This window comes from Sorex araneus, chromosome 7, assembly GCF_027595985.1.
Source record: "Sorex araneus isolate mSorAra2 chromosome 7, mSorAra2.pri, whole genome shotgun sequence".
Lineage (NCBI taxonomy): Eukaryota > Metazoa > Chordata > Mammalia > Eulipotyphla > Soricidae > Sorex > Sorex araneus.
Window position 1 is genome coordinate 57,821,018 of NC_073308.1, and position 72,089 is coordinate 57,893,106.

The 72,089-nt window shown below is 40.7% G+C and overlaps 3 protein-coding genes across 3 annotated transcripts in view; 2 read left to right on the top strand and 1 right to left on the bottom strand.

The window, feature by feature from the left end:
• Positions 1-3,232, top strand: part of FGA (fibrinogen alpha chain) — an 8,114-nt gene extending 4,882 nt beyond the window's left edge. Inside the window, exons 5-6 of the mRNA XM_004606246.2 lie at positions 458-1,808; positions 2,458-3,232. Coding sequence (XP_004606303.2) covers positions 458-1,808; positions 2,458-3,167 — 2,061 coding nt within the window. The 3' untranslated portion in view covers positions 3,168-3,232. The remainder of the gene's footprint in view (positions 1-457; positions 1,809-2,457) is intronic.
• Positions 3,233-11,708: 8,476 nt separating this feature from the next.
• Positions 11,709-19,564, bottom strand: FGB (fibrinogen beta chain). The gene is made up of 9 exons (XM_055144668.1): positions 19,442-19,564; positions 19,180-19,200; positions 16,731-16,922; positions 16,164-16,347; positions 15,014-15,241; positions 14,220-14,333; positions 13,743-13,868; positions 13,072-13,357; positions 11,709-12,353 (listed from the first exon to the last, which is right to left on the bottom strand). The coding sequence occupies exons 1-9, from the start codon at positions 19,550-19,552 to the stop codon at positions 12,122-12,124; spliced, it is 1,494 nt and encodes a 497-aa protein (XP_055000643.1). The 5' UTR covers positions 19,553-19,564; the 3' UTR covers positions 11,709-12,121.
• Positions 19,565-25,828: 6,264 nt separating this feature from the next.
• On the top strand, positions 25,829-41,614 carry PLRG1 (pleiotropic regulator 1). Its single transcript, XM_055144553.1, has 15 exons — positions 25,829-25,956; positions 27,019-27,125; positions 28,441-28,583; positions 29,019-29,072; positions 29,976-30,069; positions 30,307-30,394; positions 33,190-33,288; positions 34,204-34,296; positions 36,471-36,620; positions 36,705-36,806; positions 37,264-37,366; positions 38,556-38,664; positions 39,880-40,019; positions 40,687-40,880; positions 41,398-41,614. Exons 1-15 carry the CDS (start codon positions 25,948-25,950, stop codon positions 41,455-41,457), a joined length of 1,545 nt encoding a protein of 514 aa, XP_055000528.1. The 5' UTR covers positions 25,829-25,947; the 3' UTR covers positions 41,458-41,614.
• Positions 41,615-72,089: the final 30,475 nt, after the last annotated feature.

Consider the following 72,089-nt stretch of genomic DNA (forward strand, 5'->3'; position numbering starts at 1 on the left):
TTATTATCTACCAAGTAAGTACATGAAATATCTATTTACCTACTTATCCACTTATCCTACAGTTGAAGAAAAAAACCCTCAGTGACATTAAGTTAATTTTAAGGGCATCTGGATGCTAAATTTCAGAAACAATGCTCTGTTCTTCTTAGTTTTATTCCAAAGCTTGGGTACCACCAAGTTTCTGAATCTCTATTGTCAGGCTCAAAACCTCACCTTACTTTTGGTCTGTTTTAAGGTGAATTCAAGTACTTCCTATTGCTTCCCCAAGCTAGCCCAACATGTTTCTCACTGAGGATGATACAAATAGTATTGGTTGGTAGACCTCCAAGTCCTGCCAACTAAGGAAGCCCATTTGTAAAAATAAATTAATTAATTAATTAACTGCTGAAAACTCAATGGACATTGCTTATTGCTTTATATTTACCTTCCTCCCACATCTTTTCCTCCCTCTCTATAGGTGGACATTGATATTAAGATTCGATCTTGCAAAGGGTCCTGCAGTAGGACTTTAAATCGTGAGACAAATCTAAAGGATTATGAAGATCAGCAGAAACAACTTGAGCAGGTTATTGCCATAAATCTGAATCCCTCTAGAGATAGGCAAAACTTACCACTGATAAAAATGAGTCACGTTCCGGAGCCGATTCCTCCAGAATTCAAGAGCAAGCTTCAGAAAGCCCCTGAAGATTTGAAGGCGCTCATGGGAATGAAGCAGATAAGGATGACATTAGAGGGCAAAGAGGGCACCTCCCGAGGAGACTCTCCCCATGGAGCAGGATCAGGGTCAGAAAACCCCGGGAGCCCTGGGCATGGACACTGGAACCCTGATAGCTCTCGACCTGGTGGTGCTGGCTCATGGACCCCAGAAAGCCCTAGACCTGGTGGTTCTGGCTCTTGGAACCCTGACAGTTCTCGACCTGGTGGTGCCAGCTCTTGGAACCCAGACAGTCCTAGACCTGGTGGTGCTGGCTCTTGGGGCCCTGACAGTTCTCATCCTGGTGGTGCTGGCTCTTGGAACCCTGACAGTTCTCATCCTGGTGGTGCTGGATCTTGGGGCCCTGACAGTTCTCATCCTGGTGGTGCTGGCTCTTGGAACCCAGGTAGCTCTCAACCTGGAAGCTATAGGCCAGAGAGCTCAGGACATGGGAACACTAGGCCAAGTCAACCAGATTGGGGCGAATATGACGAGGTACCAGGAAGTGAAAATCCAGGGACAAAGAAAGAATACCACACAGATAAATTGGTCACTTCTAAAGGAGAGAGGGAGCTTCTGATTGGTGATGAGAAGAGACCTGGCAGCACGACCACCACCACTCGTCGTTCATGCTCCAAAGTCATTACTAAGGAAGTGACTGGTCCAGATGGTAGCAAAAAAATTAACAAAGAGGTGATCACCTCAGAAGATGGCGCTGACTGTGGTGACATGGACCATATGTTCCCTGGCATGGGTAGCCTAGGTGATCTTCATCGGAGGTACCCTGATTTACGTGAGTTCTTTGACACGGACTCGACTGGAAAGACATTCGCAGAGATGACCAAACATACTGAGAGTAGGAGGCAGTCGATGGACGCAGATTCTGACATCTTTAGAGACTTAGAAAGCGAATCGCACCATTTTGGGGTCCCTGAGTTACCTTCCAGTAGTAAGACTTCAAGTTACAGCAAGAAAACAGTAACCACTAGCAGAGGAAGCTCCACAGTTGAATCCAAGAGCTTGAAATTGGGAGATGAGGCTGAAAGTGTAAAGGATCGTGAAGAGAGCCGAAGAGGCACAAGAAGAGGCCAGACTAAAGGTCGCGCTACCAGAGGTATCCACACTTCTCCTTTGGGGAAGCCTTCCCTGAATCCCTAAACTAAGTTTACTCCCACACTGTGTCCCCCTAGCACATTGCACTTCTTTCCTAACCATCTATTATTGAAATTGCCCTTTTTGGTTTGTTTTTTCATGCTAGCCTGTAAGTTCCACGGGGGCAGGACTTTGTCTATTGTGTTTATCTCTGTATTCTCAAATGCCTAACAATGCAGAGAGTGGTCATTCAATAAATACATGTTCAATGAATGAACGGGTCTTTATGAAACTCGATTTTGAGTTGTTTAACCAAATTTTTTTCACATTCAAAATGTGCGCTCTTGGAATTGTCACCCAGTAGTAATACTTTTTAGGGGGTGTCTCAGTGGGATGAGTACTAAAAGATGCCTAGATATCTTAGTTGGTTACCTGCTATCAATTGGCATATGCAAATAAATTTCAAATCCATGGCGGGAATTCTTTGCAATTTGTGAGCATACATCCCACTCACAGAAAGCTTCACTGTAGGGTGAGTGCATTTCTTTCCCCATGGACGGAAGGAAAGAAGGGCAAAAAGCCAGTGTCTGTCGTCTTTAACCTGGGCCATGCCTATCTTGGTAAAATGAAATGAGAATAACTTCTTCCAACCAGCTTAATTTTTTTTTTAGACTGTCATGATGTCCTCCAAACACATCCTTCAGGTGCCCAAAGTGGCATTTTCCATATCAGCCTCCCGGGATCCAGTAAGATTTTTTCTGTTTATTGCGATCAAGAGACCGGTTTGGGAGGATGGCTTTTGATCCAGCAGAGAATGGATGGCTCCCTGAATTTTAACCGGACCTGGCAAGACTACAAGAGAGGCTTCGGCAGCCTGAATGACCAGGGGGAAGGCAACTTCTGGCTAGGCAATGACTACCTCCACTTGCTGACCCGGAAGGGCTCCACCCTGCGGGTGGAACTGGAGGACTGGGCGGGGCGCGGGGCGTACGCCGAGTATCGCTTCCGGGTCGGGTCGGAGGCGGAGGGCTACGCCCTGCACGTGTCGGGCTACCGGGGCACGGCGGGCGACGCGCTGCAGGAGGGCTGGGCCGAGGAGGGCCCCGAGTTCACGGCGCACGCGGGCATGCGCTTCAGCACCTTCGACAGCGACGCCGACCGGTGGGACGAGAACTGCGCCGAGGTCTACGGCGGCGGCTGGTGGTACAACAGCTGCCAGGCGGCCAACCTCAACGGCGTCTACTACCCGGGGGGCGCCTACGACCCGCGCGACAACAGCCCGTACGAGGTCGAGAACGGGGTGGTCTGGGCCCCCTTCCGCGGAGCCGATTATTCTCTCAGGGCCGTTCGCATGAAAATCAGGCCCCTGGTGCCCCAGTAGCCGCGGGAGTGCGCGTCCCCGCGCCTCTCGGTGCTCCGGGGGCTTCACATCCTCCCCCTACCCCCTCCCCACCCACACACACACAACGTCTTCAGGTGCTATTTTACTCTTCTCTGTACTGTAGCTGAATGTCACCCAGACACATTAGTGCCGGGAAAACAATAAGGTGATAAATGGGGCTTAAAAAAGATCTCTATATGTATACATGTCTATATATGTATATATATAGATTTTATATATATATGTATATATATACATATATATATACATATATATATATATATATATATATATATATATATATATATATGTAGCTTGTGGGTTTTTCGTGGCAAAGGATAAACACACACACCACCAGACGTTCATTTCCCTCTGGGAAACGGACCCTTGTGGGAGGAGGCACCGCTTAGCATCCTCCTTGCAACCCTCCAAGGGGGTTGCGTTGAGAACTACACGTCCCACATCACCCAAAGTCAAAAGTTACTTCACCCGTTCTATTTAGATCTTTTGAAACCCAATTTTTGAGTTACAAATCACTTAGCATAGGACAACCGTGGGTGGCCTTTGTAAAGGAATTCGCAAGTTCGCAGAGAACAGTCAAACTCGATGAGCGAGCAAATCCAGAAAGGCAGAGCAGCAGCAAAGAATTAAGACTTAATCTTTTCCAGGACCATAATGCACATTTAACTTTTCCCGGGGCCAAAATCAATTTCTTTCGAAAACATATCCAAAGGTGCGTTTAAAATCTTTTTTTAAAAACATAGCTGCAAGTACTGCAAAAGCAGATTGAAGCTGCACACTTCCAAAGAGTCCCCACAGCGTTCAACTTTATTTCCCACCAAAAATAGAGTGATTTATTAGTTGTTATTGTAAGTGAGAAATTTACTTTAAAATATCTCACTAAATACAATCCAGGCCGTATTCACAAGTTTAGCATATTTACATTGGTTTATATTTTATTTTCATCTTTGATTGGTAGTTGGGTTTATATTCCCTTCTAGTACGAACTCTTTGCCATTTAGCTTTTAAATACACATGGAAATACCCCAAGTGCTTTGGAATCCTAGTGTATTGCCCTCACATGCATAATTTTCATCCCAATGTAACTGCATCCATTCTTCAAGGAAGGAAGGAAAGAAGGCAGAAGGGAGCTAGGGTTAGGGGCCACAGACGGAGAACAGATGGAAGATTAGCATGAAAGTATGCATGAATCACATTTGAAATGCCACTATTCTGTGTTTCCTTATGTGCAATTGAAAATTCTTGGTATGAATAATTTATATGCCTCCAAATCTTTGCATTATCGAAGAAGAACTTCCTGAGCTTTGAAAGATGTTCCATTTATTACAGAAGCCAGAACTCCATGCTATCTTTATGCCCACTTTGTTTACACTCACATTTTCCTCCACAAAATTTAAGTAGAAAATAGGAAATATTTTATTTTCCAGGATATTATAGTATTTGGATTCAGAATTGGAACCCCAGAGGAAAACTGACTCTGACTATGAAGACGTACTCATTACTAATTTATTTAGGTTTGGGGTTTATAGAAAAGGATTAAATACAACTAGACGAAATTGTGCTTTCGCCTTTCACTTCATTTGTTGGTCTAGGGACTCCTTAGGAATGCATTTGATTTTTTTTTAATGCACTAGGGTGGGTCATCTTTTAGTATCTATTTTCCAAATATTTCACAGTCTAACCTACTTTATTTTACTATTTCTAAGTTAGGACAAGACAGGCACATGATTCATTATTTTTGTAAATGATCGGTAGGAAAAGGTAATAATGAATTTTTCACCTGTACAGCTTCCAGAATTTTATATTAAATATTTTGAGTTATTTTTTAGATCTACATATAAATTAGGTCATGCAATATCTTTGTGACTTATTTCCTTTTACATCATGTCTAGCAAAGCCCATCTTGTTACACATGGCAAGATTTTCATCGTACTACATCTTGCTTATTCATCCATCCATTCATGGACACTTAGATTGATTGCTTCTATATCTTGGCTGTAGTAAATAATGTGGCAAATAAAATGGAAATGCAAATAACTTCTGAGTCAGTGTTTTTTTCACCTTCACATAATTATCCAGAAGTGGAATTGCTGGACAATATATAGCTCTCTATATTTTTTTGTGCCAAGCGGGAAGTATGGTCCCAGGTATCGAACTTAGAACTTTAACACAAAGGAATAGACACTGGGACTGAACCCAGTTTTTAATCTTAAGGAATATGTATCATAATTCATCTATATTTCTCAAGAGTTCCTATTTTCTTACATCCTTTTTAGCTTTTGTTACTATATTTTTTTTACAGCATTTGATCTAACAGCGGTGAGTTTAGCCTCATTGTAGTTTTGATTTGCATTTCTTTCATGATTAATGATATTGTTCCTCTTTTTGTGTATCTGTTGGCCATATTTGTCTCCTCTGGGGAAATATGTTCATTCAGATCCTTTTCCCATTTCAAAATGGATTTTTTTGTTTTTTGCTATTAAGTTGCATGAATTCTTCATATATTTTTGGATATTCATGCCTTATCAGATTTAGATTTGCAAGTCTTTTCTTTCACCCTCTACATTGCCTTTTCACTTTGTGGATGATTTTCCTTGCTATGCATGACATTTTGTTTTTAAAAGCTTTTATTGTTCTGTTTAGAAGACTTTCTAAAATAAAAGGATTTGTCAACCTAATTTTATATCTTCTTTAAAATTCATTGTGGTTTTACTTAACTCTTTGCATATAGTCTCTTGATTCTCAAACTTTTTTACATAATTTAGAGTACATAATTTTTATAATAGATAATAATTTACATAATTTACATAATTTTATAATAGATAAATCTTTAGATCTATTGTAATTTTATATTGGGCATTTGCCTTTCACGTGGCCGACCCGAGTTCGATTCCTCTGCCCCTCTCGGAGAGCCCGGCAAGCTACTGAGAGTATCAAGCCCTCTCGGCAGAGCCTGGCAAGCTACCCTTGCCTGTTGGATATGCCAAAAACAGTAACAATAAGTCTCTCAATGAGAGACGTTACTGGTGCCCGCTCGAACAAATCGACAAGCAACAGGATGACAGATGACAAATTTATACTTGCATTTATATTTACATTTATTTACTGTTTTGCTTTCTGTTTGCATTTTATTTTGTTACTCTATTTACATGTTTTAACTGTTTTGTTTCTATTTTAAATATATCTCCACTTATTCGTGATTCTCCTCTGAGACTCTTCCTCTGTATTCTTGTAATCTTCAAGTTCTTTTAGCTTGTCCATCTCAAAACAACCTGTAATTGGATTAATAAATCAATCAACTAATAGGAACCTGAAATTTTTACCTGAAAAGTACATGGTTTTAAAAAAACTTATTCTAGAGAAGAAAAAGCTAAATTGGGGATTTCAAACCATAATAAGAAATGTAGTTTGTCCAGTTAATTTAAATTTTACATCTGGAAATATTGTTCTTCATCCTTTATCCTGTGACTAACTTTAACATTCTTAATATGGTAACTATTTTATTTTCAGTGTTTCACCCAATATTCAGAAAAGCGTTTCTCACAATGGGGGGGAGGGGCATTGCCCTCCCCCTCCCCCCACACACCCTAATAGGATGGCTGGGGTGGGAGAAGAGGTTGGTATTAGCTTCCTGTGTAGTCGCAGGACATTTTCTGTTTGTTTCCTAACAGAAGAAGGTAGATTTTCACAGTAGTAATGAGAAATTTTTATTCTGAAAAGGGGGTGGTAGGCCAAAGAAGTTTGTGAACCTCTAATGATTTAGTGTATAATAACAACCCAACACAAACTTTTGAATTAAAGAACCTAAGCTCTAGGGGCCAGAGAGATAGTACAGGGGATAAGGAGCTTGCCTTCCATGCATAGGTTTGGTCTCCAGCACCACATATAGTGCCCTGAGCACCTTGAGGAGTGATCCCTGAGCACAGAGTCAAGAGTCAACCCTGAGCACCACCAAGTGTGACTCCCCCAAACAACAACAGAAAAGACTGACATTATGCCTTCCATTTTCCTTATTAAAATCTATACTTAAAATCCACAAAGGCATGGAAACTTAAAGAGAATCTGCCAGGTTTGAACTGGGAAATGCTCAGCCATGAGTGGTCTCATTGCCCTCATTTCCAAATGTGACACCATATTGATTGCAAAGAGAACTCTAGAAAATATTTGCTAAATCGACCTTTGACTCTATCTTCAATAGGTCTATGACCCCAAGGTTGCATGCCTACAAAACTGTTTCAAAACAGCATTTCAAGTGTCTTCCTTTGAGAGATAAAGCAAATACAGCAAAACATGGTGAATCTAGGTGAAGGACATAGAGGTATTCATTAAGCTATCCTGGCTTAATGAACATACTGAAACAACAAAATAAAATATTGTTGGAGAAATAATTTAATAAAAAAGAAACACAACTGAAAATGCTGAAAATGCACCCTTTATTGACCACAACCTGATCGGGAGAAGAAATGGTTATAAAGTAAGACTGTTTCATAAGCAGTGTAATCACTCAGAAAATTAAATATTTGAATAATTCAGAGGTTATATCACGTTTATGATTGCTGGTCTTCACATATAAAAGTTGTTAATTCATAAGAAAGATGACTTATAAGAGTAAAAGGTAAAATAAAATTGTATAAAATAAAGAGACTTCTCAAAAGAAGATTGTCACTAAATATCGTAAAATCTGTTACACTAATAATTTAAAAGCAAAAATGAATGCAATCATCAACATTCTTACTTCATTAGAATTCTGAAGGTTTTTTTTAAAAAAACTAAGGCATCATGATTTACAATGGCATTGCATTAATGATTTAGGCAAACAGTTTTCCTGCACCACACCCTCCACCAGAACTCATTTATACCATAAGAAGGAAAAATAAAAATAAAAAACAGGCACCTATAATTCTGTGTCATAAATGTAAGTGGATACAAGTTTTTTATAGTTCCAATTGACAATTCATATATATTTTTAAATCTTTTACAATGTCCAAACACATTATTTCCTCCAAAAATTCTATTTAAGGAATTCATTCTAGAGGGAAGTAGATATTTTACATCTAATATATTGAAAATTCTAGTATGTTAGAAAAACTAGATGAAATCTAAATATCAAGGAACACTTTTGAAAATTAGAGTAAATTCATATCATGGAATATATTATAATCATTAAAAAGTATATTGTAGCAAGTGGCATTACAGAAGAATACTCAGTAACAGAATTATTTTCATGGCACATGAAAAATTCAAGTACTAAACGTTCAGGATAATGTGAAAAAAATAAAACACCATCTTAACTGTTTCGCTGTTTATGTCAAATTAGATATGGTTCTAATTTTTTCTCTATTTCACCAAATGTCTGCATATGTGATACTTCCATTATTTAAACTCACATATTTAAATAATATGTGGCACTTCCATTATTTAAAACCATCCCTAGTATTGTTAAAAACAATGAAATTTTACTTTTGGCTAGATTGAGCCATAACCGTGCTGACCCATTGTGACTTGGTACAAATTAAGCAATCGTGAAAATTTAAGCAAGGAAGAAATAACTGTGAGCTGTAGGGAGTAGGTATGGACAGAATTCCATAGCAGTGCTAGGAGGTCTCGGGGAGGGGGTCACTCCTGATAATACATAGTCCATACTGAAGACCTGCTGACTAATTCAATGCTCGGGCCTGATGATATGGAACTGTTATGCCCAATAACCAGGACCCCACCCAGCTGTGCTCAGGGTTCATGCAGTAATAACTCGGGTTCTGGCACATGCAAGATAGGCACTACCCTCAGAGGTTAGGGAGCATATATATACAATCATATGTATATAGGCACAGGAAGTGCTCAGGGCTCACTCACAGCAGTGGACTCTGGAATCACTTTGTTGGGCCTTGGGGACCATGTGGGGGTACCAGAAATCTGAACCAAAACAACACTATGCAAGACAAGCACCATTCCACCCACTGTACTATATTTCCAGTTCTATATTTTTAAGGAATAGTCATCCTGTTGTCCAAGGAGGACACATCAATTTGCCTTTTGCCAGTAGTTAGACACTAACTAGTGTTGTATATACTCTGAATCGGAGATGCTTCTGCTTTTATTTAAATCCCCAATGATGTTTGAAGAGGCAAAACCAGGTATGTAGGCAAACCTTGAGAAAGTTCACTTCTTTCTCAATAGATTGAATTTCACTCAGATGTGGTCTCCGTGTTTCTGCAGCTTATACATGAACAAATAATTTACTCTAAGGTTACCTACTTTAGTGGCTTTTAGTCTGTAGCTCTACTTTAAACTTTAGGAAGCCATTATTCTCTGTTAAGTGAGCAAGTTCTCATCTATTCTGGATTTGGTTTCTGCCACCCTACCCCCCCATGACTCAGTAGGTTTTCACTGTACTCATTCTTTTCAAAATAATAATAATGATGATGATAATTCTACTTTGAATATTTTGCATGTTGATTTGCTGTATAAGCTTTTTCTTGGAAAATATGTTCTACATATATTTGTTGTTCATACCTGATGCTTCTCAGGGATCACTGATGGTAATGTTCAGGGGACCACTATGTAGAGTTGGGATCAAACCCGGATCAACTGCATCAAGGCAAATTCCTTAATCCTAGTACTAGCTCTCTAGCCTACCCCAGGTTTTATATATACTTCTTTTTGCTTTGTTTTGTTTTTGTTTGGGGGCTATACTGGGTGGTGCTCAGGGCTTCCTTCTGACTCTGCACTCAGGGATTACTGCTGGAGGACTTGAGAGACCATATGGGGTACCCGGGATTGAACCCTTGTTGGCTGTGTACAAGGTAAGCTCCCTACCCACTGTACTATTGATCTAGTCCCACCATCCATATTTTTAAAAGGTAGGTAAGATCTTGAAAGTAATGAACTTAGTCATCCAACATTTGTGAATTAATTAAATCTGTCTTCTGATTGGTTGATAATTCTGGAATCAAAGATAAATGACAGTTAATTTTCAGAGAAAGACATGTAAAATAGGCAAACTCAAGAGAAGCTTAAAAATGAGTAGCCATCTGTCAGATTACTTGGGGGTCTGGTAATCAGGGGCAAGGGCAGTGTACAAAAGGGGCTCACTTTTCCTGAAATGGGGATAATTCAGTGTGATGCAAATGAAGAGGGCCTGGAAATGGTTCTGTGACTATGTTCACTCCAAAGTAAGGAATGCAGAGTTTAATATTTAGGTAACAAGGATCTGGCATTACCAGAAAGGTAACTTGTCCAGAATTTTTCGATTTTAGAACAGTGCATGTGAAACAGTATCATCACTGGCTTACCAGAATGTGTAAAACAGAACAGAATTTGTTGCGAGAAAACCAGGTCAAATTTGAAGTCAGTGTAGATGAAGAATTAAGAGAGTGGCAGCCACTACATGACAGACCTAAAGGGTATCCTGCTGAGTCAGGGTATCCTGCTGAAGTCAGCCGAAAAAAGAGGGACAAATACAGATTGATCTCTCTCATATGTGAGATGTCAAGAAGTAATGGAATAACAAATATCCAAAGGCAACAGAATCTGAGAGCTTGCCAACAGAATGGAGCTTACCAATGAGGGTGTAAAGTTGGGTCAGAGGGGACCTTGGGACATTAGTGGAGGGACACTGATATTCTAGGTGTGAGTATAGTATTGTAAAATTGTACATATGAAACTCCATTACTATACAGCGACTCAAAAAACTGGGAAAAAATAAGGGAGTGGCAGCAGTTTCATGATAAAAATTTTGTTTAGAAGCAAAGGGTAAAAGAGATGAGCTTGAGGATAATAAATTTCGATGAGAATAGGTGAGAATGATTTCACTAGGGAAGCTATGTCAGGGACAGAACTTGCTCAGGACAGTTGGCGTGAAATGATGTGAGAAGTCAAGGCAAACACTGAATTGATACACTCAATTCTTGGGTGACAAGTAGGAAGAGCAAAAATTCCATTTCTGCTTTAGTTCTGATGTGACCATGTGAAAAGCAAAACTCAAGTTAAGTCCAGTAAACTTAATTTCCTGGGACAATTGGTAACCACAACTTTCATGCTCATTCTCTCCTTTGATAAACAAGTGGTGAAGATGGGTTCTGATCATATTGGTATCTGTGATCTCAAAGTCTAAGTGAGTGGCAGAATACGGAATAGTGGTTTACCACGGGTAAGGCTTTGAGTTTTCAGAATTTCAGTGCCTGTTCACTGGGAAACTGAAATTGTGAATGCTTCTTTTGTCTTGCACATTCAAAGTCTCACTGATTTGTTAGCACTGTCTGTGTCACTGTCATCCGTTGCTCATTGATTTGCTTAAGTGGCACCAATAATGTCTCCATTTTGAGACTTGTTGTTACTGTTTTTGGCGTATTGAATATAACACAGCCAGGCTTTGTCATGCTGGTGGGATACTCTCGGTAGCATACCGGGCTCTCCAAGAGGGACAGAGGAATCGAACCCGGGTCTGCCTGCGTGCAAGGCAAATGCCCTACCGGCTGTGCTATTGCTCCATAGATTACAAAAAAAGAAAGCAAATTTCTTGCGACAGAGACTGCTTTAATAATCCTTTTGAAAGCTTCTCGGACAAATCATACATAAATAAATAGCATTTTAAAAGTGGACTTCAAACCTCAAGTTTTAAAGTTTACCTTATGGTTTTTCCAGAAGGAATAAAGAAATTTTCTCATTTGGAACCTCACAATCAATTACAGTTCCACTTAAGAACACTCTCACAATTAATCTTTTAGTTACTTCTTGGTGTACAATATAAATGAAGAATACAAAAGAAAATTATGAGGTATTTTTAATTTAATTTCTCCTAAATATCTTTCCAAAAAGTCACACTCACAGCTTTTGAACAGTTTTATAGGGAACGATGTGAAGGAAAATTCCAATGACAGAATGTACAAAAATGCTGTTTATATATAGAAGAATAAAAATATATACTGGGAGCACTATTGCCGCGGGAAGAAGGGTCTGATCTTCATAGATATCTTCCTCAATGAATACCAGGAGCCCTTCCAGTTCATCCAGACCACCCCGTCATCTGTGCCGTGCTTTGACATGTCCCAGCTATACTGGCCACCCCAGTAGTATCTGCCATTTGGATTGGCTGCGTGACATCTGTTGTACCACCAGCCACCGCCATCCTCTTTAGAACACTGTTTTTGGGGATCTGCATTTTGCCTGGAAGAAAGGGGCTTGGAGTTAGTAGGATTTCAGTGCTGTCTACTTCATTCTTTGTAAAGTATCTACAGAGGAATCTTGCACCTGATGGAACCCTTCCTTCTGGGCTCTAAGTCAAGTCACAATTCACCAAAAACTTTCTGTGACCAAAAGCAAGCAAGGTAGGGAAGTGAGCCTACACAGAAAATTCATCTACTCATTATATTTGCTACTTTATACCGTAGTTTACAAATCCTTTATTCTATAGAACCTAAGGTACACACAGTGAAGTTTTTACTTTTTACTATGCACCTTAATTTAAAGAGATGGAAAAATTTATCTGACTATTGACTACTCAGAAAGTAACTCTAATTCTAGTTCTATCTTTTGATAGTTGTACAATGGTGGATAAATTATGTAATCTCTCTAGCCATCATCTGTGAAATGAGGATAATGATGGAAAACTGATGGATTACATGATTTTGACTCTCTGTGTTTTCCAAGGAGGGTGACACCTTCCCCAATAGGGGTTAGGGGCACCAGAAAGATCCAAAGAATGGACAATTGGGACCATAGGCCAAATAGGTCTAGGCACTTCTTCAAGAGCTAGCTATAGTTATTGATACATGGTGAGCCCCCCATAAATGGTAGTATTAGTAACACTTACTACAACAAATTAATTCTAAGCAATTAGAGTACTAGTGGCTTTTAAAGAAGAAGAACAAAACAGGATGCCTACCAGCCATCGTTGTCTCTGTCGTAGGTGCTGAAATACATGCCATTGTGAATTGTCATAGTTCTGTTTTCTCCTACCAGCTGTGATGCTCCATCCATGAGGGCATTGCCAGCTGTGCCTTTGTATTTGCTCACTGAGATTTGGTATTTGTTGCCCTCATTCTGTACAGTGAATCCTCCATAAAGTGCCTTCATTTTATCTCCTTTCCAGTCTTCCATTTCAATCAAAAGTTCTGTGGGACCCATTCTGGTAAGCTGACTGATTTTATCATTTCCAAGCCAATATTCACCTAGAGAGAAAAGGAAAATACAATCTCACCAAAATATAAAACCATGGGTCCAGAGAAATAATAGGGTTTTTGTCTTGCATGTGGCTGACCCAGGTTCAATTCCCACCATCCCTGGTATCCTAAGAACCACTGGAAGTGATTCCTGAGTGCAGAGCCAGGAGTAACCCCTGAGCACCACCAGGTCTAAACAAACCAAATTTAAAAACTCAAAATAATAAATGTATAATGAAAACTTCTCTTATCTCTAGCTTTTTCACTTTTGATGCAAAGTATCCCAAACATGTCCCAAACTCCTAGAAATAAACTCTCAATGCAATGTTTTTTTTTTTAAATAATTAGTGAGTGTTTCAATAGAAAGGTTTCATTTTATGCCAGAAACTTTTACCTGGTACGCCACAGTATTTTTTGTCATCTGCATTAGTTGCAATATTTCCAAATCCTTTTTTATATGGTTCCCATTTCCTGCCAAAGTCAACACTGCCATCCTGCCGGTTCTGAATAACTGTCCATCCTTTGGTTCAAAGAAACAAAAATAGCACATATTAAAAAATACATAATGTTGCTGTGAGGAACTGAGTTTCTTCCTAATTTAATTTGTATTATGCCCATATAGATTTATTACTACAAAGTATACAAGACAGGGGAATAAATATGAGAGGAAAACTTTTAAAACCTTTGGAAATCACAAGTGCTTTTATCTTACCCCTAAATTATGAAGCATAAGTATTTTATAAATTCTAAAAATCAGATTGAATTCCAAATCAAAGGATTCATTTTAAATTATGTTAAATCAAGGTTTTAGTTCCTTTAGCATGATTTCAAAACATATAGATAAGTGCACCAAAAACTATCAAATACTTACCTCCGTTTTCTGTGTCCATATCACAATATACTCTATAAGGCTTGGTAGATTTTTCTGGCTGAATGAGATACATTTCCGATGTTTCACCTCCGTTCCTGATAATTTCCTCACATTCTGTAACCATAAAACAGAAAATTATATTCATTGAACTATAACATAATTACCTCAGTCATCAATTTATAACTGATTGCATAGGCTACCAAGGAATGGTTTATTTAGACATTTAAGACTATGCTATAGAGATTGAATCTTACTTTTTACTGAAACTCAAACAGTTTGGAAGAAACAAAAGTTTTTTTCCATCTCTCCTTTCATGGAATATTCTCAAGCTGCCAGAACAGTAAGATGGAGAAACTCCTAGATCTCATAAGGGTTTGTTATAGCTAATCAAAGCAGTCAAATGTGTAGTATATACACAGAGCTACTGCTGTCCTTACATTACATTCTGCTCTAGAGAACTGGAATATTAATGGGAGGGAGGGAAACTCAGGACACTGGGAGAGGGAAGTGAACAGTGGTGAACGGACCAATGTTGGAATATTGCATGTCTGAAGCCCAATCATGAACAACTTTGTAATTCATGGTGACTACATAAATTTTTATTTTAAAAATTGCAAATTTACCTAAGTTATATAGCTGTATCTACTTCAGATAAACTAAGGCTATCTTCACTATGTACTTAATGCCATTAAATTCTACTGGGGAGATATACTGGACTTTTCTTTTTCAGTTTTTCATTTTCAGAGATTAAGTGATTCTGAATATTTCCAGAAATATGCTTATTTCCTAGTTACCTTTGCCAGTTACCACAGGAATATTGCAGCTGACGGTACATGGGCTGCGGCAGTAATCCATTTGCATTGAAACATCAGATTCTAATTTTTGTATTTTGCTTCTCAAGTTTTCCAGGATGGAACGGAGCACACGGATGTTAGTAGGAATTTTACTATTCACAGTCTCATCTATATATAACCTGTGGTTTTCTAGTACTGAGGAATATTCACTTATTACATTTTCATTATCTGGAAAAAAAAGAAATTAGGTAGGAAAAATTAGTAGTTTATTCCCATTCAAAATTAAAGATATTCAACCTTATTGTTGTGATTTTAATTTTCTGAGAACAGTTACTGAGCTACACTTGGGCAACCATGACACGTAGCTGTATTCGGGGGAAATTATTGGCTCATGGCATACACATATTAAAGCAAAGTTTAGCTATTACACTGCAGATTAACTATAGATGTGAGCTAAAATTTAATCACAATAAATAAATACAGCAGGTTATTTATTTCTTTGATGAGTAGAAAAGGATCTAAACATCATTTAGGATGCCCATTTAGAAATGTACCATTGATGAAGTATGTCCACTAGATCTTTGTATTCTCACATATAAGGAGAGTTGAGTCGTGATAGTTATAGGAGCAATGTCATGAGTTCTCTGAATGTCCTAATCTGCACGTGCTACCCACAGAGATGCCTATATGGGACTCATTGACAAGCTAACACCTACACGCCAAGCCAATAGCAATCAATCCTAAACTCTATCCTTTTGAAGCTTGGGTATCATTCACAATTTATTTGAATATGTCATGGTGGAAGCACATACTCTAAACCTAAAATACTATGTATAGGTGCTAAATTATCACATTGTACTGTTGTCTTGAGTCAGGACAAGTTTTTTAAAGACTAAAACTCAAGAATCACAAAGATGTTTTTCCAGGAAACATCCCCTCTTATGCCATACTGAAAATAAGGATTGGATGGTGCTTTTCTAGCAAGTTGCATATGAAAACAGCACAGTAACAACGTCAGAATAACCAGACACACATTAATGGCAGTATGGATGCTTTGTATGTTCATCCAAATGCTGATATTCTCATAACTGTGCAATCCCGTGGCAATCTAAGAGTAACAGGATTAAACAGAAATTACAACGATACCTACCTCTTAGTTGCTTCTGCCGTTTTTTCCACATGTCTTTTAGCAGAGTCATATGCTGGAAGGTGGAAGAGGAGGTCTCGGAAATTGACTCCATGTTATTATTTAACTCATTTATATTGTTTTTGATGGTTCTTTCCTGATTTACCAAGGCATCTTGCAGCTGACATCCGGTAGGACACAACACGCCCTGCAAATAAAGAAGACAGCAGGTTTCAGATGAGACGTTGGCGTGGTGGGTGTCTGTGGAAAAGCGCCTACTAAATATTAGATCATATCATAACCAATAAAAGAAAACTTGCTATTTGTGTTTCTTTAAAACTCTAGGTTCTTAGAGTTATTACTTTCTTGTGAGGACTAAAAGTTGTCCTTCCCACAGAACAAATATAGCTGAGCTAAGAAAAATTTACTAGCTAAACAAAAATAATTAGGCTAAGTTCAAGGGTAAAGTAATGTCCTGTACCCTAATTGCAATAATGTGTGCATTTTGAGGAAACCAGGATGAATTAACGCAGGCTTTTTCTGTGGTAGGGCAAGAGAAACCTATCACAGCAGGAAATCTCAGTTACCCACCAAGTCCGGGTCAGCATGTAGACAGCCTCCGGCATTGGGGGGTTTCCTTTCCAGTTTCTTTTGGCTGGCAGCAGTTTTGGCTGGGCGAGCGCGGTAGCCGCCCCCGCTGATGGGGGGTGGTGCAGGTCTCAGGCTCGGAGCTTCTTCCCTCTTCTTATCATAGGGGCGATGGCCACGGGCATCCAGTGCCGGCTGCGGAGAACCAAACAGAAGTCCGATAGAGAGCAGAAATCAAACGCAAGTTATTCAACACTCTCATAGGAGTTACTCCCTGTATCCTAAGAGTGATGATTTGCTTCCAGTTCATTGCTGGTAAATCAATTGAAGGTGGTTTAGGTCACTTCAGTAACTGGTAGATAGAGCAGTTGCCTAAAAAGTTATTATACCTGAGACAGCTTTTTGGTTTCTTGCTTTGGTTTGCTTTGGGGGCTGCACTCAGCTGTGCTGGGGGCTCCCTCCTGGCTCTGCACTCAGGAATCACTCCTGGTGAGTTCAGGGGACCATATGGGATGCTGGGGACCATATGCGCTGGTCTTGTGCAAGACAAATGCCTACCCCCTGCACTATCACTCCAGCACCAACCAGCCTGAGACAGTTTCTGAAGTGAGACTCCTAAAATAAAGCTCCACCAGATTAGGAAGTCCTCATACTTCTACACTGTAGCACACAAAATTCTCTGTGTTGTCACAACAACAAACATTTCAAACCATTTGGATTACTAAACTATAAACATTTTATCAGCTTCTAGGAATTGATTGTTAATTTGTGTATACTATTGTATAATTGTATTTAATAGATAATACAGATTTGCTTTTAAAAAAACAAAAATTGACCTAGAACTTAACTTGGAATAAGACAACCTAATATTTTTGGAGAGGAGTAAGGAACATAAGCCAAACTGCTTGGCTTCAAGTTTTATCTTTACTCCTTACTGGAAAAACGATCTTGGACCTATTACTTGATTTGGGTCCAGTTTTCTTGACTATAAAATAGGAGTAATAGTATCTAAGAAAGATTGCTATAAAGATTAAATTATTTACTGTATCTCACATCCTAAGAAGAGTACCTTACACATAGCAAATAGTCATTGTTATTTTTATTCCTACTACATAGAGTAGATAGAGTAGATAGTATAGGTTAAATGACTTTGCCTCTGATTCCATTCTATTCTTACCTTCTATCAGAAGAGTTTGTTAAACTACTGTCATGAAACTTTCTAGATGATTTAAAAGCACAATTTTCTCATATTTAAAATAATTGTGAAAGATATTAAAAGGTAATAAAGTAAAAAATGCAACACAGTAGAAAGGTTTGTCTTATATTAACTATATTATAACATGGTTTTTAAAGGTCATTCCATCCCATGTGGCTTAATTACAAATTAATAAATATGATTCATTGGTCTTTATAATTCAAATTTGAAAGAAGGAAGATATTTATGTTTTATTTTAGAATACCAGTAAGGAAGTAGCATTAGTGGTCTTAGCTATGCTAGAAAAAAAGAAATGAAAAGAAATCATGTGGGTATTTAGGCTTATAAAGACTACTAATTGACAGAGCTAAAACTAGATAATCCCTTTTGCAGCAAAACTATTAAACTATGTCTTTGAGTTAGTTGGCCTTAAGAATGTAAAAGTGCTTAGCCAAGAACTTTACAAAAACTTACTCTTAAGCATTGTTCATATTTTTATTACCTAATACAATTAACCAACTATCTTTTATTTGTATAGATTGATAATTAGAATGTCTTAACTTCCCTTTAAATTTGACAAAAGATTCAAAATAAATCGCTTTACTAAAATTTAATTGCATACTCTAATCTCTGCTGAGAAACTACACTGTTATAACAAGAAATCTGATTATGATTCATTTGATAATAAAATTATTTAAATATTCATTTCCTTAAACGCACTTCTGTAAATATATTTTTTTGACTTATTTGGGGGTCACCTCTAGTGATGCCCCCGGGGCTTAGAAATAGCTTCATGCAAGGCAGTGGCCTATCTGCTCTGCTATCTCTTTTTGTTGCTGCACTTATGTACTTTATTTTATATTTTCAAATAAGCAGGAATAAGTTTGCAAGAATAGTACTTGAGAAAAAACTGTTTTACAAATAAATACATTGGCCTAGTTGTGTGCCTTATAATCAATAGTAATAACAGCCAATATACCTGTGATTTAAATTTTCTCCTTTGAAAACAAATTTTATTCTCTATAATTGAATTTTATTTATTTGACTTTTACAGATAATTTCTAAATATACAGCAGTTTCAGGAAGCAAATTTTATTCTCTTTCATTAATGAGCAAACTGCCAGCTTATCTTCTTTTAAAATATTATTTTTTTTTTTAGTATCTGCTAAATTTTCAGATCTTATAATTGTTCTAATGCATACCAGAACTAAATAAAACTAATACTCAGAAGAAATAGTATGGAAAAGCAAACCTTACCTGAGGATTGTTATCTTCTTCCTGGGAAGGTAAAGATCAGAAACAGGAAAACAATAAATTACTATTTTGATTTATACTATATAACATTTCCTAAGTAAAAGTTTCTCAAGATTGGCAATTCAATTCACAATGAAAATCAAAGTTAATTTCATTCAAACAAATATATACATGTAATTAAGATTATTATATTTTATAAAATACATGATTATATTAGGTATACAATTAAAATTACTAAAAATATAATAATAATTTTAAAAATCACCTCAGCGTAATCATAGTCTTTGCTAGCTTGGGAATTAATTATAAAAAAGCATGAAAATAACAGTAAAAGATATTTCATGGTTTTAAATTTTTGAAAATTCCAAGAAGCCATCTTTTGCCTGTGAATTTAACTGAGAGATCACCAATCTTATATATACCTGCATCCTCTGTTAGTTCTGACTCTAGAAACAGTTATCTTCCTTTGTTAATATTTAATTACTTTGACTCACTTGTTGGCTGAACCATTTTATCCCTTAAGCAACATTTTCCCAGCAAGATATATTTACTTGTCATACAACTATTCTTCTTTGTTAGCCAAATTTAGAAACACCAAAGTTCTTTATCATATTAAATAATATGATGGGAAACTAGACTGTTCCTAAAAAAGGTGTGTTTCACATTTCTGGTAAATTAATGATGTTACAAAGGGTGACATAGAATGTCTAAAGGCAAGATATTTTTAGTCCAGGCATTAAAAACTATGTTTAGAAGCAATAATGTGATTCTGCATTATTAAAGGGGATTAATAAAATAAGGAATAATGCCATGTCACTCTGTACATATATATGGATATAAATCTCCTTTATTTGTATGTTAATAAGAACAAAAATTATGACTCTTGCCAATACTATAGTAGACAAACATAAAAAAGAAAACTTCAAATCTCACCACCTTTATTTTTGTCTTATAATATTATCACTGTATTGCTGTGTCACTGTCATCCCGTTGTTTGTCGATTTATTTGAGCAGGCACCAGTAACGTCTCTATTACACTCAGCCCTGAGTGTAACCTATAATATTATAGGTTAAAATATTCAACAAATTAAAAATTAAAAAAATATATTCAGCAAATTATCTAAACATTTAAAAATAACTAGTATGTTTCAAATTTATAAATCAAAATATTATCATGGTGGTTATATAACTTTAAAATTTTATGTGTATGATACATATTGTTTATAAAAATGTTATTTTAACATTGAAGAAAACTTAGTGCCTCTACTTCAAATAAATGGGGCTTTTGTATATATATATATATATATATATACATATATATACACATTCCTAACATAATTTCCTATATGTCACCAAACCCATTTCTCTTGTCTTTTTATTTGCTACAATCAGAATGAAAAACTTCCACAAGAATCGATAAGAAAATTAAAGTTGTCAACAATATAAATTCCAGTAACATGTGCCACTTATAAAGTATTTTCTATTTTTAATTTATATGACTGTGAAAATTTCTCACTAAAAATGTTAACAATTTTTTTTTGCAAGGGAGAAAGAGCTCCCGAGTAGTGTCAGGGCTCCCAGAGGCCATGTCCAGCAATATTTAACCAACGTGGTAGCAGTTCAATTGAGAGCCCAAGCATGTGGTGCTACTCAGACTGTGGCAGAGAACATGTGGCCGCAAGCACAGGCAGGACCTCTACCCTGACCCTTGTGCTTTCTCCCTCACCCTTACAGAATGATTTTTTTTTTAGAACCACAGCAGGTTATTCGACTTTGGATCAAAAGAGTATGTTACAAACAGTGCTGTGAGAAGGATTCTTCCCAAGGGTATGAGACCCATCAAATTGTTTTCTTCTTCTGCCTACATACACGGCATTTCCAAATTCTCTAACTAGATGAACCCTAGACTAGGTTTTGTAGCTGTTATTTGGAGGACGGGATGCAGGGGTGGGGGGAAGGGGGTTGTGTGACACCTAGCAGTGCTCAAGGCTAGTTCTGGCTCTGAGTTCAGAGGTCATTCCTAGTAGGCTCAGGGACAATGTGAGATGCTGGGAATTGAACATGGGTTAGCCAAGAGCAAAATAAACACTCTACATGCTGTTCTATCCTTAGGCTCTGTTTTAGTTTGTATTTCTAATAAAATAAGTTTGTAATCCATTTATTAGTAAAGAGTACATACTCTAATGTTTTGAATATTTCTGAGAACACACAATCTGGAGAAAAAGAAGCAATTTTCTAATTCTTTATTTGTATTCTTGTTTCTTATTAGTTAAAATAAAATGCAAGAGTTCTACCCTTTAAAGTAATTGAGTGACCTTGAAGACAGCTGAAAGGGCCGGAAGCACAAGATTTGCCTGCAGGGGACCTGGGGCCCAGCACCTCTGAGCAGTAAGCCAGGAGTAGCCTTGAGAACAGTCTAATGTGACTCAAAAATAAACAAATGTAATAGAGCCAAAACAACTTAAATGTTATAGAACAAAGGTTTATGTTAGTAGTATTAGATTCTTGTTGATCTTTAAAAAGAAATTACTGGGACTGGGGAGGTAGCTCAAAGGATAACAGTTGATGCCTGGAATACAGAGACCCAACATCGATCCCACCTGCCCCTCCCTGAACACCCACTACTGGCGTGCAGTCCCAAGAATGAGCAGGTTGGCCCCCTACATTGAACTTGGCCTCCTGAGCACTGTCTAATGGATCCCCTCAACAGCAACCAATAAACACAGGAACACATGAAGTTTTTTTCCTTCTGAGATAACAGTCTCATGTCATTCAATTTCAAGCGCTGACATTTTGTCAGCTTAATAATAGATCCATTATTTAATTCACAGAAATGTTTGATAATAGAGCTATCATTAAATTCACAGAAGTGTGTGCACCTTTCAAAGTTTCTTCTCGCATACAATAGAATCATGGTCTATATTAAAATTAAAAATTCCGTTCAAGTTACACATTTGCCTCCTCTGAAATTCTTGCCAACATCCTCAGGAAAGTGGAAGGAAGTGAATGGCTAGTTTGTGTCCTCCATAAGAATAGTGACTTAACATTTCTTCCACCAACAGTTCTTGAGAGCATTCTACGCACCAGGCATTGTGTGAGGGTCTAGGCATTCCCCTGTGAGCAAGTTGGACAGAATAGGCAGCCAATAAATAATTGTGGGTTCAACGACAGGACTCAAGGTTTCATTGAAACATTTCTCTGATGCCATGTCTTGACAATCATTCATTTTACTTAACTCTTGAAACTATTCACTTCTACAAACAAGAAAACGGAGACTCCAGAGGCTTAAGGAAACTAACGAAGGTTACGTTTAGGAAGTTCTGTTACCAGGACATGGCCCCGCATCTACTTTTCACTAAAGTCCATGCTCTGTGCTCATTAAACTGTGATGCCCAACAAAATATAAATGTGATCAAGAAGTAATCTGGAATGTGTTTGCTTGTGACGAGGGTTATTGTGGCCAGTTTGTTGTGTTGGGCTTGGGCGGATGGTGTCTTGCACTGAAACAGTCTTATCTTCATGTATTGTTTCACCCTTGCATCTGGGTGTGTGTGTGCAGATATTCATATTTATGTGAAAGAAATGCTCAGTGTGGTGATAATGTATGTGAGGAAAAGAAACCTGGGAAGAAGAATGTCCTTCTTCTCAGGTTTCTTTTCCTGCTGAGTTATATACAGAAAACCTACACTCTGAAACCGCTCGTACTGCAAAGTAAATTAGCATGTTCGCAAAGACCAGAAATATATTGGGAGATCATCTCTGCTTGCTAAAATATTAATCTTTGGGGGCTCACTCACACCCGGCAATGCGCAGGGGTTACTCCTGGCTCTTCACTTAGGAATTACTCCTGGTGATACCCGGGGGACCATATGGGATGCTAGGAATCGAACCCGGGTTGGCCGCGTGCAAGGCAAGCACCCTACCCACTGCGCTATCGCTCCAGGCCCCTAAAATATTAATTTAAAAACATATCCATTTTATTGGTGGAGGAAGAAGGGAGTACTATTTGTTCTCTTATGTTTTCAGGTCAATAGTGCAGTGATGTCCTTATTAGCTGATACCTTGAAGCCGTTACATAAGTCAAGGGCAGTAAATCAGTGACAGATGAAACATAATCTGCCCTGCCCAGCAACTCTCTGGAGCCAAAGGCAAACCTGCAGGCACAGACTGTCAATGCTCTGTTGTTTACTCTCTTCTGATGCATGTCAGATCCAGACTGTAGAGCACATAGCAAGTTGGATTTATCAAATGTTTATAGATTACCTGCTTTCTGGTAGGTGGTATTGTGGGGTTAATGATGAACAAGATAGATAGATGCCTGTACTCATGAAACTTTATGTCTAGAGGGTAAGTTAGAAAATGAAAACTGCAAATAATGACAGGTTCTGAGCTCAAGACAGGGAGAGGTCAGGTTTGACATATTGTAACTGAGTCCTCACCTCGTATGTGGAATAAAACATAGAGAAGCAAATAACATCCATCAGTATGAGCAGAAAGATCAAAGAACATGTCCTAAAAAGATATGACCTTTTTCTTAAAGGAAAAAGCCTATGAGTCCCACGAATGGCTGAGTGGTAAAAATACCTGCCTTAATAAAAGAAGGCAATTAGTTGGATTCCTGGGCTGCAGAGTCAAGTGTGTTCGAGCTTTGTTCATGACCATCACAACAAAAAAGCAACAATGAGCATTAGAAATGGGACAAATAAACAAAACCTATGAACAAGATGCAGTGATTTAAAAAATGAAATCAACAGATGGAAATAACACTTGAAACCTATAGCTTTCACACTAGTGAGGAAAGGACAAAGTATTTGAAAGAGAATAAAGAGATGTTCTGTGTTAGTGAATTTTTTAAGAAGGCTAGCTAAATAATGAAAGGAGTCTTCCCTTCCTGTGTGCACTATTGGTTCCACAAAAAGAGACCTAATATTTATATTAATAAATTATTCACTGTGTTTCTGGCTTCACTTCCACCTGGCCTTATGAAGAGCAGCAGTGACCCCTGCTGCTCAAATAAGGCAGCAGGTCTAAGGATGTTGAAACGTTTGAAGGGGGATCATTAATCCTTTTTATGAATCCAAAAACACATTCATTCCTACACCAGAAGAAAAAAAATATTCTGTTTCCTACACAAATATGCAATTTTCATAAATTATCAGAAACTAATAACCTTTCTTTATCAACTTAAACATTTCAGATGGATAATATAGTTCTAGAGAGTCAAGCAAGCTTTTGTGAAAGTATACTGTAGTGAAATTTATATGAACTGTTAAAATGGTTTCATGAGTCTGGGCTTATGGCTATATTTTCCAGGATGATTAACTGTCTAATAGTAGACTCACCTAGACAGTCATGCTATCGCCATACATAGAACCTTGCTTTTGTTCTTATCATTTTATTACCAATTAAGATCTTGTTATTTATTACTCTGTATAGGTAAGATATGTAATATAATTTAGTTCCAAAAGTACAATTTATAGTCTGGATTTTCCTTGAAGAGTCCACCGTCAGTGGCCACTGTTATAGAAAATCACATCTTGCAAGGAAAATGGGTAACACATTCAGAGATGCTTGTACTTTCTCATAGAAACCTGAACTTGGTATTCTTAATGAATTAAAAATGAATGAATTTCTGTCTGAGATGAGCAATTCACAGTGCAATCTTTGAGAAATTTTAAAAAGCCCCCTTGCAACATTTAAGCAGTATGTATGTTCTGGAGACGAGATCAGAGGAACTATGTTAAGGAAATAAATCAGTGAAAAGAAATCAATCTATTTACATTTGTCATGCCCAACACAACCATATATTCCATTCATAATTAAGCAGAACCAACTGTAAACTGCACACTTTATCTCGGTACAAAACAAAATGCTGTCACCGGTACGTGCACACCCTAAAATAACTCATCTCTGATTGTGTCTGCCTAGCAGCTTCGAAGAGATGTAGCCTGGCACTGCTGAAACCACATGCAACATCAGCAAACTGTGAAATTGCTGAGAGTTTTTTTCTTTTTTCTGGGTGGGTGGGCGTCACATCCCGCAGTGAGAATCCCTGTAACGGATCTCTTCGGCCCCAAATGTTTGCATTTTAAAGCAATTGTTTAAGAAGTTATTTACATAACGGAAAATAAATCTAGGATTTTGCCATATACCACTGAAAATCTTGTGCAAACTTTCTCAGATTTAAACAACTATCCCCGCAATCATCACTCAAGTGTTTACAGAACAGTGTTAGTCGAATGACGTTCATATTTTAAGGTTGCAAAGGCATCTACACACTAACCAGCCCAGTTCAGCCAAGAAGAGAAACTTGTAGACTTCCATCAACCACCCCCGCCCCCCCACGCCCCCCAAGAGGCCAGGCTGGTGGAAAAGCCTTGTAGACTGACAGGGTTCACTCCCTCCAAACCATCCCTAGAACTGATCTCTTTAAATGAAGAGCTCTATAGTGCAATCAAGGCTCTAAACCGAAGTATTAATGCTCCAGCACTAAGCAGTCCAGGAACTGCGCAGAGAGGGAGCAAGAGCCCCGCCCTCTCGTCCCGAAACCACGCCCCAGCCCCATTAGCCACGCCCCCAAGGCACTGTAGTAAGCCCCGCCCCTCGCCCCCAGAAGGCCGGCGCGGAGACCAGCGCGCACGCGCGGGGGTGCGTCACATCCGGCTCCGCGGAGCCCGATTCCGGAAGGGGCCGCGCACTTGTGGCGGCGGTTTCTACGTTGGGGATTCAGTGTCTCTTCTCTGACAGAGCGGCGGGGCGTACGGCAGCATCATGGTCGAGGTAAAGTGCCGCTTGGGAGCTGAGGGATCTCTGGAGGGTCTGTGATGACTCCCGGGGCCCGGGAGTCGGGGGCGCTGGGGGAGACCGGAGACGGCGAGCCGGGCCGGGGAGACGCTGCCGGTTTTTCCTGGGCGCCAAAGAGGGTGGAAGAATTAGGGCTGGGCGGTCCTGACTGACCGGGCAGGAAGCCCGAGACCCTTCCTCGAGGTATTTTGAGCCGTGGCGTGGCGGGGCCGAGCACAGTCCTTGGCCCGAGTCGGTCCCTGGTTGCCCGCCGCCCGGAGGGTCGGCGATGCGGCGGCGCGGTTGGCACGGCTCCCCCGAAAGCGACCTCGTCCCCGGCAAATTCGCCGCCGTTCTCGCGGCTTTGCCGTGTCGTGTCGCCGTGTCGCGGTGTGGGGGGGACCCGTGCTGTCCGCACACGTCCCCCGTCTCCTCGCCGCACGGTCCCTGGTCTCTCCTCCGGCACCCGAGTTCAGACCGTTATCAGGAGTCTGTCCTGGTGCCCTGGCTGCCATCGGGTCTCCTTGCGATCGTCTTCATCATCATCATCATTATCATCATCATTATATCATCATCATCATCATCATCATCGCACACCCGCACACACACATTGACCTGCTGCTGGTCTTGCATTCCCGCTGGAGGATTCTCTCTGCAAAGGCTCGCTCCCTCCCTGCGTCCAGTGCTCCTCGCCGTGATCTTTCCTGGCGGCTCCGTGCTTCCTTTCTCCTGCTCAGCCCTGCTGTTTGGGTTTGGCATAGAACCGGGCCGCGGCGCTCCTCTGCCTCTCCTCTTCCTTTTCCCGTCTTGAGCCCGGGGGATCCTGACCGCTTGTGGTTCTTTGTTGTTAGCTTCTAACGGCGCCGAGCGGGCACGTTAATAGGTGCATGTGCCGACGGGCTGCTTTCGAGGAGGGGCTGCGGCGAGTGGCGTGGGGGTGGTGGGGGGGGGGAAGGGGGCGTTTCTCTTCTTGCATGTTCAGACCCGAAGTTTGACGTCTCCGTGCTTCCCGATGCGTGCGGTGTGTGCCGGTCACCTAACTGCACCTTTCCTTCCTAGGAGGTCCAGAAGCACTCTGTGCACACCCTGGTGTTCAGGTCACTGAAGAGGACTCACGACATGTTCGTGGCGGATAATGGGAAGCCCGTGCCTTTGGACGAAGAGAGGTCCGTGCGCTCGCGTCCACGCCCCCTGGGCTGTTTAAACTGTTGGGTGCTGGGGAAGAGAGTGGGGAGCGCAGGGAAGCCTTTGCATCTGTCTTCGCTAGTGAGTGAAGTTCTGGTGCGATAAGCTGATGTGTTTAAAAATAAATATTTTTACATATTTTTTAATGTGATTAAAAATAAATATTTTTAGATCGTTTACAGTCAAAATCCCATTAGTTATATTGTATGAAGACCCCGGTAATGAGAAGTGTTCCTTCAAGGTGTTTAATTTTTGAGGGGTGCGTGCATACGTAGCAGTACTCAGGGGTTACTCCTGACAGGGCTTACGGGATCGTATGGAGTGCTCAGGATCAAACTGGGGCCAGCCATGCTCCGAGCACCTCAAGTCCTGCACTATCTCACTGACCCCTCGGGTGTTTTATAAGGGAACACTTTGAGGGTCAGGGTAGTGTTGGTTTCGTTTTTGGTTTGGGGGCCACGCCTGGCAGTGCTCAGGACTTGCGCCTGGCTCTGCACTCAGGGCCTGTCACTCCTGGCTGTGCGTGCAGGAAGGACCATTCGAGATTTGGGGGATCCAGCCCTGGTGGACGGTGAGCAAGGCGGGGAGCCCTCTGTATGTGCTTTCAACCTGGCTCTTAGCCTTGCGCAGCTGAATGGCATCTGGCCAGTCCCTCACTCCCAGCTTTTCTCTGTAGGAGGCTAAGGAGTTATGCGTGACGGCGTATTTTTATTCACCGTCTCAGTTCTAGGCTGGGATTCCATTCCATTCCATGTGCAGCACTCCTTTTTTTACTCTTAAAATCTCCTTAATTCCTCAAGCATTTGCAATTAGAAGGTGGACTATTCTTGAAAGTAATGGGACTATGTTTCTTTTTGAAATACTCAACTAAGTAAAATCAGTTCTAATTTTGTTATCCCATAAAGGTTGCTTAAAGAGGTTTTTAATTATCTTTTCTATTTAAACATTTGAATGAAAGGATATTGACTTTGAGTTTTTTTAAGTGACATTAGTTTTTATAAAGTGGTCCTTGATTCAGGAAAAATTTTATATTTGCTGGTTAACAAACTAAAAGACTGCTTTGATTTGATGTTATATGGTGGATTGTAAGCGAAAGTGTGGAAATCCTCCTGGGAACTTAGTTGTTTTTTTTTTTTTTTTTCCCCCACGAATCCCCTTTAAAAATTGGAGCATTTTGTGTGTGATTAGTCAAATGTAAGCAATTTAGGTACTTCCTAGATTTCTGACTATTATTGCCTCTGTGAAGATATTGAAAGAACTTAAAGATGAATTCTTACATTTATGATTTTTAAATAGTCACAAAAGAAAAATGGCAGTCAAGCTGCGTAATGAGTATGGCCCTGTGTTGCATATGCCTACTTCAAAAGAAAATTTTAAAGAAAAGGGCCCTCAGAATGCACCGGATTCATATGGTCATAAACAGTATCCTGCTAATCAAGGTGAGCATGCTGTTGCCAGAAATGTTTGTATGAAATTTGGGGTGGGGGAAGATATACAAGTGTTTAATAGAAAAACTAAATGTCTTACTAGTGCCTTTTCTTCAGGGGCTAATTTGAACCATATACTGCTTAACCATTTATATTAATAGGAATCTTGGTTTTTCAAAGTATAATAGAGTGAAATACTAAGAGCAGATTGTTGATTGAGAGGAAGACATTCTTACACCATTGATTTTAGCAAGTGGCATAGGAAATAGCTACCGGATGTTCAGAAGTCATAACCAATATTTTTATTTGATTTTTTTTTTCTTGAGATGAGTTTAGAAACTTTGAGCTGTCAGTTGACTATTTAATAGCAACTTAATGAAAAGAGTCATTTGTATATAATGAATTTACAGTTGGTGTCTTTCTCCCTTGCTGTCATATTTGTTTAAGCGCAAGAAGTTGAGTATTTGGTGACGGGTACACATCCATATCCACCAGGACCTGGTAAGTCTGCTGTTGTACATTGAAAATGTCTCATTGTCATATATCTTCCCATGAACTAGCCAATAATTCTGTTCCCCTCTGAAAAGTGAGGTCAAGTGACATCCAGGATTGATTTTCGGATGGTAATGGACTCAATATCACAGACATTCAGTTAGCAAACATTCCTAAGCTCTTACACCTTTTTAGGCAATGTGCTAGAAAGGAAAAAACGAGTAAGATAGCTCAAGGCTAAAACAACCTTATTATCTAGAGGTGTAGAGAGACATGTAAATATCAAGATTATAACATTGATAGTATAAGTATAGGTATGTGTTAGGGGTGTGTATGTGTGTGTGTAGGAAGTGACACATAAATGGGATGGCTAGTGTTACAGAGGATGAAAAGCTTAGTATACGTATGTTTTAATAATTTTAGACAGGATCTACCATCCTATCTTAAATGCAGGTGATTCAGTGTTGCTGTTTGTAGTAATTTGGGTTTACTCTTAGAAATAGTATGATAATAACTGGAAATGCCTATTTTTATAGCTGAAGGTAATATTCCAAGATAAGAAAAATTAGACTTGGGGCTGGCGGTAGGGTGGGAGGGGTGGGTGGAGGAGGCTGGAAATCAATCCTAGAGTCTCAAATGTGCAAGCCTGTGCTTTATCCTGAGCTATATCCCAGCCCTCCGAGAAATTTCACTTTATAGTCTTGGACTGTATTATTAATACCAAAGCTGCTTCTAACTAAGTCAAATTTGAATGATGTGGTGTTGAGCAATATATTTTTTTTAAAGTTAGAAAAATGTAAAGCAAAATTTAACTTCATTGTCTTTTCAGTACATGATTCTCTAATATTAAGTTTTACAAGCACATAAATGAAAACAGAGCTGGCTACTAAAAGGAATTGAATGTTTTCCCAGGGGTTGCTTTGACAGCAGACACGAAGATTCAGAGAATGCCAAGCGAGTCAGCTGCCCAGTCCTTAGCTGTGGCCTTACCGTCTTCTCAGGCTAGGTAATGAAATACTCTTCTCCTGACAAAGTTTTGAAGGCTTAATTCACTTTCACTTTTTTCCTTTGTTCGTTGTTCAGTTTTGTTTTGTTTTTTTTTCATTTTAAAATTTGTTTTGAGTGTTCTGTGTTCATGACATTGTCCTTGATCAGTGTGTTCTTACATTCTCGATATGAAAAGTCAGTTTTGCAGACCATGTGACTGGAGGCATCAATCACTTGAGTCTTTCTCTTGCTTTAGGGTCGATGCAAATCGCAGCACACCTGCTGGAAGTGAGTATCGACTTCCGGGGGCTTCTGACCGCGCACAGCCTGCTGGGATGACTACTGTAAGTTTCTCTCCAGTCTGGTTGCAGGGATTGTGTTTGGGGAGGAGTGGGGGCATGAGGGTGGTTTGAGCCATACCCGGTGATGCTCTTGGCTTTACATTCAGGACAATCTAGGGTGCTGGGGACTGAAGCTGGGTTGACCACATACAGTGTAGGTCTTAACCTGTACACTGCTTTTCTGACCCAGGTTTCTGAGTTTTGGAGATTCTGCTTTATTTTCCTATATCCTAAAATTTTTACCTTAAATGTTAAATAAGTAAATATTTTTCTTGAAGGTGTTACACTAGTAACCTGAGCTAATTATTAGTTGCTCTAAACTTAAGCTATTATTAAATCAGTTTGGTAACATAGAAGTTGTTATTCTGGAATTTGTATTAATGTCTTTTAGTAAGAAGTCTCTTCAAGCTGAATTCATTTATAATGTTAGAATTGAATGCTATTAGAATTATAATACTCGTGTTAAACACTTTTTTAAATATTTAGAATTGCATGTATTTATCTTTTTATTAGAGGAAGCTACTGTTCACTGTTACAGAAAGAATAGCTGAAAGTAGGCCGTCTATCTTACTCAGCAGTTATTTGAAATAAGGACAAATTTAATTCTCAGCTTATAAGCAGGTGATTTGGCTTTATGAAGTGAATGAACTTATCTCCTCCTGCTGCATTTTTTCCATGGGCTTCCATTTGCAAGTCTTTGACGAGGTTTTTTTGCTTCTTTCGGAAGATGTAAGAGATTCTAGGGGGCAGGTGCTTGATGAGTTTAAATATTCTTTGGTTGGATAAACAGATGCCAGCAGATGGTATATCAGCTGTTACTCTGTGTAAGATAGTGCTAATGGGAACAGGGAGATAGCTCAAGTGGTAAGGCACATGCTTGGTACATTCAAGGATTGATTGGATCCCGGCACTTCATGGCCCCCTGGACACATATTCCTGGTGCTGGGGGCCCCTGACCACCGGACAGTCAAGCCCACACCACTGGATCAAGAGTAGCCAGAAGTGCTGGGGAGCCAGACACTTAGTGCCTGAGATCAAACTCAGGCTTTCCATCAGCTGGGTTTGGGCACAGCTTGCACTCTCTTTGCAGCCTCTTGAGTATATTTTCTGAGGAGAAATAGAAGAATGTCTGTCTTGTCTTTGGAGTGCTCAATTGATACTACTAAAGTAACACGTTGGGAAAAAAGGCAATTGCATTTACTTATTCCTAAAATAATAGTAGGAACTTATGTGGAGGCATTTACTGTTCTTTAAAAAAAATTATAGCTGTTAAGCATCATTATTTGTATTCTGCAACAAGGTACAGTGGTTACATAATTCTTGCTTAGGGTGAGTTGGCCAGTTATTGGCAGAGCCGGGATTTGAAGCCCTACAGTGATTGTGCCCTTAACTTTTGATATACTGCCTTTGTAAGATCTTTGAAGTTCCTTATTGAAGTTAAAATTATCAGATGGGAAACACACTGCTGACTAGAAAACCCTTGACTACTAGTTATGATTGGAGTGGGCCCCCATGATCCAAAACATAGGTATGCTTTAAATATCACACTACTTACTCTCAATTTGGTTTTGGGTTTTTTGTTTGGGGGCCACACCTGGTGGCGTTCCAGGGTTACTCCTGCTCTGCACTCAGAGGTCACTCCTGGAGATGCTGAGGGGACCATATGGGATGCTGATGCCAGGGATGGAACTCAGGCTAGCAGCATGCTAGCCAAACACCCTACCATCTCTATTATCATTTTAGCCGGCTACTTTAAATTTTTTAAATCTTGACTCTTCAAGGACTCTCGACTGCACAAGAACAAGCATAATCCGCTGACAATTTTTAAAAGTTGAAGGTTCTTTTTAAACCCAGGAACACCAGTTTATGCCTTTTGCTGTCATTTTGGTTGTATAGAGTGATACAAACACAGACAAGAACTGTCCAAGCTTTAGGGTCGCCTGAGCAGCCAGGAGTGAGCTCATAGACTGTTTATTTATTCTATACAGTATCACCCACCCCTTGTCCTCAGCTCCCAACAGGTGAACTGAGTTTAAATTGACCGATGCATTAAGCAGTTACTAGACTCATCAACATGTAATAGGAACATCAAGAGTAGAAGCTGGGATATTTTGCATAGCCTGTCCGCAGGCACCCAGTAAGCATAGAGTAATATCATGACAATTTCCTGTTGTATTCTTGCCTGGGCTCCTGTTTGTGGCCCTCCTCAAAAGTTTTGTTCTGGGGCTGGAGCAATAGCACAGCAGGTAGGGCGTTTGCCTTGCATGCGGCCGACTTCGGTTCGAATCCCAGCATCCCATATGGTCCCCTGAGCACCGCCAAGAGTAATTCCTGAGTGCAGAGCCAGGAGTAACCCCTGTGCATTGCCGGGTGTGACCCAAAAAGCAAAAAAAAAAAAAAAAAAGTTTTGTTCTGTCCTATCCTGGGCACATGATTACTGCCCTAATGTCTAAACTGATTTTACTGGAGGCTGGAGAGATGGGACAGCGGTAAGGTGTTTGCCTTCACATGGCCAACCTGGGCTCAATCCCCGGCATCCTACGCAATCCCTGAGCACTGCCATGAGTGATTCCTGAGTGCAGAGGCAGGAGTAAGCCCTGAGCATCACTGGGTGTAGCCCCCCAAAATAAACAAATGAACTGGTGTTATCAGGGGACTACTCCTACTTTGGGGCTTTTATTAGGAGGACACTTTCCCACAGCTTTGCAGATACAAAATTCTTACCTATGTTGTCCTATTTGTATAAGGAAAACTTAAAAAATTCCTCCATACTAATAACATATACTTATAACTTCTAGGTTATGGAGAGTGGCACTACCAAGAACTCTGCACTGATAGCTAAAAAGGCCCCCACGATGCCAAAACCTCAGTGGCACCCGCCATGGAAACTGTACAGGGTGAGTGACTGCACTCGGCTCACTATCCCCGCTGAGCACTGAGGGGAGAGTGGGAATGGGAAGGGCAGACTGGGTCCTGCTAGTGCCTCCCGGCCAGCATGGGGGAAGGGACACTCCACTGAGGTACCTTTGGCTTCTTGAAGTAAAAGGTGTACTCATATTCTATGACAAAGAGAAGTATAAAAATGAAGTACAATAGGAAAATATGATGAAGAATAGACTCAGTGGAATGAGATGAGGTATACAATATGAGGGCCTTTCTGCGATTCTCCTAATTACCTTTAATGATGACATAGTAAAGTGACTCATGCCTGATCTAAAACAAAATGCCTATTCTAGAAGAACTGCTGCTCTGTGCTTTAGCATAAATTTTTATATTTCAGATGTCATATAGCCAGATGTTTTTCTTTCGGCCAACCCGTACATCAAATAAATTTCAGTAGGTTATAGACTTGGGTAGCCACTCCACAGTCAGGATACAGGTGTTCGCTGGTGGTGAAACACACCTGCTGCTGTTCTTTATATTCACAGCCTCCACCAGCCAACCCCAGGCAGCCAGGCGTGTGGTTTCCACCTTGCAGTTGTAGTTTTTTACGGTCATAAAAAGGGAATCATACAATAGATTCTTTCTGAGACATCTTTCACTTCAGCGTAGTGTCTGAGACTCTTCCAGGTTGTTGGAGGTCTGATGGCCCCCTCCTCCCTACTGGGCACTGCCCCACTGTATGTCCACTGACCACCCATTGAAGTGAATTTAATACTTATTTTGAAATCTAACTGTTAAGTAATTGTAATACCATTTAAAATGGTGTGTGTGGGGGGTGAAAATCATGGTCATTGTTCAAAATTGAAAATAAGTTTTCTGTTTCTATATAATAAAGTGTTTCATCCTACCATTTTTTTCTTTTCATCTAGGTAATCAGTGGGCATCTGGGTTGGGTTCGATGTATTGCTGTGGAACCCGGAAATCAGTGGTTTGTTACTGGATCTGCTGATAGAACTATAAAGGTAATAAGGATAGCAAGAAAAAATAAGTTTGGTTTTGTGTCTGCTTTGTGTAAATTTAACTGACTTTACCTTATTTCCTCTGCTGGGAATTAAATAAAAGTTCCTCTGACTCCTTAGACCTGAGAATGGAGTACAATGTATTGTCTGCCATTTAAACATTCCAATTTACACAATTCTTTCGCAGATAGTAAATGCTGACTACTGACCACTGAGCCTCGATATTTAAGATTTTCTCTTTGGTTACAAAACTACAGCAGATTCATCTCTTAAAACTGGAAAATGAGGGGGAATATGTAAGAACATGCACCCATACCCAGTTGTTTCACTATCAGATATTTGGCCTCTTTTTTAGTGGATGGGGGCACCATACTTGGCAGTTTTCAGGACTTACTCTTGACCCTGTGCTCAGGGGTCATTCAGCAGTGCTCAGAGGACCATATGGAGCACCAGGAATTGAACCTGGGATGGCCACATGTAAGGCAAGCGCCCCACCTGCTGCTCTGACTGTCTCGCCCCACTGTCAGATAATTGGATGAGTTTATTTTTTTTTAGCATTTATTTTCTATGAAACGTGTTAATGCATTTTTTTCCCTGAGTTTTTGTTCTTTGTGTGCAAATACATATAATTTTAAAGTCACTGGGGCTAGAATGATAGTGCCGGTCTCAGGTGCTTGTATGTGGCTCGCCCGGCTTCTATGTCTTGCACCACGTGGTCCCCCACACATTGCCAGGTGGAAGCCCCCAAGCCCTGGAAGCCCCCAAGCACTGCCCAGGTGACCTGCATGGTCCTCAGCCCTGGCATTGAATTGCCAGTGTAGTTGTCCAATACTTGCCAGTGGGGACCTTCAAAAGATAAGTAATAATTGTACAACATATATAATTAGTACCCTGCTTTTGGTTTTTATACTTAAGCTGTTATCAAAGACATATTCTTGTGGAAAAATGAACCTTTTAAATGGTTTATTTTTTCAGTGTTCGCAGGGCTCTGCTAGCAGTGCTCAGGGCCAGCAGGGCTATGATCGGCAGTGCTCAGAGGGATTGAACTCCCGGCCTGGAGCGTGCCAGCTGTGCTCTCTGGGTTGGAGCGATCTCCCCAGGCTCTATTATCTTCTGATTGCTGACCATTACAGTTGTTAATTTTCAGATTTTCTCTATCACAAACAATGCTGTTTAGTAATGTATGATAATACTCTGGACCATATTTTAAATAACATTTGTTTCCAGTGACTGTCTGGTTCATAATACTGTGGGTTCTCTTAGGTGTATATTCATAAATCTATGTATGTCTCATTGTTACCACTTTAAATACCAAGTTCCATTTGGACCAAACATTCCTAAAGTTAACATAAAAGTATGAATTCTAAATGGGTGAATTGATCCTTGCCGTGTGGGAGAGGATCCTTCGATTGTAAATCCTTAAAAGTACTAGCTAGGGTCAGAGAGATAGTACAGGATGCCTGCTTGCGTCCTGACAACCGTGGTTTGAATTCCTGGCACCACAGATGGTTCCCTGAGCACTGCCAAGTGTGATCCCTGAGCAGCACCAAGTGTGGTCCAGAAACAAAAAAAAGCAACCAGGTAGGGCTTTTGCCTTGCACTCGGCCGAACCGGGTTCGATTCCTCCATCCCTCTTGGAGAGCCCAGCAAGCTACTGAGAGTATCCTGCATATGTGACAGAGCCTGGCAAGCTATCCGTGGCGTATACGATATGCCAGAAACAGTATCAACAAGTCTCACAATGGAGACGTTACTGGTGCCTGCTTGAGCAAATCGATGAACAACAGGACGATAGTGCTACAGTGAAATAAAGTACCAATCAATATAACACACAGAAATTAGTCTCTGAATCTTCTAAAAAATTGCATACAAAATAACATGGCTGAAATTTTTCCATACTTTGATTTGACTTGGATAATTTAACACAAGTATTTTTTCTTTTTTATTTTATCAATTTTTTATAATCTTTGTTATCTGTTGTAAAAAGTTCACTAGTGTGAATATGCCTTTTCTTTTCTTTTTTTTAATTCCTGTTTTTATTTGGGAAGGGGGGGTAATTCTGCAAAGTTTTAAAAATCTTAAGCTTATATCTTACTTTTTGAAGAGTTGCTTTTAAGCTCAAGATTCTAAAACTTTGTAGTATTCCAGAAGAAAAAGGAAATATTCTTTGATTGCAGATCTGGGACTTGGCTAGTGGCAAGCTGAAACTGTCGTTAACGGGGCACATTAGCACTGTGCGTGGGGTGATAGTGAGCACGCGGAGCCCTTACCTGTTCTCCTGTGGAGAAGACAAGCAGGTCAAGTGCTGGGACCTCGAGTATAACAAGGTGAGCTGGTGAGGGGTTAATGCATGGCGCGACCTGTTTGTCTTTCTAATCAAAGGAATAGTAACCTTGCTGCTTTACCTGTAGGTCATAAGGCACTATCACGGACATCTCAGTGCAGTGTATGGTTTGGATTTGCATCCAACCATTGATGTTCTTGTAACCTGTAGCAGGGATTCAACTGCACGGGTAAGCAAAGGGAGTTTTGTGTCCTGCTCTAAGTATCGCTCCATGCAGTATGCATATTGGTGTTGGAACCACCCATTGTTGACAGTTCAGGATAGGCGCCCTCACCTACCAGCACCTTGTCCTTTGGACTTGTGCGTGTCTCACCCGTATCTTCAGTTCTTTGGGCTTAACCACATTTTCTTTCCTTGGGGGATTACCCTGCTCCTGAAATGGTAAGAGCATGTTCTGGCCTATCGTGGCTGTTGCCCACTAGCCATTCATCAGCCAACTAACGCTGCTGCCTCTTAGTCTGCGCTCTTCCCTCCTGTGCTCTCCTTCCTGCCCGCTGACGGTTCTTGTCTTTCATTTCTCGTGTATGGGGATGGTTGGCCTCCTGAGTTAGAAATAACAGCATTTTATTGTGGGGTTTATTTTGATGTATTTTTTTTTGTGTGTGTGTGCCATGGTTGTTTTTTAGATTTGGGATGTGAGAACTAAAGCCAGTGTCCACACGTTGTCCGGGCATACAAATGCAGTTGCTACAGTGAGGTGTCAAGCTGCAGAACCACAGATTATCACTGGTATGATTGCCCCATGCTGGTGTCTCCAGTTTATTCATTTCAGAACACATTGCGTCTTAAACATACTTTCCATGTTTATGAAAGTTTTGAGTTCAGGAACCTTTATGACTAGTTTAAGCCTTATTTTGCTTAAAATTAAATGCATCACCCTTTAAGACTAGAAATAATTCCTTCCCTTAATGCATCTTACTGTCACTGTCACTGTCATTCTGTTGCTCATCGATTTGTTCGAGCAGGCACCAGTAACGTCTCATTGTGAGACTTATTGTTTCTGTTTTTGGCATATCCAATACGCCACGGGTAGCTTGCCAGGCTCTCTGCCGTGCGTGTGCAATACTCTCAGTAGCTTGCCCGGCTCTCCGAGAGGGGCGGAAGAATCGAACATGGGTCAGCCGAATGAAAGGCAAATGCCCTACTCCTGTGCTAGTGCTCCAGACCAATGCATCTTATGAGCTTAAAAAATTATGAGTTGTTTCTTCTTTTACTCCGTCAGTGCCTAGAACCCTCTACTTATTTGTTTGCACTTTTTCTAGAGTTAATAATTTGACTGTGTGTCAGGTATTTGCACTCAAAATGTTTGTGAAAAAATATTTTCCCCTTGTCCCTATTTTTCTTGCTTTACGATGATGGAATGTTGCTATCTGTGATATTATCACCTGGCTATTCTTACCAGGGGTTCCACACTGTTTTGTGTGGGTGTCGGGGTTGGGTGTTACTCCTGGCATTGCTCAGAGGTGGTCCCTAGCAGTACTTAGGGATATTTGGTGTCCCATGGATTGAACTGGGATTGGCTCCATGCAAGGTGAACCCTTATCTCTGGCCCCTGTACATGTTTTTTGGCTATGCTTGTACATACACACTTGTCAGGGGACATGTGCTTGTGATGGTGCTCCAGAAATCATAGGCTTTGTTCATATCCATGGGAATTGCCCTCGGTATGAGGCGCAGTGCAGATGGTTGGACTCGTGACCTCACACTAGCAAGGCAGGCCCTTCCCCAGAGAACTCTCCTCAGCCCTGTTGCATTTTAACAATCTTATGTAAAATCCATCTAGAATTATAAAGCAGTTAACTAAGAGGTGGTATGACTTATAACTAGTATATATGTTACTTGTAGATATTTCTTTTTTTAAAACTTATGATCTTTTTTCCTAAACTAAGTTTTAGATGTGTATGTGTGTATTTAACAGGAAGCCATGACACTACAATACGGTTATGGGATTTGGTGGCTGGAAAAACAAGAGTCACATTAACAAACCACAAAAAATCAGTCAGGGCTGTGGTTTTACATCCAAGACAGTAAGTGTATTTTGTTTTTTTCAGTGAAATGTTCTTAGTTGCCTGTTCTTTATAAATATTATACAGAAATGGGTATTTTAAGGCTATATTTGGTCTTTATTTACCTACTTAACTTTCAGTCCTGCACACTTTTGTGTGGACACTTAGTAGTAATCAGACTACCTTGTAGTAATCAGATTCTGACAGAATGACGAAAGCTAGGCCCAGGAGAGGAATGCACTTTAGCACTGTCGTCCCATTGTTCATTGATTTGCTCTAGCGGGCACCAGTAACGTCTCAATTGTGAGATGTGTCATGACTATTTTTGGTATACCGAATATGTCAGGGGTAGCTTGCCAGGCTCTGCCGTGCGGGCGGGATACTCTCGGTAGCTTGCTGGGCTCTCTAAGAGGGACGGAGGAATTGAACCCGGGTTAGCCATGTGCAAGGCAAAAACCCTGCATGCTGTGCTGTTGTTCCAGTCCAGGAGAGGAATAGCTAGAGAGTATTTTGCAAGTATATGATCACAGGTTCACTTCCTCAGTGCCCCACGTCCAGGTGTGGCTCCAAAGGAAAAAGATAAGGATAGTTTTATGGTAAAAAATGAAAATATCAAATGGGATCCTTCATGTCATGCTTGTATCAAGCTGGAAGCTGCTGGTGGCTAGTCTGATTCCCGGAGGTGTGGCTGGACACTGAGCTCCGCACGTCAGCAGTGGGAGTCGTGAGTGTGCCGGGCTTGGGCTCCCATGGCAACGCCTGCCGTGGATCAGGTCACACCCCCAGCTGGCAGGTCACTCTCCTCTCTTCCCTCTCCTTTTCCTTCTTTCTCTTCCTAAATCTTACTTTACTCTCTGTCTTTCTCATCCCCCCCCTTTCTCTCACCCTCTGTTTCTTTCCTTCTCTGCCTTCTCATGACCTTTCTTTCTTGCTTTTCTTCCAAAGGATCCCATTGACTTTACTGACCTTGAAGTGTTTGCCCACTGATTGCCCTGGCTTGTGTGGAGGTTTGAGGACACGGGTGGGAAGGACAATGTAGGACTTCAAATACATCAAAATAATTTGAATATCCGACTTAACTTGGCACAAGTATCTTGATATCTTTCCCTTTTAGTATGACAATATTTTGTTAAAGCTACATAGATGAGTGAATAAACATGCAACATACAACCGTAATGAGCTTTTCAAAGTCAATCAAATTCACTTTGCCATTAATTCTTTCCATTATTATTTCAGTTACACATTTGCATCTGGTTCTCCGGATAACATAAAGCAGTGGAAATTCCCTGATGGAAGTTTCATTCAAAACCTTTCTGGTCATAATGCTATTATAAATACGCTGACAGTAAACTCTGATGGAGTCTTAGTGTCTGGAGGTAAATACAAATTGTATCTTTGTCTCATTTTTCTTTCAGAGAATGAATAAACATTTGTAGAAATTTAAGCCATCGCACCTAGTTTAGCAGAACTTGTTTTATTAGTATGTATTGCATCTGCTTGTGTGGTTTTCACTGTTAGTCATTATACATGTAGCATATTTATATTCCCCCCCTTGAGTTTGTTCCCACAGAGTAAATCTGTGATAAAGCACACATCTATGCTGAGTCGCCTGGAGGTTGATTGTGTATTTTGTGTTTGTCTTACCATCTTGCGGTGCATTTTGAGATGTATAGTACATTGTGAATTGAGCACCCGCAAAAGGAGCCCAGTCAGTGTTAGGAGACGTTTATGTGTCTGTGTCTTTTTAAGATAACTCTGGTTTTGGTTTGGTTTATGGGCTACTCTGAGCGACGTGCTCAGGGCTTACTTCTGGCTCTGCGCTCAGAGATCACTCACTCCTGGCTGGTTTTAGGGAACCACCTGGGATGTTGGGAATTGAACCCAAATCTGCATGCAAAGCAAGCACATGCTATACTTGTCTCCACCCTCTTCAGTGTTTTTAACTGTGGTATTTTTCTGATGCTTGGCTGATGGTGCTGAAAAAGTGTTTTTGAAGCAGAACTGTTGAAGGCATACAAACTTGACCTTGTCTTTCCCTCTAAGCGGACAATGGCACCATGCACCTTTGGGACTGGAGGACTGGCTATAATTTCCAGAGAGTTCACGCAGCTGTGCAGCCCGGCTCTTTGGACAGTGAATCAGGAATATTTGCTTGTGCTTTTGATCAGTCTGAAAGTCGGTTACTAACAGCTGAAGCTGATAAAACCATCAAAGTGTACAGAGAGGACGAAACAGCAGTAAGTTCTCAATTTCACATGCATCTTAAAGTAAAATCAATCACCATGACAGCTCTGCGAGTGTTATCTCATTTTCAAGTTACTAAAATTATCAGGATGGAAAATAATTTTTTCAGTATTAAGCCATTTGTCATATTGAATAGTATCTGCTCCTAGGTTTCTGTATTGGTTTTATTGATGCCAGAAAATCTTCAGATGTTTTAATTTTATTCTGCCTTTGTTTATTAGAGTTACTGATAAAAACTTAAGCACTAAAATTAAGAACAAATGGATAGATGAGGGTGTTCTTAGAATATCAGAACAGCAATTTAATCTAGGATGAATAGCTATAAGTTAAATTTATAGTGAACCTAGTCATTAGATTCAAATAATGCCACATTTGTCAGATATTTATATAATTATCTAAAAAGCTAATGTGTAATTCCCAGTAATATAATTTAGAATAGATACTTTTTTTGGTAAATATGAAGCAAACGAATAGTATTTTATTCTGACTTGCTAACTTTTCTATTTTTAGACAGAAGAAACTCACCCGGTCAGCTGGAAGCCAGAAATTATCAAGAGGAAGAGATTTTAATGTGGCATTGTTTTCTTGGTGGTTTCAGTTTCATTTGTTTTTTCTTAGCTCGGCATTGATGAAGCTATCCAATCAGTTTTGTGCTCTGGCTAGGAATATAAAGCAAAAATGTATATGCTTGGATCATTGCTGTTTTACAATAAACTATCCCTCCCCACCTGTGTCTTTATTTCTAAAATGAATGAATATGAGATCCTAGGAAGTAAATTGCAGTATCTCATAAACAAATTTGTTCAACTGTTCTAATGACAGAATATCTTTCTAGTTTTATTGAACAACCTTTTTTAAAGATGTAATATTACAAGACTATACACACTATTGTGCACTAGAGGATGTGTTTTGAGAGCAGAATTACTTTCAATTCTTTAAAACTGATTCTGTGACCGATAATTTGGGATTAAGGGGTTCAAATTATTGACTATGGTTTATTGTTCTATACTTTTGAGTATGTGTTCTCCAGAATTCTGCATGAATATTGGTTCGGAAATAGGAAAATAGTATGTCTTACAGAAATTCTGTAATAGAATTGGCGATGAAATGCTGGTCCCTAAGGAAAAGGCCTTTGGGTTTTCCTGGGAAGAATTGTGGAGGACTTCGGAGAGTCAGTGGCACTGGGCTGAGCCTGAGAAGGCAGCAGAGGATGATGAGTTACAAAGGGAATGGAACCAGACCAGGAAAACTCACATGTTCTGTGAGCAAAAACTCTGCAACCATTGCATATTGAATATAGCCGGCCAGTCGTAGGGAACGCAATATTTTTTGAGTTTGAATTTTTTTTTTTTTCACAAGGATAACAATACATGTAGCAAAATTTGGGGAAGATAACTTTGGAGAAACTAACGGAGGTCTTTGTAGCAAGGGCTGCAATCTCATGAGAACTAGAAAAACTGAGGTTCTGATAGGCGTTCATCTGATCAGCTTGAGAACCATGTCTTTAAGATTCAGCCTCCTGACAAGAACTGTTATTTCATTTTTTGTAGTTAGAAAAGTTTGAACGATATTTTTCCAAATTAAAAAAAATTGTGCCATGGTTTTGAGGAAGCATTTCCTAATTGCAGGTAGCTCATCTTGCATTTGTAAGAGGGTCCATAATTCCTATAACCATTAGAAGAATCAGGAGATCACGAGTATAAACTTGGGAGGGAGATGAAGGGGGCTGTGTCCCCTCCATGCTATATGCTGACCAGGTGCCTTACTCAGAACCAGCTAAAGCTTTAATTTAGTGAAGTTGTCGGTGTATTGGGACACGTGTATTTGTTGTGGCTATCTAAAGGGATTCTTTCCTAGAAGTGCAAGGACAAACATCTGCAAATTACAGGACCCTTGCCTTTGTGGCTTTCCACATCAGAGCCAGCTCTTAGGGTCACTGCCCATTCTGCCTTTTCCCTCATTCTATCTTATTCTGTGTCCCCAACATTCTCCCACCTCTGCCTGTAATTTCCTTTGGGGTGCGCTAGCAGCAGGCTTAACTGGAAGCAAACCAGCAAAATAGACTGCAGACCAAAGATAGGAAATGGTTTTCTGTCTGCCAGCCAGTGTCACAGGGTTGATGCTAGAAATGTTCAGGTTGATAGGCAGAGGCAGGCCTTGGCTTGATAACATAGTCTGGGGGGAAATAAAGAAGAAACCACCCAACCCTGAATTAGCCCAGAGGCCTGAAAGCCATGTCTCATGGAGATGCAAATTCTGAGCTCTTTGGAGATGAGCAAACTAGGCCTTAGCACAGAAGGATGGGCCCCTATAATAAAGGAGAAGCTGTGGGAGATTCTAAAGGTTGCAGTGAAATTAGAAAAGACTATCAGCAGTGCACGGCTTTTCCTGTTTACAACACCCAGATTAATTTTTATGAGTGCAAAGTATTCCAGAAAAAAGACTTTCAGAACAATTGTATATAACCTCACAAAAGCCATTTGGGGCTTGATCTTTGAAGCCTTGTACTCCTTTCTCCTCACATCTTTCTAATTAATTTCATTCAATAGAAATAGTTGCTTTATTATTTCTTCTCTTCCTGAAATTCTTTGCTGGGAGGAAAGGAGATCGACCCGGAATTCTTTGCTGAGGTTAGGATCGATTCGTTTCTGGAAAGAACAATTCCCTGCTCCAGTTTTGAGTCCACAGCTCCCTGAGATATTGTGTGGCGGGGATCATCTCCTAGGCTGGGCAAGCAAACCATCAGACTCAGTTTGACAAGTTGCCTCAAGGGGCTAGCAGGTGTAAGCATCTGTGTGTGGCTGTTGACTGCATCTGTGTGGCTGTTCACTGCATGTGCTCGGGGCAGACTTTACCGGTCCAAACCCACACCAGACATCTCTCCAGGTGGTCGGGGACTTAGCAGACACTTAGCATACTTATTGAAGCAGTTTCTTCTACCCACTTTGACGTGCCACCAACAAAAGAAGTATCTGGGACTGGCCTATAGTGGGTTAGTAACTACCAATCTCTTGTATGAATGGTGTGGAATTTTAGAGAGGTATTTAAAAAGAATAAAAGATGCATCTTGTTTCACTCTGTCACTCAGAGTGACATTGAGCATTTCTGTGGTGGCAGGCAATAATACATGAGCAGTGTCATCAAATAAATTTAGGTTTCCCCCACTACCTGGGAAAAGAGTGTTCTAGGAAACTACAAGCTGAAATGGTGGAGAGCAAATCAGCGATTACCATTTATTTATATGAAAAATTATTTGGATATTACCAGATCTCAAAAATACCAAAAAAAAAAAATGAAGCTCAGCAAAAGCAGTATGATGGCTACACAGGAGTTGCGGAAGAAGGAAATGAGTAGTGAACATATCTCCCTCCCCTGGGGGTGGGAACTTCGTAGGTGATTAGGTCTTGAGAGTGGAGCCCCATTAAAGGGATCCATGTTCTTTTACCAGAGACCCCACAGAGACTTCTGGACCTTTGGTGAAGACACAATAGTGGGTACACAAGATGACTGTCTCTGAGCCAGGATGCAGGTTTTCAGCAGACATATCTTGATCTTGGACTTCCCAGAACTTTTGAGAAATGAATGCTGTTTGTTAGAGTGTCAGTCCACACTAAGGCGTCCTTTCTACAAAGAGGTCATGCTGTCAGGCTGAGACTTGCCTGGTTTTTTCTTTTTCTGTTGTGGCATAGGTGTGTACCCTACCAAGTGGTGTTTAGAGCTTACTCCAGGGTCTGTGCTCAGGGATGACTCCCGGCAGGAATGGGAAATGCTGCATGGAAGTGCGCGCCTTAATCTTTGTACTATCTCTAGCCACTGGAGGTCATCTCTAGAAGCAGCAGAGAGGATTTTTGCTTCTTTCAAAAGAAATGATCTGAACGTATTTTTTATTCATGATAAAGACAGTAATAGCAAACACTTGTAAAATGCTTGCTATATTTTACATTGTATTCTGTATTATTCTAAGTGATTTTACAAATGCTCCCATTATAATTCAAAGTGATTGATTAGAATATCAATGTTCTTGAATTATTCTAAGTGATTTAAAAAATACTAACTGAAAATCCTTAAAACCAGAGTCATCTACATAATTTGCAGAACTAAGCACAAAATAAAAATTCAGGGCCCATTGTCTAGGAATTAGGAAAAAATTGTGCATTTATAAAAGGTACTAAATTATAGAACCCTTTTCTTTCTTTTTTTGGGTAAGGATTTAGAAATTTTTGTTTCTTAAGTTCATTCTAAGTAAAAAATAAAATTTAAATTATTCACACATATTTTGCTTTTCATCTTCATATTCTACAAAACCTGTTTTAAATGCTAATATAAGAGCATTTAACTCAGGAAAAAAATCAGCAAAGCTACTATTTGTGTCTTTAGTTCACACATGTTCACACATGCGTATATATTTTATTCAAATCAGAACAATGGAAATACTGCATAAAATCAACTCAATTGTTTTTATTCCACTTACTGAAATTTGGACCTCTTGCTAACGCTCTGCCTTTAGCTTTTTAATAAGGAAGGATTGAAAGGTAAAGAAACCATGGTTTGTACAATCTCCTTCTATTTAACTATTTTCTGCACAAGTGGTTGACAGATATGATAAGCAACATGAACAAGAAGATGTATTAGGATTCCTAGCCTTCTGTGTTTAAGATGCTCTTGCCTTTATTTTGTGTTTAGTCCAATTTCTGGTTCAAATGATATTTCTTTATTCTTGACATGCCACACCTCCCTCCAAATGGGTCTTATATGAATGCCCTGGGATTGTGGATGGCGAAGGTTCCCAGAGCTTGTCGGCTTTTAGGGTCACACCCAGAGATGATCAGAGGTTGCTCCTGGCTCTATACTCAGGAATTACTCCTGGCATTGCCTTGGGGACCATATGGGATGCCTGGAATCGAACCCAGGTCGGCCACGTACAAGGCAAGTGCCCTCCCCGCTGTACTATGCTGGATGATCTCACTCATATGTGGTATATCAAGAAACAAAGCAAAGGAGTGGGCAATGGGCAATGAAAATAAATGTTATCAATGGAAGCTGGGAAGGAAAGAGTGACAAAGTAACAGCAAAGAACTATGTCGGTAGAAATGACATAAAGACAGTGGTTGGAGGGTCTTTGACACTTGGGTGTTGGTGGAGGTACAATAAATTTGTATTCCAAAAGCATAAAAATTAATATGACTTAAGTAATATTATCTCAATAATAAAATTAAGTGAAAAACAAAGAAAACAAAAAATTGTTCCTAAAAATCTTGATTTTAAGTTGAGAAAAAGAACTTGGGAGTGAAAATGAACATGAGAAAGTATGAAGACAAAAGACAAAAATTTGAGTTTGAGAATTATGTGCTACCCTTTCCTTTCCAATAGCTTGGAAATTGTTTTAACAAGGGAATTGATGTCCTGGTGATCGTTTTTTTTTTTTTTTAGTGATTTTATTTTTTTTATTGAATCACCGTGAGATACAGCCACAAGTTTTCACGTTTGAGTCCCAGCCACACAACGATCGAACACCCATCCCTCCACCAGGTGATCTTGAGAGGAACCAATGTACATCCATGTCTTATATACAACTCATTACTATCTGTATCTTTGTTTTGTTGAATTACTATTTTCCTACTATTATACTATTATTTCGTTGCCCATTTCATACTTTCTCACAGTGAAGCAGGATTTCTAGTATATTCATCAAGTATTCTCTGACATTGTATGTATTATATTGACTATGATGTCAGTATGGCTGTAACAATAGCCAAGAATTTGCCTATATTTTCTCATAAAACTCCACTGGATCCTTAAAAAGAATCCAACTTTCTAAGTTGGGTTCTTGCCTTTCATTCAAAAATCCTATCATGAAATTTTAAGCTGCAGTTTTTACATTTTATTTTTGTTTGTTTGTTTGGGGGCCACACTTGGCAATGCTCAAGGCTTACTTCTGACTCTGCATTTAGGAATCACTCCTGGTGGTACTCAGTGGACCATATGGGATGCTGGGGATTGAACCCAGGTTGGCTCCTTGCAAAGCAAACGCTCTACTTGCTGTACTATCACTCTGGTCACGATCATATTTTTTGTAAGTAACATCTACCAATTTAAACACTAAATAATTTTTTTTCAGGGGTGCACCTGGTGTTTTTCAGAACTTACTCCTGGCTCTCTGCTCAGGGGACCATATTTAGTGCAGGGCATCAAATTTGTTCATTTATTTTGAAAGTCAACTTGTCGAGATCTCAAATCTGAGCATTTTTTTCTAGGTTATGTTTAGTTTCTTGTTGTGTGCTATTTGATGATGGCTGGACTTGATCTTGTTCATTTTAGGAGCAACAAATGTTCCTTGCATATACTTCTGTTCATCCTTGAAAAAGACTTTGATAAAGTAGGATATGAAAAATGCTTATTCATGAGCTCAGAATTTGGGGGCTGAAGAGAGAGTATAGGAAGTAAGTCACTTGCCACCTCTGCTTCAGTACCCTGAGTACTGCCAGGGGTCACTGCTGAGTACAGAGCCACAGTAAATTCCAGAGCACTGCTAGGTGTGGCTAACCCCCCTCCCCGCCCCCCCCCGCCAAAGAATACTAAATTCTGGAAATTAAAAAATGGCATTCTGGGAGCTGGAGCAATAGAACAGAGGGTAGGGCACTTGCTTTGTATGCGGCCAATCCGGGTTCAATCCCCAGAGTCCCATATGGTCTACCGAGCATGCCAGGAGTGATTCCTGAATAAAGATATGAGAGAAACCCCTCAATATCATTGGTGTGGCCCCCCAAAAAACCAAAAAAATAAATAATACCAGTTGTTTTGAAAATGTATATAGACATTTGATAGTCTAATTAGGTTAATGCGTCACCTGTAAATATTGACACTTAAGATCTATACATTCTGATTTAACTTGATAAAAATTAAATGACTAAATTTTCTAAATCTAGCTAGATTTGCTAATTTTTCTCTGTTTTATGATTAAGGGAATAGATGTTTTTTCTACCAGATTTAAAAGTGTTACCCATTGAAGAGAAGGGACTAGGGTGCTAGGCGGACCCACTAGGGATGGGAGATATGGGCTCAAAATAGACTATAGACCGAACAAGATGCCTACTTAATACCTCTATAGCAAACCACAACACCCAAAAAGAGAGAGCGAGCAAATGGGAATGCCCTGCCACAGAGGCAGGGTGGGGTGAAGGGGACAGGATGGGGGTGGTGGGAGGGTTGCTGGGACCATTGGTGGTGGAAAATGGGCACTGGTGGAGGGATGGGCACTCGATCATTGTATGACTGAAACGTGAGCATGAAAACCTGTAAGTCTGTAACTTTGTCTCACGGTGATTCACTAATAAAATAAAATTTTAAAAAAAGTGTTACCCATCAACTCAAATCACATGTCACTATATATATCTTAGATGTGTATTCTTTTTTATCACTTTTAAGTAGAGATTTTTTTTCATCCTTTACTCATTTATTTCTCCCCAAATAACATAAGATGAGTAGAACTGGGAGAGATTATTCCTCAGCCTGTTTCCAGGACTAAGTACAGTGTCTGACTCTAGTGGGTACTCAAAACATCCTGCTACATAATTGGAGGTGATTAGCCAAGTAATTAGGTTACTCACCTTTCAGCAATTTAACCCATTTCCCTTTACTTTTGTAATAAAAGCCAATTACTGACTGCAGAATTAAATAATAGGGAGTCTGAAGTAACTTTAATGGGGAAAGTTCATGTTATCATGAATTTAGGATGAAATTGCCAGTTAATGCTTAGCAAACTCATGCATTTGGAAGGTCCTTGGATGAGAACAAACTGGATGAAATTTAGAAAATATGAGTTATAATCTTACAGCATTTGCACGTTTTTTTCAAGAAGTGGTTATGGGGATATTTTTCTTTGGAAAATATTCATTCTCTCTACTTGCCTTTTAGAGGTACAAATTGTAGGTTAAAAATATCACAATACATGGGTTGGATGGAGACCTGCCTTGCACGCAGTCTACCTGGGTTCTATCCCCAGATGTCCCATATAGTTCCCCATGTACCGCCAGGACTAATTCCTGAGAGCAGAGCCAGGAGTAAGACCTGAGCACCATTGGGTGTAGCCCCCAAACCAAATAAACAAACAACTCACAATACAATAACAAATGGTCAAGGCAACAGAACCTGAGAACCGGTCTAAAAATCTGAGCTATGGGGCACCTGGAGACAAATGGTAGAAGGGATGGAAATGGGTGTAGAATGTTTTATGCAGGAAACCCCATCGCTAAGTATTAATGATAATGTATTAAGTATTATAAATCACGGTGCTTCAAATTTAAAAAATAATGTCACAATGACTCAAAATTGCTTGACTTTTTTTATTACAGTGCATATGGTTCTGAGGAATTTAACTCTGAAGTCTTAAAACAATATAAATAAGTCATGTATTGCATTTTTGTTTTATGTTTGTTTTGAATTCAGGAATTCAAATTCACGAGGATGGTTTGAAGGTGAATAGTAAAAGCATTTCATTTGTCTGAATGTAAAATTGTATTTCCTGTAACTTGACACTGATGCGAAAGACTCCCTGGGGATAAACATCTTTTCCCTGGTGGCTCGAGCCTAAGCTCCAGTTATGAAAACAGGAGGACTGATGTGCTTTTCAAGTAGCTTTGCTTTATAGCTATCATTTGTGGGGATCAAAAAGAGCAAGTGGAAATTTCTGAAATGGAATAGAAATGACTCACCTCCAAGAAAAGCAATATTGGCTGCTATCTTTGACATCATTTTAAAAAGACTGTTCATGAATTTCTTTAAAACTGTCAGACCTTTTGTTTTCCCATAATCTGCACCACTTGAGGATTCACGTTGTCCTGTTTACTATCTTTTCACCTGATGGTGAGGCTGCAGCCAGGAAGAGAGAGCTCTGGTTAAAATCTTAGCCCAGTGTCTCGATGAATCTGCAACAGCCAGATGTAAGATATTAGAATATTCTGCTTCTCAGCTTCCAATGGATGAAAGAAGGGCAAGAATAGTACAGATCTTATTAAATTATGCTTATCAGAGAGTGAAGTCGTCATATCAGGGCCTGAAAGTTAGTAAACAATCTCCAGAACTGGTGCTGGAACATTGTGTGCCTGAAACCCAAACATGAGTAACTTTATGTTTATTATGTATACATGTATACATAATTACATAATATACATGTATATTATATGTACATGTATACAATGATGTCGAAATTAAAAATAAATCAAAGTATATTTTATGACTCTAGTAGCTTTTATCATGCTAATTGAGAAGAATTGAAATAGTTTTATAACTAAGTTTTTCAATTCAGAAAAATAGATACCTTCACTAAACTATAAAAAAAGAATCTAAAGGGGCTGGAGCGATAGCACAGTGGGTAGGGCATTTGCCTTGCACGCGGCCGACCCGGGTTCGATCCCCAGCATCCCATATGGTCCCCTGAGCACCGCCAGGAGTAATTCCTGTGTGCAGAGCCAGGAGTAAGCCCTGTGCAGAGCCAGGTGTGACCCAAAAAGAAAAAAAAAAAGAAAAAAAGAATCTAAAACCGAAATCCATTATTTCCTTGGGTACACTGAATTATATCATGGTAAAGACAATGGGAGCATAGGGTGAAGACCATGAGTTAATGCTTCATAGCATTTCCATAGCCTCTTCTCTCTCATTGAGTGCACGAGTAAACCATTATTCTGTGAGCAAGGGGGCCATGCTCCCAGCTAAACTGCTACATGCCTTTCTTTTCAGCATGATGAACCTGTGAAATTTTTATCAGAAATGTGTTACACTTCCAGCAAGGTTGACAAAGCTTTGGGCTCAGCAGGGAGGATTCTTTTTTCTCTTTTGTGGGGCTAGGGGAGTTAGTGGTACTCAGGGCTAGTTCCTGGTGCTGTGCTCAGGTATTACTCCTAATTGTTCCCAGAAGACCATATGCAGTGCTGGGGATCAAACCCTGATCAGCCACATGCAAGACAAGTGCCCTGAACACTGTACTATCTTTCTGGCCCTATTTCTAGTTGAAAAATAAGCAAGATTGGGAAAGCCAACTTGGGACTCAAGTCTTCTCACTACTTGCATTGGCTTGAAGGCCACGTCAGCTGGTTGGTGGCGCTGGAGACCATTTGCATGGTCTGAACTTCAGGTTCCATTGGTTCTCACCCTTGTGGCTCAGAATTCCACTATCAAAGGTGAACACCTGCAAGGCTAGTACCCTACCCTCTGTACTATCTTTCCAGGCCTTTCTTTCTTTTTTTAAAGCTCAATAATATTCAATTGTTGCCAAAAGTCATAAGATAGCTAAAACAAAGCCTTCAAATCAATAAAAATGGGTCTGGGAACAGTTTATTGTGCATGTAAGAACAGTTAGCAAACTAGAAGCTCTCAAATCCATACTGGTATATTGTCATAAGATAGCATATGTAGGAAAAATTTGTGTTGTTTATTCTTTGAAAGGAAATATTATAGCAGTAGAATTTCCCCAGTTGATAGGGAATTTGGTAAAAATAGTTTCTTCGTCAAGTTGGCTGGCGGAAATAGGGTGGGAATTGGGGTGGACGAGGGGAGGGAATATAAAAACACTGGTGGAAGGAAGTTGACACTGGTGGTGGGTTGGTGTTAATACATTGCATGCCTAAAACTGAGCTACTAATAATTTTGTAAATCACAGTTCTTTAATTAAAAAATATTATGTTGCACACACACAATAGTTTCTTCATATCTATTTTGAGTTGGATTGGCTATGTGCAAGGCAAGCACCCTATCAGCTGTACTATCACTTCAGCCCTTCCAACTCTATCACCCATTTTTTTTTCTTTTTGGGTCACACCCAGTGATGCTCAAGGGTCACTCCTGGCTCTGCACTCAAGAATTATTCCTGGCCATGCTTGGGGGACCATACAGGATGCTGGGGATTGAACTCGGGTCAGCTACATGTAAGGCAAACGCGCTTTCCACTGTACTATCACTCCAGCCTCTATCATCCATTTCTTTAAACAACAACAACTTGGGATTTGATGGTTATTTCATTATATCTTTGGATCACTTTTTGTTGACGTTAGGACTTTCCTTTATTGGTGCCACAAAATTAAACTTGACATTATAAATGTTATTCATAGTTTATAAATGAGACAAGAACAGCTAGGTTTAGTCACTTTCTAGGGATACAAGTAACAATGATTAATCAATGTGTCTCCCTGGGTCCAGAAGTCACATTCTTGTTCTCTTCCTAGAAAGGTTATCATTTCCCTTCTAGCTGTCTTCTCCATAACAGAACTGGATAAAAATATTCCTTTTGAGGTGCTTACCACATTTCATACAAGTTACCTGACAAATTTCGAAGAAGTGAAGTGCTTGACAAGTTTATACTAATTTCAATTCCAGAGAAAACAAAAGGGTTTGTGATGATGCCTCACCAATTATAGTTCCACTATAATTAGAAATTTCCTTGTTTCCTTTAATAAAATCTTTAACTGTCCCAAAGCAGTTTCATTGTCTATTTGGACTATGAATGATATGAGAATCTGAACATTTGTCAAGCCCACTTTTAAAGGAAGTCATATGAGAGTGTGTTTTTTATGACCTCAGTAATCACGATTTCCTTTGGTAGTCATTAAAAGACACTCATTCACCTGCTCTGTTCACTTAGACAAAACCTTATAGAACACATCATGATTTCAAGTCATTTTGAAATAATGGAAACCCTGCCCAACCTTTAAAGAAAAGAGCTGACTTTAATAGATTTTGAGGGGTATCCTAGCAACCACTCCAGACTGAAATTTGTCAATTTCTTAGAGAGAATTTGTACTAAATCCACGAGACACTTCAATTTTACTTTCTTAACTATTCTTTTCCTAGGTTGCTGCTAAGGAGCTTCTTAAATATCTTCAATTCTGAGACTTCATTTACTAATGATTCAAACATATTCACATCATTCTGCGAAGGCCAATTCCTTTAGCAGGACTAGATTATTCTACCAGATTATAGATAGATAGATGACTTTAAAAATTGTGTGCTCAGCTAAAGACTTAATACAGCAATAAAATAGATGTTTGTGCTTTGGGACTTTATTTTTATGTATGTAAAAATAGCTGTCACTGTCACAATCATCCCATTGCTCATCGATTTGCTCCAGTGGGCACCAGTAAAGTCTCCATTGTGAGACTCGTTGTTGCTGTTTTTGGCATATTGAATATGGCACATATAGCGTGCTAGGCTCTGCCGAGCGGGCGAGATACTCTCGGTAGCTTGCCGGGCTCTCCAAGAGGGGCAGAAGAATTGAACTCGGGTCAGCCGCATGGAGGACGAACGCCCTACCCGCTGTGCTATCGCTAAAGGCAAAACTTTATTGATCCTAAGAAAACACTGACCAAAGTTAAGCCTTGGAAAGCCCTTTCATATTTGCTAATTTGGTTTACCTGGGAGCTATTAATGTAAAATTCTTTTGATTGTGTTTTCAAATTTTCAAATATCCATTGTTTCTAAATTGATGACTTGAAAAAAACCCTGAACACAAATCAGAATAGACATTTCTCTTAGGTATGTGAATAAGTCAAGCATGAAATAGTCAGCACTGAGCCAAGCACACATTTTGTAAGTTGGATTCAGAACTGAACGGGCTATTAAAATTAAATAGCGTTAACAATGAAGCTCTGCATAACCAGGGAATAATGCCCTCATACTAAATGTATGCATGAGCAAGACTTACTTTCACTTTTTGCTATCTTGAAAAGCAAAGTGAAATTATTATTACATTGGTCTATGCGGATTTGAAGTTCATTCATTGCTTATCATTTATCATTTAGTGTCTACCTCAGAACTGATGTGGATGAGAGTATCAAAGATATTATATATACATATATATATGGACAGAATTATTTTAATTGTCACTATGATAATTCAGTTATAGGAAAAGAATTTCCACAGTCTAGCAAGCTTACTAATAATGCTTCCTTAATGTGTTCTGGTGAATTGAGCATTTAGAAGCCAATATTTATAATGGTATCCGTCTCCAGCAAAATGGTCTTTAACAGAGTTCGAGTGTATAGGACATATTTTTCTTTGAAACTATTTAGGCATTCAATAAAGATCGGTTGATTTCAATATCCTAAGCATTCTGTATAAAAATTTTAAAGTGTAACCTAAATCATTTAGAATTTTATTGTTTTGAGCTACTCTTTGAGGCATTTTAACATCATCTTTGATTTTCTTTAAATAAGGATCATCTCCAGAGGTGCTCAGCTCAGCAGTGCTCTGGGAATACCAGGCCACCCACAGTGGTGTTGGAGATCAAACCCATACACTGTAACTCTTGAGTTATCTTCCAAACCTACTTTAAACTGTCACTGACATTGTCATCCCGTTGCTCATTATTTGTTCAAGCGGGCACCAGTAACGTCTCTCATTGAGAGACTTAGTGTTACTGTTTTTGGCATATCCAATACGTCTGGGTAGCTTGCCAGGCTCTCCGAGAGGGCGGAGGAATCGAACTCCGGTCGGGCTGAGTGAAAGGCGAACGCCCAACCGCTGTGCTATCGGTCTGGCCCCACCTACTTTTAAAAAATGTTAAAATTGTTTTCCCTGGGAATCACACTGAAGCTGTCAGATCACCTCAGCTCGTACAGTGACTAAAGGCGTGAGCTCAACCCTTCATGCTCTCTGTGCAGGTATTTACGCCAGTCAACCCCCTTTCCAGCCCTGGAGAGGGATCAAACAGCCGAGTTTATTTTCGACTTGGTAGTTTTAAAGATGATCCCAGCTTCGGATGATCAGTGCATAGAATTTTGCTTCCTTTGTTTTCCTTTACCTTTGGTTTCCCTGGAGGGAGCTGGGTGATTGCTACTGCGGGGATGCTAATGAGGACAGGGAGGAAGTCTGGAACACAGGGGAGCAGGGAGAGTAGACACTGTGCCTCAGAGGTAGGAGGGTTGAGGTGCATCTGTCTCCTCAGTTCGGTTCCTCCTTCAGTACGGCTTCTTCTCCCAGCCACTCAGTGTTGCTTCTCCAGGGAATGGTTGCCAGGGGATTTCAGGGTCCCCCAGGAGAAGACTTCTCAAGCCAAACATTGTCTTATTTGTTCAGACCACACACTGAATTCCTGTCACATCTGGGAGTCCCAGCTCTTAGAATCCTTCAGAACAGCGACTGCGTGCTGCTTTGGGGCCCCGGGGTTGCTGAAAATCGGCTACACGGGACTCAAGAAGTGCTCGCCAAACATGATTGCCATCTTAGGTGGCCAGCAAAAGTCCAGGGAACCTGGACCTGCTTAAGAGTACTTCAAATAATCTCTGTTTTGTTTTGTTTTGAGGGCCACACACAGCTGTGCTCAGGGTTCTGTGCTCAAGGATCATTCCTGGCGGCACTTGCTTGGGTGGCCAGATTTTGTGTTGAGGGTCAAACACAGGTCAGCCGTGTGCAAGGCGAGCACCTAGTCACTAGACTCCCTCGTGCTATCGCACATGCTCCCAATCTTTTCTCTTCTTATGTACAAAGTCCTGACACGCTACATTCCTTTCTGTACACATTTACAACATTCTCAAGGAATCAGGCTCTTAGAATGGTGAAGTGTCTCCTTCTAGGGTTATAAAAGAAAGGTAAAATCCAAGACGTAGTATAAGGTTTTTTTTTTTTTTTTGGTTTGTTTGTTTGTTTTTTGCTTTTTGGGTCACAGAGGTTACTCCTGGTTCATGCACTCAGGAATTACTCCTGGCAGTGCTTGGGGGACCATATGGGTTACTGGGAATCGAACCCAGGTTGAATATGTGCAAGGCAAACACCCTACCCACTATGCTATCACTCTAGCCCGGCATAATATAAGTTTTGACCCTAGGTGTGGGGCCAACATGAGGAAGATTGAGAAGAAAGCGGTAGAGGGACAGAGGAGAGCAGAGGTCAAGATGGACATCAGTTCTGGGCTTTCAAAAATAGGTTAATCACTAAAAATAAAAAAAAATATTAAGGGGACCGTTTCTGATGGTGCTAGAGAGAGGACCAATACAATACCCTTGCTTGTGGGTGTGTTATACCACTTGATCCACATCCCCAACCCCTGCTGATCACATTTTGTTCTTTTTTTTTTTTTTTGGGTCACACCCGGCAATTCACAGGGGTCATTCCTGGTTCATGCACTCAGGAATTACCCCTGGCGGTGCTCAGGGGACCATATGGGATGCTGGGGTTCGAACCCGGGTCGGCCGCGTGCAAGGCAAACGCCCTACCCGCTGTGCTATCACTCCAGCCCCCATTTTGTTCTTGATTTTGAGCCACACCCAACAATCCTCAGGCGTTACTCCTGGCTCTGCACTCAAGAATCACTCCTGGTAGCTTGGGGAACCATATGGGATTATGGGGATTGAACTTGGGTTGGCCGCATGCAAGGCAAATGCCCTACCTGCTATACTATAGCTCTGGCCTCTGTTTTGATGGGAAAACAGAGACCCATGCTTTTTAGTACGCACTATGCTATAATAAGGTCAGATGCATTTGTTAATTACTCACCGAAATGGCCTTGGTGGGAGACTCTCACAAGACTCCAAAGAGCAGAGAATGCCAAAGGCAGATGACCAGTATTGCTGCAAAAGGGTTTGCTCTCAGTCTTGACTTCAAACCATTTTTCTCCCCTAAATGTCTTCAATTTCTCCATCTCTACGGGTATGTCAGGCATCCAGCCACGGGAGTGGAGGATTGAACCCAAGGGCCATGAAGGCCAGCGCTGTGATGTCCCCATTCACTTCACTTAAAGAGAAGACCATTAAAGTAAGCAAAAAGCGCAGTGTGCTGGTATCATTAGAGGATGAAGCGGATCCGCCTGTGACTGGGGTGACTCTCCCTGGCTGATTCCTTTTGAACCTTTTTCTTTTCAAGAGTTTTTACACAAAGTTGGACCATTGCCCCCCCCCTTTTTTTTTGTCTCTCCAAAGCTTTCAGCTTGGCTCACAATGAAGCAAAAATGTAATAAGATATGAACAAAAGACCGATTCCTGAGATAAACTGGCAGGAAGTGGGGAAATGAAGCTAAAGAGGATTTTGAGAGGGATGAGTTCTTAGAGCAAAAATGAAAGGATAAGGGTTACACAGAGAAAATGAGGGGAGTGAGGGAATGAGGGCAAGAGTGAGTGTGCAAGCGAGTGAGAAAGAGAGATTCTGTGTGTAAGAGTTCATGTAGCAATCTTAGTATGGAGGTACTTGTGTGTGTGTATGTGTGTGTGTGTATGTGTGTGTGTGTATGTGTGTGTGTGTGTGTGTGTGTGTGTGTGTGTGTGTGTGTGTGTGTGTGTGTGTGTGTGTGTAGGGCCATACCAGCTGTGCTCAGGGCTTACTCCTGGCTCTGCGTGCAGGATTTACTGCTGGTGGTGCTCAGAGGACTGTATGGGATGCTGGAGATCAAACCCAGATTGACCTTGAGCAAGGAGAGCACACTATATGTTATACTATTGCTCTGGCCCGGAGTGGAAGAACTTCTGACCTCTTAGTACTTTAAGCTGGGGTAGAAATGATAGACCTGGAAATATTGATTGAAGTCAGAGACATCTGAAAGCTTAAGGCCTCCATAATTTCTGTCTGATTATTAGTCCAATCAGATTAAGTGCAACTATATGCACACATTATGCTATGCACATTGGATGTATTGTAGGGATTTTCTTTCTCTTGTTAGAGTAGACTGGAGCACAGCAGGTAGGGCATTTGCCTTGCACATGGCCAACTAGGGTTCGATTCCTCTGTCTGTCTTGGAGAGTCTGGCAAGCTACCGAGAGTATCCCACCCTCATGGCAGAGCCTGGCAAGCTACTCGTGGCATATTCAGTATGCCAAAAGCAGTAACAAGTCTCACAATGGAGACATTACTGGTGCCTGCTCGAGCAAATCAATGGACAATGGGAAAATAGTGCTACAGTGCTATTAGAGTAGTTAAAAGAACATGTTTACAATAGTGTTAACAATCATGGTTTCCATCTATAGTTAGTGAACTTCACCATCACCAAAGTGCCCACTACCTCTCCCTATGACTTTAGGATACTTCTAACCCTCCTCTTCAATACTGAGAGATGCAGCCTGGGAACTTTCAAAGCCACTTGGCTCAGACTCAACCCCGAGAGAGAGGCACTTATTTTGCCTAGGGAGGGACCTAGGCATTAAAAAAATAAAGTTCAAGGTATTTCTGGAGACATGAGCACATGTGACTGTGGGAAGGTGTTTGCATGTTAGTGTCATCTTATGAGAGCAACTACATCAAAGTATCACTGTATCACTGTCATCCCATTGTTCATCTGTTTACTCAAGTTGGCAACAGTAATGTCTCTATTCCTCTCAGCCCTGAGATTTTAGCAGCCTCTCCTTATTCATCTATCCCAATGATTGGAGGCTCTTGCAGGGTCAGGGGAATGAAACCTATCATTACTGTTTTTGGTATATCGAATACGCCACGGGTAGCTTGCCAGGTTCTGCTGTGCGGGCGGGATACTCTCGGTAGCTTGCCAGGCTCTCCGAGGTATGTATATATCTTTTACTGTATTTGGGATATGAATATGCCATGGGGCACTTGCAAGACTCTCCCGTGTGGGTAATAGACTCTTTGTGGCTTGTCAGGTTCTCTACGAGGTAGAACAAGGCTATATTCCGGGAACTTGGTTTTATAGTCTCTGGATGTTGGCCGTTGGTGGGATTATACAGTGCTGGGGGCAGTTTGTGGGTGTGGCTGCCAAGCTACTTGGAAATGGGGGGTCTGGGTGGAGAAGGCCCACTCCCAATCTGAGAAGGCTTGGGGATCTCAGCCCCGGGTCCCGCACACCTGGGTTCCTCTGCTGGTCCCTTCATGCATGAGGCTCGTTCGAACATGTGGAGAGTGGCCTTGAGCATGGCTGTGGCTGGGTTCCAGAGGTCTTCAACTGTCAAGGCTGTGCTTGGGGTGGGGAGGGAAAGACAACCTGTCTCATCCGAGGGGCCCTAGTGAAGACAGCCAGGCTCAGGGGAGGGGGGGCAAGAGACTGCATCACTCTCTTCTGGGAGCTTGGTCTTATAGTCTCTGGATGTTGGCCATTGGTGGGATTACACAGCGCCGTAATTACACAGTGGGATTACATCAAAGTACTTATCTAATATAACTCCCTTTGAGGGCAGGACCCCACTGTCAAAGAAATTGGGACTATTTCAGAACTATGGCTGACTTGGAATAATGAGGCCTCCTACATGCTGATCAACTAGCTTCTTTCAAACACATCATTTTTACATCATAAAATATTTCTTTATAAAGAAATGTTCCTATTCTTCCCATTAGTAACTACATCTGCTACTCCAATTGCAAAAATAGAAAGGAAGCTCCTTAGCTTCCAGCTGTTAATGAATATAGTTTCTCAAACAATACCACACTCTGTAGCTGGTCAAAAATAAAAAATATGCTGCAACTGGAGTTTTAAAGAAGGAGCCAAGAAATTTGAAAGAAGCGATTTTTACTAGCTAAGCTATTATCCATATTTTAATTTAATAGCTATTCTTGATGGGGTACTTATGTGGGCCGATATTATATTGGGTGGATTGTATAGGAAATATCCTTCCATTCATACAGTTTTTTTGGGGGGGATTCAAACATTAGGACACTGATTTCATAAGTCAGCTTGAACATTTAGAAGTGCTTTGTGCACATTCCTTGAAAAATCACGGTAGTAAAAATGTAATATTTGTCTGAGAAATCTGGGGGAACTTATTCATTTATCTAAGTTGTGGTTTCTCCACTTAAGAAATGTTGTGTCCTGAGTATTTATTTTATAATAAAAATTTGGGGTGGCCTCCCATGCAGTACTTAGGGGGGACCAGGAACCTACCCTGGAGATACTTTGTCAACTGGGCTGGGGAGTTTGGTGCTAGGGCCTGAGGTTGTCATTCCGCTTGGTCTCTGGGGCGTAGGGATCTACCCAGGTCACCTGCGGGGTGCTCAGGGTTGATTTTATAATTTGAGAACAATTATGGTGAAACAAAATACTTGGATAAACTATGAGTCATTAAGTGAAACACTAACCTATGCATGGTGGCTGGTGCTTACTGATTTCCAATTTTCATGATAAATGTTATTATTTTGGGTCCTCACTAAACTCACTTATGAGGTGAGGAGGATGGATACCAAGTCACTGTCCCCAGTAGCTACGCTGGGAAGGCTATTCTTTCTGCAGAAATTCTACAGAACAGTCCGTTTTTGTCTTTATCTTGCTGTATGAAGAAACAGTGGGAAAAGTAAATGAAAGGTTCTATGATTGCTAAAACAAATAGACAAAGAAAGCTTGACTCTGTCACTCAGCACTGCAAACATTTTGCAAATTTTCATTTTACTAAAGAAGAAAATCATGAGAATTGTTTCCCTCTGAAATAGTCAACTTGAAAAGGCAATTCAGTCTCCTAGCAACCAACACATCTCCAAATGAGAAAAATGTCTGGAAGAAGGAAGAAACTACAATTACACACAATGAATGGAGGAGAATTCTCATGGGCCTGGAAGAGAAGCATAAAGTGTATGTTAGCCCATTGCCATTCTGTCAGCGTGGACTGCTGTAAACCTCGGGGGCCCTGAGCAGGAGCACAAGCAAGGTCAAACAGAGCGACGTACCTTATTCCTATGCCCGCTGCAGGGTCTCTTCTTTCATCAGCTCCTAGAAGTTCACCCTTTCTATTGGAGCAGCAATTTTGTAAGCACGATCTGGAAATTTTCCAGAGTAGCATCGTCCAAAATGGTCTCATCTGGCTATTTAATTTTAAATTTAAATGGAACTAAATTTCATTAGAAGCTCTTTACACTTCTTGTCTTCTTTCTAGCTTGTGTCATGCATATCATATTGAACAGCTGGACCTACCTAGAACGTGTCCATCATCACAGACCTCCAGAAGAGTGAATTGGGGTGGAGACCCTTTCCATTCAGAAAGGGGTTAATTGGGTAAGGAGCTTCGATATCTTCTCCCTTACCCCACCACCTCCCTCACACTCACATGAGATTTAGCTGCATCTCTAGGTTTTTATCACTATTGTTCTCTTTTAGAGATCCATCTTTCCTAGCATCCTCTCTAATAGGAAGCATGATTTTGATAAACTGGTTAGTTCTGTTTTGAATGTTATGAGGGAAGCAGAGAAGCAGAGGGGAAGGATGTAAGAAAACTTTCTTCTAAGGATCTTTTCACAATCAAGCAATTGAGGATTTCTCTAGATTCAAATCTAAACACTGAACTGGAAAGATAATACAGGAGTGCTTGCACCTAACTCTGTCCCTGGCACCACATGGTCCCCTGAGCACGGGAGAAGACCTGGGAGAAGCCCACAGCACCTCTAGGTGTGACCCCAACTCTGTTCCCCCGTCTAAATATTTAATATAGCAGATATACAGTAGTCTGAAAACCTTAGAATGATTCTTATTTGGGGGTGGGGGGGTGAGGAGTGTGAGGCAAATCCAGTGGTGCTCAGGGTTTACTTCTGGCTCTGTGCTCAGGGATCACTCCCAGTGGTATTCTGGGGACCATATAGATGCTGGGGATTGAACCCAGGTTGACTGTGTGAAAGGCAAATAGCCTACCTGCTTTACTATTACTCTGCTCCTAGAAGGCATACTTTTGTTTTCTAATTTTGGGACGTTAACATTTGTGTAGCAACATATTTGGGTAGCAAGCATGAGGTCATGCTTGTGTTGGCACTTGGAAATGAATGAGGATTTCAAAACATGGACTCAGACTTTCTCCTGGATCAAGTCACCTTCCCTTTTCTCCTTTCTTATTCGTGAACTTAATCAGTGCCCCATCCAGAGACAATTTAGTTGGTGGAACAGAAGATATTGCACAAAGGGAGTACAGTGATTCTGTATTCTGAATCCACACCGATGTATTAGACACCAGGAAGAGTCAGGGAAATATCTGGAGCAGGGCACCACCAGCACAGATTCCTAACAGGAGCTGAATCCCATGTGACAAACCAGTAGAGCCAATACATAAGTGTCCAAAAATGGATAGTCTCCCTCTTGATCACACCACTTAGGTTTTGGTTTGTTTAGGGGCCAAACCTGGTGGTATTTGAGTGGTGTTCTAGGCTAGGGCATCTCTTCTGGAGCGGCTCAGAGGAGCCTGCAGTGCCTGGGTTTAAACCTCTTCCATGCAAAGCTCATCCCATTGAGTTGTTTCTGGCCAAACACTTCACTGGATGCAGGAACTTTGTTGAATGTAATTATGGAGAATCAGCTGAATCTGTTTTTGTCATAGGCTGAAGGTATTTTTTTTTCTGATGTTTTTCATTACTATTCCAGGATTTTCAAAGTTAAGTCAGTATTTACTGAAAAAGCAAACCCCATGCCACTGAAAATCATTCTAGATTGATACCTTCTTTTCAATATAATTGAAGATTCTTTCTTCAAAAGAATATCCTTTCACATGTGTTTCTCCAAAACTATTTTAATTTGATAAATTACATTTGGTCTGAGAGGTGAAGTAGTTGATGCAAAAGTAAAAAAATTCTGAAACTTTGACTTAGTACATATAAATTGTGGATCTTTATTAAATGGAAACAAGTCAAGGTTTAGTGAGCAATGGATTCTTTCTTTCTTCTTTTTGAGTCACACCCTATGATGCTCAGGGGATACTCCTGGTTCTGCACTCAGGAATTACTCCTGACGGTGCTCAGGGGACCATAAGGGATGCTGGGAATCAAACCAGGGTCGCCTGCATGCAAGGCAAACACCCTACCTGCTGCGCTATCGCTCCAGCCCACGCTATGGATTATTTTTTCTTTTTTTTTTTAATAATGTAGGAGTACTGGGGCTGGAGTGATAGCACAGCGGGTAGGGCGTTTGCCTTGCACGCGGCTGACCCGGGTTCGAATCCCAGCATCCCATATGGTCCCCTGAGCACCGCCAGGGGTGATTCCTGAGTGCATGAGCCAGGAGTGACCCCTGTGCATCGCCGGGTGTGACCCAAAAAGCAAAAAAAAAAAATAATGTAGGAGTACTGCTATTTAATCAGCCATTGATTAAGCTGATTAAATTGGCAGACTGTGGATTCTTAAGGTGATGGGCATGATATGATTGGTCAGAAGCTTACTGATATGCTCATCCAGTGACACATAGCCCTATCACTGCTCAGAGGCTACCATAAACATACTGGGTTTATGTTAGAATCCAACCAGGAGTTACTCCAATGCAGTGGTTGAGGTGTAAAACACTTCTCTTCCCACGTGACTGCAATGTGATAGAAGAGACCATGATAGGGAATCCGCAGACACATAGGCCTGGTTTTGAGACTATAGGATAAGATGGTCTCATGATCTTCCTTCCCAAATTACTGGACTGACAACTAGTTAAAAAGCCAGAACAGAGTAAAGGGAAGGAGCAAAGTGTATCTACCTGGTAACCATGAAATCAGCAGTGAGGAAAGGAGACTGTATACTCACAGGATTCTGTTTAGTGACTGATTTCATTCAATTCAACTTAGCTCTCAAGTCTCTTTTTTTCTCCCTCATGATGGAAAAATGATTTCCCCATTCATGGAAACCCAGTCATTTCTGGTTTGAAATACACTTGGGTCAGGATTTTAACTTACTGGATTATAAGAACACATTGTTCCTGTTCTACTTTGTTGATGAGGAAACCGAGTTGTAGGAAGATTCAGGAAACATGACCAGGGTTGTCTAAGTCCAAGTACCTTCTCTTCTACTTCCTGCTCAAGCAGGAAGTAGAGGAAAAGGAAGATGAAACCATGCATTCTGGCGTGGGGAACTTTGCTCAGAACTACTCCGTGATTTCTTTCCCAGGGAGGGAGTCCTTGGCATGCTTCAAACTATAGCTAAACTATAGAACTAAAAAACAAGACAGCTGCAGCACACACAAGAGAATAAGTTTAAGAAAACTAAGAAAATTCAGTCGGGATGTCTTATGCAAACAGAAACTTCTCTATAGGCCAAAGCAGGCGCTGGAGGCCCTGGAAAATCAATGATTCCTCAGCTCTCACAACCTGAAGATATAGTTCAGCAGATTTGACTTAAAGGCAGAAGGCACACAAAACATTAAAAATATATCCGTACTCAAAATACGTAGTCAAAGCCACAAGAGGGTATTTTCATGTAAAATGGAGCTATCAATAGTTAGGTGAATGATTTGCCCCATCCCTTGACACCACACGATGGGATAAATCAGTAATCTGCGTGTCACCGTTTTGTAAAAGGATCTACAAAATAGAACCAAATGCCTTCCTCCTCATCTGCCTGTGGGAGATGTGTAACTGGGAGAATGCATGTATGGAAAAGATCCCAGTGTGTGGGCATGAAGGGCCTTTTGTGCAGCTCTCGGGAGACGACTGAACCCTACGCACAGAAGCATCTGCCAAGAAGGTCTGTTTGGTGCTGAGGGCAAACTCTGGGTATGAACTTCAGCACGTCTGAAGTGACAGGTGCACAGCCTTCTGCAGGTAAAATCTGAGCACCCGGTGAAGTGATGAGCGTTAGCTGTGCAGATCTTAGGGGCAGAATGAACAATTCTATGGTGCATTAGTATACTTCATTCAAATCAGAATAGACAAATCCATTTTAGAGATTCCAGACAGTATCTTCTTAGGCCCTTCTAGAGGTCTCTTGAGATACAGTAGGAACTAGGGACTCACCCTCTCAAGGGAAACATCCTCTAGTCTAACACTGCAGGAGTTTAGTACTTACTACTCTCTCACTTCCTGTCTTGCTACTTACCAATAAGACCACTTGCTCCTAGGAATTTCCCAAGACCCCTGAAATGGGACAGGAGAGAATTACCAGCCCCCTCCAATTCTTGACCAGGTTCTAAGGAAGTTCAGCCACTGAAAAACCTGAGCCTGGAAGCTTCATCTCCGCAGGATCCTGGCTGACGTCAGGAAGAAATCTTTCCTAATTAGACAACACAAAGTAACCTCTGTCACTGTCATCCTGTTGCTCATCTATTTGCTCGAGTGGGCACCAGTAACATCTCCACTGTGAGACTTGTTGTTACTGTTTTTGGCATATTGAATACGCCATGGGTAGCTTGCCAGGCTCTGCCGTGCAGGCGAGATATTCTCGGGAGCTTGCTGGGTTCTCCAAGAGGGGTGGAAAGTAACCTCAAGAGAAAAAAAGAAGCCCATTAATTGAAATGTATAAATTGCCCACATGTCCTTCCACACCTTCTTTAAACCTATGTTCTGAGCTTTCTCGAGGATCTCTGCTGGGGGGAATTCTCTATCCTGGCCGCCACCCTTGTGCTGGAGCAGGAGATCATTCCCCAATAAACTTGGAGAAGAAAAGGGTTCTGACCTGCACATTTCTAATTTTAAGAGCCCTAAAGCACTTGCCTTGCATGTGGCCAAGTGGATTTGATCCCCAGCAAGGTACAGCATCTCCCAGCCTGCCGGGGGAATCAGGAGACAGAATGCAGGAGTAAGCCCTGAGCACAGCCAGCTGTGGCTCCAAGATAGAAAGACCCCGGGGCTCTGTACCATTTTCAGGAAGCACAAGCAGGAAATTGAAAACCAAAACCCCCAAAGCAGACCTGAGATATGAATGATGTTAGTTAACTGTGGATGATTTATGCAGTGGAGCTGACTTTTCCATGTTTGGTCTCGTCACTGATCAAGGGTATGGAAGGATTCTGGCTTTTGGTATAAAATAAGAGATGGAATTTAGAGAAGACCAGGAGTGGAGATCCTGGGAACTTCTAGCTCCTATTTGGAGGGAAATTTTATTGGGAAGATCTTCTCAGTGTTTGGTGAGTTTCTGCATCGATGCTATAAGAAAAGAGTATCTATTTAAAAATATATTACTTTTTCTATAAGGTTACTATAAGGAAAAGTGCCATGTATATAACAAAAATGTACTCACATAGTTGACTGTTCTGGGGGTTTGAAGATTTGCAACTTTGTGCAAAGGTGTTTGGTAATTAGTGTATTAGATCAACAGCTTGTGATGGTAAGGCCAAAGCTGTAAAACTACTAGAACAAAGGAGGAAATTTTCCTGACTTTGGATTGGGCAGGGACTCTTTTTAGGATTAGACCCCCAAAAACACATGCAACAAAATTGAAAACAGGACAAATAGGATTGCATCAAATTTAAAAGCATCTACACAGCAAAAGAAACAATCACTTGGGAGAAAAAAATATCTCTGGAATGGGAGAACATAACTGTAAAGCAAATATCTGACAAGGTATTATATCCAAAATGTATAAAGAACTCATAGGATGTATTATAAAAATAACTCATTTTTTAAAAAATGGCCAAAGGCCCTGAAAAAAAATCTCAAAAAAGAAAACTTAAGGAGCTGGAGCAATAGTATTGTGGATAGAGAACTTGGCTTGCATGCTGGCAACCCAGGTTAGATCCTGACATCCTAAGTGATCTCAGGAGTCTGCCAGGAGTGATCCCTGGGCACAGAACCAGAACTAAACCCAGAGCACCCCCAGGTGTGGCTCTAAAACAAAGCAAAAGGAAAAGAAAACTTACAAATGGCCAATAGATGTGTGAAAAGGTGCTTAGTACCAAGGATCAGGGAAAAGTGAATCACAACCACAACACACTATTAAGTAACACCTGTTCAAGTGGCTACTATCAAAAAGACAAAGATAACAAGTTCTCGGAGGGGATGGAATGATAGCACAGTGGGTAGGGTGTTTGCCTTGCATGTGGCCAACCCAGGTTCGATTCCCAGCATCCCACTGCCAGGGGTAATTCCTGAGTCCAGAGCCAGGAGTAACCCCTGTGCATCGCCAGGTGTGACCCAAAAAGAGAAAACAAAACAAAGTAAACAAGTTCTGGGAGATGGAGAAAAGGGAAGTGCACTGTGGTGGAGCCTAAAGGGTACTTTCCCTAGATAAAACAATGACTGTTGAGGTCCTGTCCAGTTGACCCCGTCGCACTGGAGTATGATCCCCAAGAGTCGTGGGAAGGGGAGGAAGCCTCTGCCCGGGCCCTCTGCGCACCTCAGACTCCAGCCACCACAGAGAAAGAACCATGCCGAGAGGGGAAAGCTGGTGGCCAACCAGCAATCCGTTTATTGGCTCTCACACAGGGGTTTTTATACATACATTCGGGAGCAAGGGGCATTCCACACGTTCACCTCATCGGGCTCAGTACAGATGTCAGTTAATGATTTACATCTCCCGCTCTTAGGGCCGGCGTATCAGCATGGGTAGATGGTAACTGTCACGTCCCTCATCCTCAACCAGAGTGCCCAGGTGGGTGGAGTGCTGGAGCAAGCCCCTGAGCCCCTGTAAACAGGGCCGACTCTTACTTCCAGGGGTCAGGGGATTTGGTCAAAGTCTCAGGCTGGCTGCTGAGACCCCAACAAGCGATATTCCTTTAAATATTAAACACTGAGCTACCTTAAGATCCCCCATACATATCTGGGCTGACTTCCAGGGGAAACGTCATCAGCATCTCAAAGAGGGAGCTATACCACTGGGTCCACTGAAGCATTACTTAAAGAAGTCAGGACATGAGAACAACCTAAATATTTATCTCTGGGTGACTGGATAAAGTAAAATGGGATACATATATTTGCATTTATGACATATAATAAATATTGCTTAAAAATAATAAAGAAAAGGAGAGAAATCCTTCCAACTCCAATCTCATGGGTGAACCCAGAAGCCAAGTTTTCAAGGAAATAAGGCACAGAAAAACAAACTCTGAAAGATTTCATTTCTATGTGAGATCTGAAGTAATCAGAACTCACAGCAGAGAGTAGAGAGTTGGTTACCAGCGACTGAAAGAAGGGAAAAGTGGAGATATGGAATCAAAGGGCATAATGTTGTGTCATGTCAAATGAGTAAGCTCTGAAGATACTGCAGCGTAGCTAAGTTCATATTGCTGTATGAAACTTACAGGTAGTGTGTACCAGTCCTCACCATTCACACAAAATCAGAGAAAATGAGGTGAGGCAATAGGAAAGTTTATTAGAATGGTGCTGATAATTGTTCATTAGATAAATGTACTTATAACAAAATATCAAATTGTGCTTCTTATGTATGCATAAATTTTCTTTGCCGGTTATGTAATTAGAAGACAGATATCTTCCCAAATGTTGAGATCCAGTTTTCTCCCGATTGTCCAGAGCAGGCCTTTCTGATTTGTGTTACCTTGGCACAGGAGCTGACATCCTGCGGGTCTCAAATGGAACTCTCGGCATTACCTTAAGAAATATCGCAAACCATAATGCCTAAAAGTAGAGAGAGAGAGTATGGGAGAAGTTGTCTGCCATAGAGGCAGGGGGAGGGTTGGGAAGGTGGGGTGGGGGCGATACTGGGGACATTGATAGTGGAAATGTGCACTTGTGGAGGGATGGGTGTTTGATCATGGTATGACTGAAACTCAAACATGAAAGCTTTGTAACTGTTTCTCACAATGATTCAATAATAATAATTTTTAAAATTCCAGAAAAATCACTCCCTCCCCCCAAAAAGAAATACAGATTACCTAACATCTGGAGAGCTAGCCCAGGGGTCAAGGCACGTGCCTTGTAGGGGGCCAATCCTGATTCAGTCTGTGGCACCACCTCGTGCCCAAAAGCCTCCTCTTACCCCCAAATGCTGCTGTGGTGGCCTGGGTTATCCTGGCCCCACTGGGTTTATACAGTATCACATCCTTTTTTGGGTGGGGGTGGGAGGGTGTTTCCTTTGTTTTGGGTTTTCTTTGGCCACATCCGGCAGCTCTCATGTGCCCAGTGCTCCTGGCTCTGTGCTCAGGGATCACTCCTGGTGGGTTCAGGTGACTTTATGCAGTGCTGGGAGTCGAACGCGAACCCTGCTTGGCTGCATGCAAGACAAACGCCCTACCCGCTGTACTATTGCTCCAGCCTCAGCATCACATACCTTGCCCTGGCATTTGCCAACCAGCCCAGGTATCTGAGAGTCACTGGGAGGACCCACCAGGGCCTCCGAGACCTGCTTGGGGGATTCTCTGCATGGTCCCCTCCCCAAATAGATCATCCCAGATGGGGTGTCATGTCTAAACATCACCTTAACTCAGAGAACCCTGCTCTCAGGAAGTCCGAGTGCATGAGTGAGCAGAGTTTTATCAGATGGCATCACCACCTCCTCCTCACCATGGAGGAGTCCTGTCCTCTTCTCTTCTTATTCCTCCAGCCCATTTCTGTGCCTGGACTCAGGACAGAAATCCTTCACCTGTGCCATCCATTCTAGAACTTTCAGTCATGTGAACTCTTTAGAGCAATATAATAAAATGTGGCCTTCATTCTCTTATTCATCTGTTTGATGTTCATTTGTTTTCTCTATGGGCAGAAGAGAAACCCAAAGGGGTGGAGGAATGTCCCCCTGTACACTCAGTACAGGTAAGAGAAACACTAAAATTAGAAAACATAATTCCATATTTGTGGACTGTCGTGATTGACAACATTGTTCACAGTACTTTCACGCATGCATGGTCTCACTACCACGCTCACCACCAGAGCGCCTGCTCCCCTCCGCCGAGATCCAAGAATCCCCTCATCCCCAAGGGAGATCAGCTCTGTAGACCAGCTCTCCACTTCTTTGCAAAATCATTTTCTGGGAATTTAGAACCTCTCTAGCCACAGAGTTCCAAGGCTCTCTTCTGCAGGTGTCTGTTTGCGCTCAGAACCCCATTGTCTGGGCATCTAACCACTGCTTTTCAGGAACTAAGTGTGTTTACCCTCTTGACTTTACAGTCTTCATTCATGAATCACATAAGATTGCTCTGATTATTTATTCTGGCCACCAACTCTGCCAAGCAACACTGTGTTTGCCCAAGACTCCGGAGTCTTGAAAATTTGATTGCTTTTAGATTGGAGGTATTTTTATTAGGAATAGATCATTCCTGTATTCCTGGGATAGCCAGAACTGCATTGTGTGTTGGAGCCTGTGAAAAGTTAACACAGCAGAGAAAATTTTAAAGCTGTCTCTAGCATGTATAGCCCCGGGGTGGGGATGGGGGCCAGGAGGTGGAGAGGGTCTGCATTTCTTCTGCAGAAGGACACAAGACTGAATTGTGCTTACTGTCAGCAAAGTAACACTCCCCATGGTCTTGAAGACATTTATATTTCTACCTCCCCAAAGCAATTAGGATTCTTTTGGAAACAAAACAACAGAAGAAATAGAGGAATGCATTCGTGGGAAGAGTTGTGTGCAGGAGGTTGGGTCCAGCTCAAAGTCTGGAGGGCCTGTTTTGTATGGGAAGCCTGGATTCAACCCCTGAACCCAAACACTACACGCATAGTTCCCTAGCATTACCAGGCGCGCTCTCCCTAATAAAACAAGTCATGTGCATTCCCCAATTCTCACTAAAGGCTAATCCAGACCTCTGGAGACCGCCCCCTCCCTGGGATCACAAGAAAGAGAGGCAGTGGAATTCAAGGCATAATGGGACCTTCAATTTGCTGAGTGTCACACCCCGGGATTGTTTCTTGTCTCCTGATTTGACTGAAATTATATTTTGAATAGAATATTAATGTTCACATTTTTTCCATGGTAAATATTCCTGAATGAACATAAGGAAAACTGAGGTTCAAAGACATGGTTAATTTGCTTCAAGTGTTTACACCAGCTGAGCAGTTCACAGGACCATTACTTTTATTTAATTCTACAGAAACGTTTTATTTAATTTTTGGCCTACTGCTGTGTCTATGAAACACGTTTCCCAGCCCTGAGTTTTCTGCAGATTATTTCTATGTCATAGAACTTGCTTGAAATTTTCAATAGCTCAAAAGTCAAAATTATTTTCTACTATTTAACAATTTTAAAGTATACCCCTAGGGTGAGCCTTATCTCACCTTTTCCTTTTTTCGTACTTTATCATCATAATGATGAAGGTAGTCTTAAAAAAATGTGAAGTGAGTCATTGGTCATTGGTCATTGATTAATAAACAGCAACCCCTGGGGTGATTGTCTGGTCAGTCAACCAATGGCTTATGTGATGAATCCACTTAGACGTTCTTTTCAATATTGATTTATTTATAGGGTGCAAACTGGTAATTAGTTATTGACTCTGTGAAAAACAAATTATTTATAAAGCATTTATTCTACGATGTCATGTGATTCAAATGAGCTTTAGAATGACTGATGACTTTTCAAAAGAGTTTAGTTCATTCTTCTATAAGGAGTCCCCAGTAACCATCACACTGCTTCTAGAACACAGAACTAGGTCATTTGAAAACAGTCATTCCGTGAAGAGATTTCTAAACAAAAGCTAGTAAATATGGTGAAGTGATGACTGAGAACTGGCCAAGGAAAATAAAGAAAAGGATTTGGAAGTGCTTCATTCAAAGCAATATTGAAAATTAGTGAATTTCTCAATTTTCCTTGATTAGTTGCTTACTCATGCAAACTCTCCTCTGTGAAAATAATTCCATTAGTTTTTCCAACACTATCTGAAAAATAGGATGTTTCTAGGTATTGTTGGTTCTTAGATAATCAGGGTCCTAGAATATGCCAATGTTTCAAGATGGATTTGTCTTCACTTTTGAAAGTGCCACCATATTTGCTGTCCATTTCTTTTGGACCAGTAGTGATTAAGAATTCATTTTTTTTTAATCAGTGGGTCTGCAGGATTTTTGCATGCCTTCTTTGGTACAGTTATGGTGTGTGTTCATATTAATTTCTGAAGAGATGTTTACAAGTAGCACTGTGGCACTGTCGTCCCATTGTTCATCGATTTGCTCGAGCGGCACCAGTAACGAGTCCATTGTGAGACTTGTTCCTGTTTTTGGCATACGAATATGTCAAAGGTAGCTTGCCAGGTTTACAATAGTCTAGATCAACAAGATCCCTAGATTAGGGACTGGAGAGATAGTACAGTGAGTAGAGTGCTTGCTTTGGATGTGACTCTCTCTGGTTTGATCCTTGGCACCCATACGGTCTCCAAAACCTTTCAAAAGTGATCTTAGAGCTTAAAGCCAGGAGTATGCCTGAGCTCAGCCAGGTATAGCCCCAAACCAACCAACCAATCAACCAACCAACCAAACAAACAAAAAGAAACCTGATCTGCATAAATGTGACTTAATATTCTTAAATAATCTGGTTAAGCAAAATTAATAGAAGTCTTCAAAGACAATCACTAAAAGTAGAGATACTAAAAATAGAGTTTTATGAAGTCAAGTAATCAAATAACTGTTACTTTTAAAGTTCGGGGAAGGGGAATAGAGAGAATCTCCCTGGTTCTTAGCTTCATTTGCTTATTTTATTTTATTTTGAAAGTATGTAGATAGCTTTTGCTTTCCACTTTTCATGATCACAAGGTG

Coding starts and splice junctions, on each gene's coding strand:
- FGB (XM_055144668.1), bottom strand. CDS start 19,552: ATGGCTTCTTGGAATTTTCAAAAATTTAAAACCATGAAATATCTTTTA. Junction 19,201..19,441: donor AAGACTATGATTACGCTGAG/GTGATTTTTAAA, acceptor TTACCTTCCCAG/GAAGAAGATAACAATCCTCA. Junction 12,354..13,071: donor GACAGAGACAACGATGGCTG/GTAGGCATCCTG, acceptor CCTTTCTTCCAG/GCAAAATGCAGATCCCCAAA.
- PLRG1 (XM_055144553.1), top strand. Junction 34,297..36,470: donor CTGCTGATAGAACTATAAAG/GTAATAAGGATA, acceptor CTTTGATTGCAG/ATCTGGGACTTGGCTAGTGG. Junction 40,881..41,397: donor ACAGAGAGGACGAAACAGCA/GTAAGTTCTCAA, acceptor TTCTATTTTTAG/ACAGAAGAAACTCACCCGGT.